This window comes from Marmota monax, unplaced genomic scaffold, assembly GCF_021218885.2.
Source record: "Marmota monax isolate L192 unplaced genomic scaffold, Marmota_monax_Labrador192_F-V1.1 WCK01_AAM20220418_F8-fsc00365, whole genome shotgun sequence".
Classification (NCBI taxonomy): Eukaryota; Metazoa; Chordata; class Mammalia; order Rodentia; family Sciuridae; genus Marmota; species Marmota monax.
In genome coordinates this window covers 445149-517237 of record NW_026694544.1, presented here as the reverse complement: position 1 = coordinate 517237, position 72089 = coordinate 445149, and the positions used below count along the sequence as shown (strand labels likewise).

General features: G+C 36.2%; 1 protein-coding gene across 4 annotated transcripts; it reads right to left on the bottom strand.

The window, feature by feature from the left end:
* Positions 1 to 34156: 34156 nt before the first annotated feature.
* On the bottom strand, positions 34157 to 65265 carry Hmgn3 (high mobility group nucleosomal binding domain 3). 4 transcript variants are annotated; one of them, XM_046420693.2, is made up of 7 exons: positions 65071 to 65264; positions 45604 to 45654; positions 38973 to 39002; positions 36421 to 36471; positions 35162 to 35275; positions 34945 to 35044; positions 34157 to 34634 (listed from the first exon to the last, which is right to left on the bottom strand). In XM_046420693.2, exons 1-7 carry the CDS (start codon positions 65083 to 65085, stop codon positions 34621 to 34623), a joined length of 375 nt encoding a protein of 124 aa, XP_046276649.1. In that variant the 5' UTR covers positions 65086 to 65264; the 3' UTR covers positions 34157 to 34620. The 4 variants fall into 4 exon arrangements, with proteins under 4 accessions (XP_046276649.1, XP_046276648.1, XP_046276650.1 ...); XM_046420692.2 differs by having other exon boundaries at positions 34958 to 35044; XM_046420694.2 differs by lacking the exon at positions 34945 to 35044 and having other exon boundaries at positions 65071 to 65259.
* Between the last annotated feature and the right edge of the window lie 6824 nt (positions 65266 to 72089).

The following is a 72089-nucleotide window of genomic DNA, read 5'->3' as shown; positions in this document are numbered from 1 at the left end:
TTCATATTTCTAGTGGAGTTGTCAATTTAGCAACTTTTGTCTCTCACAACTGAAGTTCTCTTTATCATCTACCGATAATGTGTTTTAAATTTAAGGCCTCATGGTAACTGTGTGTGTGTATGTGTGTGTGTGTGTGTGTGTGTGTGTTAAACAGTTTCTTTTACGGACCCTCAATTTATTTTAGGTAAATGCTAATTGTCTAAGATTTTCTCTTTCCCTTACTCAATTCTAAGACACTTTCATGATGCCATGTCAGGGAATCAGAAGAGTGGTGGTGAGATGGTAATCTTGGGCAAGACCTCACTGGGCTCTGAAGTTGAGTGGCTAGTCAGGTGCCTGGGTTTGTAACTGTTGATTGCTGGTGGCCAGTTTGTATCAACCACTGGTCTACTTGCCTGAGTGCCTCAGTAGATACTGTCAGTCTACTGTGCATTTCTGGATATCCCCTTTCCCCACCAGGATGCACAGGCATTTCTTTGGTTTACACAATTCTTTCCAAGTGACATTGTTGGGCTACTCACTCCATGTCTCCTCCCAGAATTCCACAGAGGGAGCAAAGCAAAGGCCTTCTGTTTTCAATGTTCTCCAGTGTATATTATGTACCACCTATCTGGCAAAGCTTCTGCTGAGAAGGGATGGTTGGGAACGGGGCTTATTCCTTATTTTTGTTGCTCTTGTTTTTGTTGTGAATCTCTCCTAGGCTGGAAGAGATTCTCCTCACTGTTCTTCGTAAGTTATAAGTTCTTCTTTTGGATCTTATCCTGAATTCTGTATATATCTGTCACTTGGTAACTTCCATGAACAAAGTCAACATGGAACTAAAGATTTTAGAAAATTGTTGAGTTTTTCAACAACGCTTGGTCCCCACCCCCTGATTTTAAATGCCTGCTTTGGATATTAAAAGCTGAATATTAAAAATTCTCTTTATTTTTTGTATTCTAGCTAAAATATAATCCTAGATTAGGGTGGAATGAGTGAAGAAATGTAAAAGGGAAAAGCTTATTAACTTATAACAAAATATTCCCATTACAGCATTAATTTGGAAAACATATTAACTACTGCAAAATTTTGCCAATTTGCACTGAAAGGTAAAGTCACTCTGAATTAGTAAAATTTTTAATTTCTTAACTATTACTAAAAATATTAAAATATGTAAAAAAATGTTAAAGATAATAAAGGGATACATGCTATTGAGCATTTGGAAGGGGTAGGCTGTACATATTTTGTGGAGATTAATGTATTTTTTATACACATACATATGTATTACCAGTGTATTATATATATATATAATATATATAATATATATTATATATAAATATATAATATATACATAATATATATATATTATATATAATATATATTATATATTATATATATAATATATATATATTCTATATATATATATTATATAATATATATATGTTAGCTGCTTTACCTATATGAGTCAATTTATCTTAACCTGTTTTACAGAGGAGGAACAACATGGAAAGATTCACAACTTGCCCAAAGTGAAATACTCGATAGGTTATTTTGCTAAGTTTACCTGACTATGGAACATAATGTATAACTTTCATAAAACACATCCATGAAAATTAAAAGTGTATAAAGATACCTTTAACCAATATATAAAAAGAATGTAATTAGCATATTTTATATAGAAATGACAATATTTGAAAATGTTTTTTAAATTTTTATAGTATTCCATAAATTTTTCCTTCATTTTTTTAATAAGCCCTTCATGAATTGTATAATAAAAAGTTTAGCTACTGGTTTACCTAGATATTCAGAAAGTCCATGTTAGAAGGATTTGTCTTAATGCATTTTACTGTATGATTTCCACAGGACCAAACATAATCATTCTTTATTATATTTGCCATTTAATCCACTTCTTTAGGTACTTTATGATTACATGATGTCAAAATATTGAATCTATTGACTAAAAAATTTTAAAAACAGTCAAAGGTCATAGACACTTAGCATCACTTGATCAAATAGCCACTTGAAGTGATTAAGTTTGCACATTGTAGAAAAATTCAAATTTTCAGACATTGGACTTAATAATAAGGTATAGGGATACTATATTTATATATAAAATATATTGCATATTGTATATATATGTATATATATTGTATATATGTATATGTTACATATATATTGCACATATATATATATATAAAACTTACTTGCTTATACTCTGAAGTATAAAATAAACAGCCACAAGTCCTCACCAATATAAATAAATGACTAATACATAAATAAATGGACAAGAAGAAATAAATGCCTCCTGCAGAATTTCTAATAATTTATGTAAACATTTGACCTAAAAGAGGTGGAGCACAACTCTCTGCTCCTTAATTGTGGGCTTCATATGGTGCCTTCCTTCAGAAGGGCACTGTGTGGAAAGAGGGAAACAGGATAGCTTTAATGGAAAAGCCTGGCAAACACACCCCTGCTGGGTGACCATGGTTAATATCAACAATGATAAGTATGTACCTTTGATATGATTTGATGAAAATGACACTTGACTTCCGTGGTTTTCCTCCTCCAAGCTCATACCCTAGTCTGATCATGAGAAAAATATCAGACAAATCTCAGTTTAGGTGCATTCTCCAAAATACCTCACCAGTACTCCTCAAAATTGTCAAGGTCATCAAAAAAAAAAAAAAAAAAAAAAAAGGAAGGTCTAAGAAATTGGCATAGTCAAGAGAAGTCTAAGAAGACAGCTATCAAATGCAATGTGGTATTACGGGTGGGATCTTGAAAGAGAAAAAAGAAAAAATATTAGGTAAGAACTATACTTTATTCAGGACACCTGAATAAAATATATATTTTAGTTAATTAAATATGTCAATATCTGTTTATGCATTATAACAAATGTGCCAAAGTAAATTATAAATAGTAGGGACAACTGGGTGTGAACTTTGTATATGATCTTCACATTTTTCTATAAATCTAAAACTGTTCATAAAGAGTTTATTTTAAAAGCAAAGCTACACATGGATATCATATTGAACAGCATAGCTTTAGATCTGACTACTAATGTTCAGGAAACATACAAGACTGAAAAATATAAACTCTATGATGGGATGCACTCAGTAAAATCCAGGGCATACAAAAATCACAGAAAAAAAGACCCAGTTTCTCCAGAAAACGAAAGGAGGAAATAAAGAAAAAGTTGGAGATTAAGAGGCATACCAACAGATCATAGCTTGCAGAACTTCTTTAGACACCAATTTAAACAAACTACAAATAAATCATATAATTACAAAACTGTTAGAAATTTTAACAAACTAAATCTTTGATAATTTTAACAATGACATGATACCAATTAAGAAATTGTTAATCTTGTTTTGAATGGGATAATGTTATTGTGGTTATTTTAAGAAATATTTATATTTTAGAGAAGTATATTGAAGCATGTAAGGATCAAATTGTAGGTTACATGATATTTACTCCAAAATAATATGTGTTAGGGCAGGGATGGGAAGGAGCACAAAGCAAGATTGGTCATGAGTTGTTAAATGTGGAAGCTGTGTTACATGTAGAGATTCATTATACTATTAATTATGTTTAGCTCATGTTTAAAATTTTCCATAATAAAGAGCTAAATGAAATAAACCCACAAAATGAAAAGAGCTGTTTAATAAGCCTTACTGTATAGTACTCTATTCCTAAATAGTAAAGTGTTTTCCACCTACACATCACCATTTCTCAGAATAGCAACTTGAAGATAGAAAGTGACATTTAAGCTGTGTCTACAGGAAGCCAAAACCTACTGGTTGATTTGATTAATTCAGACAAAGAGCTAGTCAGTTTAGAAGAGGAAAAACAAAATCAAACTGCTCATTTTGTTGAGTGTACTGAATAAGTACCTCATATAGTAACATGCACATAAGTGATTAATATTTGCTAATCCCTAAATCAGTGAATTTGATATTTGTTCCGGTACCTCAATGAAGACATGATTTGACTGTCAACAAGAAATTTAAGGGAACTGAGGAACAATAAGCAAGGTCACCTCAGCTGGATCCACACAAAACAGTAGAGAAGGCAAGATTTATTTTCCAAATATTCATGTGCAAGTTGATGACAAAAACTGGATCACAAACTACCATGAGGTTAACTTTAACTAAAATTCCACCAAAAGTTATAAAAATATACACTTAAGCTGAACTGATCTTTTCATTATAACACACACACACATACACACACAACCTATTCTTTTAAAGCCTAATGTAAGAACTCTAATATATAGCTCTTTAAAAAATTCACAAAAGCACTTTTATGTTGCAGTGTATCATGTTACCTCATTTTTGAATCAGACAAAAAAAATAGGTAACATTATCTCTGTTTTTCAGGTAGGAAACAGGGCTCTGGGAGGTCTCCTGGTGCTCCCATTGCCAAAAGCAGAGAAGTGGGGACTGGAACCCAGGTGTTCTGGCACCAAGTCCAGTATTCTCTGTTACATTTAGCTATTCTCAAAGGAAAATGTATAATGCATTCTTTTTGCTTCTTACTTGGGTTATTGTGGAAAGAAAGTGGACATGGATAAATATCTCTAGTTTAGGTACACAGCCTTCTATTTTGCTAATCTCTGGTATGTAAATTGTTTCAATAAACTGGTGTTTCCTTTTAATGACTGTGTATTACAAATAGTCAATATTTGGGGCAAAGTAATGCTGCATTAGTAAAATATCCTGTTTGTTCAGCGATGCACGGCTGGAATCCAGAGATTAAACTCTGTGAGGAAGCTGCTAAACACTCTTCTCAACATTATTAAATCCTCTGATGTTGAAAAAAGAATATGAATTAAAGCATATTAAAATATTATATAATAATTTTATAATGTCAATGAATACAAAGCTGATCATTCTCACTCATTATTTGGCAAATAGCTTTATTCTTCCACAGTGTCTTTTTCTAGGAGGACTTTTTGCTCCTCCTCAGAAGATTTACTCCATTTATTTTTCACACCTTCATTGCTGTTTGAATCATTTTCTGCCCTATTTTATGTTCAAATAAAAGCATTCAAAATAGTTTATGTGATGGTTTGTTTCTCAATAGTCAGTGACCATTTCCATTCAAATCATTTTAAACCATGTTTTGGAATCAATTCATTCTTTTCGTTTGCATACATTCTATATCTTTTTTTCTAACTTCTCCCAAATGACTCACTTTTGCTTTTGTTTTTAATTAAAGGCTCTTTGTATGGTTTCTTCCTGAGTATCCCCTTTGGAGCTAGACAAACACTTGTTTTACACAGCAGTCTGTCCAGCCAAGAACAAAACTATAGCCATGCATTGCAACAAGGTTTTAGTGGATTTAATCAGAATGCAATTTAACAGTTTATGTCCATATTTCAAAGACCACAGAAATTAACATTATATGCTATTTCAGCAATATGAACAAGTCAAAATGTCGCTGTACCAGTAGAAAATAAACATACTTCCAAAATTGTTTCCCCAATTCACTTCAAACAGCCTGATCATACTGCAGAATGTGACCCATGGGGCTGCCACTTTACCTCATGCAGAATAATCAAACTAAGAGGATCTGAAATGTCACTTCACAAACAGAGATTGAGGAAACTGGAAGAGATAAACTAAAAGAGATGTCTGGATTGAAAAAAAATGCTTGGTGGGCCATGGCACAGTGGCAATGCATGTACCTGGGATAGCCTCAGAAAGTTGGGTGAAAGTCAACGATGAACACTTGGTGCTGAAGTTTGAGGGAACTTGGATCTTCCTGGAGCATTTGCACCAGAAAGTTAAGAACAATTGGCACATATCATTGGGTCACTCATTTCCCTGCTTCACCAAGCATGTTAGATTCCTAATGCTACAGTAACAAATTATCATAAATTTAGGAGCTTAAGACAACAGAAATTTATTATCATAAGTTTCTTTAGATCAAAAATCCAGTAAGAGGGGCTGGGGTTGTGGCTCAAGCGGTAGCGCGCTAGCCTGGCACGCGTGCGGCCCGGGTTGGATCCTCAGCACCACATACAAAAACAAAGATGTTGTGTCTGCCAATACCTAAAAAATAAATATTAAAATTCTCTCTCTCTCTCTCTCTCTCTCCCCTCTCTCACTCTCTCTTTAAAAAAAAAAAATCCAGTAAGAATTTTACCAAATTAAAATCTGTTTGTTGACAGGGCTGTGTTCTTTTCTGGAGGCCAGCTCTACAGATCCAGTCTTCCTGACCCTTCTGCCATAATGTGTCTTTTTTTGAACACAGCTGGGAAAAGGTCTGTTTTTAGGGATTTATATGATTAGATTAGGCTCACCTGAATATTCCAGCTTTTCTCATCTCAAGGTGCATAAACTTAATCTTATCTATAAAATCCCTTTTCCATATAAGGAACATATTCATAGGTCCTGGAGATTAGGATGAGTGAGAGTTTTGGGAAAAACTATTATCCTGGCAACCACTCCAAGTAAAGAGTAGAAGGCTAGAGACTTTGGGTACAGGCTGCTCTTTCATCCACCTTTCATCTTTTCCTTGTATTTTAACGTACTGACTGGATTGGGACCTACCATTATGTACCCCAACATATCCTAATCCTATACTTGTCTTACTGTTTATTTTCAGCTCACCTGGTTTGAAAACTACACCATCTATAATTTCTTCCATCATCATCATCATCACCATCATTCTTTTTTCTTCTTCTTCTTCTTTTAATTTTAGTTGTAGATGGACACAGTCCATTTATTTATTTGTTTATTTATTTTTATGTGGCGCTGAAGATCAAACCCAGGGCCTCACACATGCGAGGCAAGTGCCCTACCACTGAGCTACAACCCCAACCCCTCCCCTGTTGAGAGCCACAGCCGAGTCATTTATGGAATTTTGCCAGAAGTAATGGTTGAGAGGCGAGCCATTAAGATGATGCTGGATTGATTCAATTGTATATTAGACCTTTACTGTTCTCGCAGGAATTCCTGGGGAGTTTGTGTTGGTTGGTGAAGTTCAGGGGGAGGGAGTCCCGGTTGGTGTGGTGTGTGCCAGACAGCGGCTCTCCCCCATTGTTCTTAATTATAATATCTTAAAGTGTGGAAATTTTATAAGACATAAATTATTTTTATGTTAACTGAAAAAAATGCATGTTAATTCTTAGCAAAAATATTGTATCTGTACATCAGTTGTCTTCTGGCTTAGGAGTCCAAATATCTTTTTCAAAATTAAATATGCTCATTATAATAGCATCACGAAGATTGTACTTTTAGAAATCCTTTATGTAGTTTGTTACAACAGCACCATGAAGTAGGTCATCAACTATTTAACCATAACAGTCAATTTAGAATCTTTGAAGATATAAAAATACAAAAATTTGGGTTTCTTCAGAGAAGGAACCCCAGGAATTTCCTTGTCCCTTTTAGTTGTGACTTTGGTAATCTCAGGGGGCCAGAAAATTATATTATTATTTTATTTGGTCCAAATGAATTAATGATTCTTATTAAAAATTATTTTATTTTCAGGAAACAGTTCTAATCCAAGTTTTGAAATGGGATAAATATTTTTGCCACAGTTTTATGGATCAATGGAGTTAGACATTTTTTTTTACAAACTAATGAAAGCAAAATTGAATTAACCTTAAAGCTAATTGAGCCTAGGGTTAATTCAATTTCAAGGCCCTGATTTTGTATAAATGTTATTTGATCATATTTTCCTAAAGAGAATCATAAAAATTGCCTATTTCAGATTCCATAAAACATGTCCACCTGTTACTGGCTGGAGTCTTCTGTCTGAATTGCCTAAGTGTTTAGAATCATATTGTTTTCTTTAAAAATATAAATTTAGTCATTTAATCTCACTGTTTTTTCTATCATAGAAAGATAGACTATTTTATTTGTTCACCATTTTTAAATTCTCTCCATCTTTACTATGTTTACTTGTAATTCAATGTACTCCCTTGCCCTATTGACTCTGGAAAGTTTTTGTAAGTGAAATGTGAGTTTGGAGGAGTATGCTATGTCCCAGCAGAGAATTTCAATGCCCTTGTGTGTTTGGGCTCTACTATGAGCATTACATATCCCAAATACTGGCTGCTGCTTCCATCTGGATCCCAGAGGAGAAGACACTGACCCCAAGCAAGATCAGCACCAGCCTAGTCAACCTGCAGCCTACATGTAACTAAGAAACAATATTTGTGGTTGCTTTGAGATTTCCTACAGTAGAAAAAGCCAGGTGATCACCATTCTACCTGTTTTATCATAAGGTATCTCTCTATCAACATTAATATTTCCCACGCTTGCAGTATATATATATTAATACTTAATATATATATTAATCATATTCTTTGGTTGCCTTTAACTAGCATAATTTTTTTTGGTGGTTGCTAAGGACTGCGTTTCTTCCCTGGAGAGAGCTTTTTGTAAGTTCTTCTTCTTCTTTTTTTTTTTTTTTAATAAATTGGCAGGTATACACAAGGAAGGAAGTTTACATCATTGGGGACTTCAGATCCCCAACCCTGTGCTACACAATCACCATTTTCTAAAAATGTAAAATCCATCTCTCTCTTTTCTTGAAGTTATTTTATAAAATATGTTTTTTTTATCTAATTATTTTTAATTATGCCCCTATAGAATTAGTGCAAATTTCCCTTACTTGTTCATTTGAAAATACATATGAAGTGAGGCTATGTCCCCTGATGGGCACTATTTACATTTTAAAGCATCTAAACATGAGTCTCTTTTGCTGATCTTTTCCGGTGTCACCAAATTAATGTCATTTCAATTTTTGCATTTCCACTAAATATCCCTCATCAGTGATAACAGATGCTATTTTTCTGTATGAGTTCATTAAATATATTATTTCCTTAAGCACACAATATTATCAAGATATCTATCCCTTCCTTAAAAGGTGCTGTGATTCTAAACTATCAACCTTTTTGACTACATAAGATATATCAGAAACCCATCCTCAGCAGGAGAGGCTCCCTTTGGAAGGCAGCATGGTATTATTTTGTTTTACAACAGCATTGATAGGCTTGACTGAATGTTTACTTGAACCCTATTGTGAACTGTTCCTAAATCTGAGTTGTAAAAATAGCTTTATTTTAAGAAATTGTTTTCATGGTTTCAGAGGTTTCAGGCCATGGTTTACCTAACCTAAAAATCTTAAGCAAAGGAAAAAAGCAAAATAAAAAAAAATAATATTTAATACATTAGATTTTAAAATTATCTAAGAAGTAGAGAATGCCAGAATATTTTTATGCCTTATTTCTGTGTAAGCTTGAATGTATCCTTACTATGGGAAAAAGGACATTAGGGAATATGATATCAAAATGGTAGTAGATACTCAACAAGTGTTTCAAGAATGAACTGAACTAAACTAAAGAAATGTGTCTTTTTTTCAAGGGATAAGAAAATGGAAAAAAGTCACTTTGAAAACATTGCATGATATCTAGATTTAGGTTATGTTGATACCTATTTGGAATTGATTGTGAAAAAGTACATCTAATCACTTGACAGTACTACTTGTTATGTTACATTGAGTGCTCCTTTAGCAAAGAAGATTTTATTTCTTTTAGGTCAAGATTGGTGGGTACACAAGGAGAATACTATTGTCTGAGGCTAATGAATACTGCATAGACAGATCAGCACAGAGCCTGCCAACATTGTCCGTAGGTATCAGGGAACCTCAGGATGCTTCAGGAGTCCTTGCCAGTTCTTATTCATTCACTCGTGAACAGGGAATAATAAAGTTCCTATCACAATCGCTAGAGACAAGATTCTGGAACTCAAGTGTAGTGGGATAAATGATGGACCTTCAAAAGATAGGTCCACATCCTAGTCCCCAGAGCCTGTAAAGGTTGCTTTTTTTTTTTTTTAAGAACTTCTTTGTAAATTTAATTGCAAAGATTAAGGATTTTGAGTTGAGGAAATCATCCTAAATTGTTCATATAGGCCCTAAATTGAAAGACACAGGTCCTTATAAGAGTAAAACAAAGAGGCACTAGACAGGTCACATGACCATGTTTCCATTTTTTCAAAGATGAAAAAGTTTTGGAGATCTGTTTTGCAACAATGTAAATATACTTAACATTACTGAACTATGAACTTCAAAAGTTGTTGGTTAACTTTCTGTTACTATGACAAAATGCTTGAGATAATCAACTTAAAAGGAGGAAAGTTCTCATAGTTTCAGAGGTTTCAGGCCATGGTCACTTGACTCTCTTGCCTCGGGCCTGTGTTGGCATAATACGTCATGGCCACAGTGTGCATCAGAGGAGGACTGTTTACTTCATGGTGACTAGGGAATAGAGAGAAAGGAAGGAGTTAAACATCCCTCAAATCTCCTTAGATGGCACACTCCTGGTGACCTAACTTCCTTGCACTAGGCTCCACCTTCTAAAAGTTCCACTGCCTCCCAATAGCACTACAGCAGTAAGAACTAGTCTTTCAACACCAAGCCTTTGGGGGACATTCAAGATTCAAACTACAGTAGTTATGATGGAAAAATTTTGTTTATTTTAGAAACCCTTTAGAGTGTTTTATAGAAATACATATAACAAAATTGAATTAAATATAGAAATAAGAGAACATTGAAAGTAGGACAGAATAAATTTGAATAGAAAAGCAAAATTTAACTAGTAGTGTTTTGTTCACAATGTGAATGCTGTAAGGTTTTGTGCTTTTGATTCTAGGCTTTTAGCAGCCATTGCCAACAGGAGACTAGTTACATGATTTTTATAATTTACAAAAATGAATTTATAGTATGATCTCAACTAGCTAAAATACATGTTTACATATATAGGTATAAAAAGACCTTAGAAAGAAATATGCGCGCGCGCACACACACACACAAACTTACAAATAAAGATCCAAAATGTTAACAAAGATTATCACTAGGTGATTGTATTTTCCTCTTAATTCTTTTATATATTTTCTGAAATTTTCACAGTTGACCTATAAGTTAACAATTAGGAGAATGATTTTGTGTCTTTTGATGACTTTCATAGAAATTAATTAAGTGACTCAAAGGGGAAAAAAAAGTAAAGATATCAAATGTAAAGATCTAGTACAGGGTAAGATTGACTTCAGACAGAAAGAGAAAATCCCCAAGAGGATGGTGTTGGCCTGGGGTGGCTGAAGGATCACAGGACTTATTGTCTCCAAGGAAGTGAAGATTTGTGAAGTCTCTGAGTCCATCATGCGTGCTGAGCACTGGGAGGAACAGCTTCTCCTGAGCCACAGTCTGATCTCAGGGTCTAGTGATAAGTAAGGAACAGAGTCTATCAGGGGAGAGAGGGCTAAAGTTCAAGCAATCTCTCTTGAGGGAAATATACCATTGCTATTTGCTTTTGTTGTCAATTTCCGAGATCCTAAGTTTATTTCCAGGTTCTTAGATTTCATTAATTCAGGCAAATTTGGGGCAAAGTTAAATAGATAATATGGAATTCAATGAATGATTTTGGAAATTATTAACAGCTCTATAGACATATAATTTATACATCATAAGATTTACCTGTTTAAGTATACAATTCAATAATTTTTAGTATTTACAGAGTTGTATAACAAATACTATTAGGGTTAGATGTGGTGTCTCCCAAAACTCATGTGTGAGACAATGAAGAGGATTCAGAGGGGAAATGATTAGGTTGCAAGAGCCTTAAACTAATCAGTGAATTAATCCCTAATGGGATTAACTGAGTGGTAACTGAAGGCAGGTGGGGGTGGCTGGAGGAGGTGGGTATTGGGGTGTAGCTTTGGGACATATATTTGTGTATGGCAAGTAGAGACTCTCTCTGTCTCTCTGCTTTCTGATCATCATGTGAGCTGTGTCCCTGTGCCACACTCTTCCACCATGAGGTTCTACTTTATCCTGAGCCCTGAAGAATGGAACCAGCCTTCTATGGACTAAGACCTCTGAAACGATGGGACCTCAAATAAACCTTTCCTCTTCTACAATTGTTCAAGTTGGGTCCTTTAGTCACAGTAGAAAAAAAAGCTGGCTAAACAAACACCATAATCTAATTTTTTATCAGTCTCATACCTATTAACAGTCATTTCCCATTTTCTTCTATCCCAGTTCTAGGTAGCCACTAATCTACTTTCTATCCTACAGACTTGCTTCTGATAGACATTCATATAAATGGAATCCTATAATATATGGCATTTTTGTGACTTGCTTCTTTCACTAAGCCTAATGCATTTTGAGGTTCATCCATATTATAAAATGTATTATTTTTAATTCCTTTTAATGGCTGAAATGTATTCCATTATATGTACTACATTTTATTTATCTATCTGTCAGTTGATAAACATGTGGGTTATTTCTACTTTTTGGTTAGATTCTTAACTTGTTGTTAATAATTTTTCCTATATGAAGCCTATTTCTTAAAGGTCCTTCTTTATGAAAGTCTTATTGGGTGATTAATTTATCCCATTTAAACTAATCAAGGACATTAAATGACCATTATTCAGAGTTTCTAAATAGCATGAAATAATCAATTATCCTTTGAGACAATCAACTACTGTGCTGAACCGATGTAATTTCAGTCAAAACCCAGAAACTTGGCACTTTAGTTGGTTCATACAGATTTAAGTTAAATGCCCCATTTCTATAAGGCTTTCTGATAAAATGAAAATAGTGCAGTTTCCCATCATTACCTCTGAGGCCATTGAGAGGCCTGGAGATAGGACCTGAGGTTGGGAGTCCCGCTTTCAAATTACGGAAAAGTATACCAGGCACTGAGCTTTATTGTTTTCTATTACATAAAGTAACAAAGACTAATTTCCAAAGCATTGGCATAAAATGTCCCCAGGGGATTTGGCTTAATGATCAGCTAAAAGTGATCTACAATGAACATATTTGCTATGGTATGTAAATGGTGCTTTTAAGAAGCTTTAGTGTTTTTTTTCTGAGGGAGGTGAAATCTGGTTTAGCCTGCTCTTGTGCTTCAGTGCACAGAAGGGGAACTTCATCATGGCATTCTGTCCCAGTGTTCACCAACCATCCCAAGAGAGTGAGCATCAGTTTGCTCTCTCCCTGTTGTCCTTTGTGCTGCTCTTTCCCACCCTAGGAGAAAGAGAACTGATTCTAACGATCTGATTTCAGCACTCGGAAGAGGTAACTTCTTCCACAGGTCTAGCAATTATGGGTAGAGTCCCTTTTCAGAATTTCATTTCAGTTTTCTTTCTTTTTTTCTCCCCCTTTCCTCCAACACAGTATAGGTTCGATACCCTAACCTGGGAAGCAGAAGCAAAGCAAGAGGAATGCTAACTCTTGAATAAAATTTTGAAAAATTAGATAATGTTGATGAGAAGGTAGTAAAATGCCATGACATGGAGGCTATTCAGAGGGTGATGCCCACTTTCATGCTTCCCTATGAATCCATCTTGGCCTGCCTCTGCCCCCAGGCTAGGTCTTCTTGATCTGACTTTGCCTTTGCTTTAAAAAAAAAAAAATCTGTAGGTGAAGGTCTACGAAGATCCAATGAGTCAACTATTTTAACAAACAGCCCCAGACTGCAGTGGCTGAAATTGGTAAAAACTAATTGCTTTCACATCATAGTCCAATAGGATTGGCAGTCATTCAGAAGAGGCCAGGCCTTCCACGATTTGACACCACCATTTTCAATACATAGCCTGGACATCATAGAAATAGTGGCTTGCTGGGTAAGTAATGTACATCACTGTCCCTCAATTTCCTTCAGCCAAAACATATAAGACCTGTGCCTAACTATGAAGGAGAGCTCAGAAGGAACATAAATGAGCTTAGTAAAAACTTGGAAGTGTCTCTGTTACATATTCTCTGAACTAAGAGATAAGAAATATTTTTCTTATGCTGTCTGGATGTTTGATTACACTGTCTTCGGAAAGGGTTGCATGTCACATTTTAGTGGTAAAGTTTGAGATTTGGGTTTGAATTAAGTAATTATTGGGTATTCATCTGGGGTTGAGTCTCTGAATATTTCTGGTTTTCCATGCCAAAGCACCATCTCAACAGTATTTAACAGTATCTGAATTAATAGTAGAGATTCAGAGAAAATAAAATTCAAGAGTTATGCTGGATCTTTCTGAGAAAATGGATTTTGTTTGACATTATAAAGGTCAGCAACAGTCCAGTAGTATAGTAGAGCTTTGGTTCTTTCCTAATTAACCTTGTTGGAATTTTTTATCATTTGAAAACCTTTACTTTTGGCAAGCAATGCTGCTAGAATTTTCATTTAACTTATGTATACAAAGGACCATACCTGACAATTTGGAGGCAGGTAAGCCTAGTGGTCAAGACACAAGTTCTAGGTCAGATTGCCTGAGTGTGACTTGGGGCCATTTACCTAATTCTCTATGCCTCAGTTTCCTTACCTATCAAGTGTTGGAGGTGGCTCCAGGGTGAATATATTGGTTCCCACCTGGTATACTATGAATTGCCTTGCTTACCTTACATTCTACTTCCTTCTAAGGGTCTTTCCTCTTCAGCAGAAGTTGAAAAGTTAAAATCTGCATTTCTCAAAACTTTTGGCAGGTGGGAACTGGTTATGATTTTGATTCTGTCATTTTGATGAATTTATTAGAAATTTGGAAGGTGGTTATAAGGAGGCCATTATTTTGCCTCACTTGGCTATTTTGCTGCTGACAAGCAAGATTCTGGAGAGGAGAGGTTTAATCTTTAGCAGGGTTCCAGTGTCCTTTTTTCCAGCTTCCTGAATGTCTAAGGCAAGTGTTAGTAGTGGCATGTGCAGCAGCTTCTTGAATCTGGATTCTGGCGGTAGAACATGTTCCTGAATTGACTAGCTCTAGTGACCTCGGAAATAGTGGCTTTGGTAGTGGGCTAGTTCTGTATTACTCTGAGAATTACTTATGGAGACCCAGACTAGAACCTATTCCTTCAACCTTGCAGCTATTTCATAAAATCAATTCACTGTACTACCCAACTTGCAAAAAATATTTCAGAGGTTCCTTTTTTTTCCTGCAGTGAATCCTAAGGAAATCAATTTCTCATATGGTTGCTGTGAGAAAGAAATAATATATGCAAAGCACTAGAACTTGGTATGTAGTAAGTGCCAAAAATATGTGAGCTTTATTATTATATACACTAATGACTAAGAATGTGAAATGAATTTTTATAGGATCCCCTAAAGAGTTCCATTTTAAAATATGAATTTGGCTCTAGAAATATGTGTTCCCAGCAGCAAATAAGTGGAGTTTGAGTCATACCTAGTTAATTTGCCCACATTCCTTTTCACATGCTAATTCAGGAAAAGCTATTTGGCCCTCTGCTGACCCAGGTACTTTGATAATTGCCATTTCACCTGGTTCTAAAAGGATACAACCCCAAATTATTATTTATCTTTTCGACTTTATGAGGATATTGTCGATGAAGACACAAATGCACCAACAACAGAGGTATCTTATTAAAACCCTCTCTTTTTATATCACTCCATTTAATTTCAGATGCCCACTAAAGATAAACAACTGACTATTCTAAAGTAAATGCTAATATAAAAGATGAGATTTTGAAACAAAATTGTATTTGGTCACTCTATGAAACTTCCTTTATTCAGGGTATAAAAAAGCCTGATTTAACACTCATTATTTCATCCTGAAATTCATTCATTGTGCCTTTTTTTAAAAATAAATTATCTTTTCAACCCATTCTTTGCATTGAAACCACAGAATTGTTCCTTTACTGTTCCTCCTGTTGCATCCATTTTTTTTAAAATCAAAGCGACCATTAAGATACTACGCATGAGGAATTTTCAACGAAATATCATTAATGAAATTTGAGTCATTTTGGGAGGGGATTGGCAGATTATTGCTGCTGATGATGACTTTTTTTTTAACAAAAGAGAGTAGAGCTAGTTTTTTTTTTAAATAATGATATATATTTTTTTCAAATTGAAACTCTTGAATAACTTGATTTGCATTGTCAAAGAAAACTTGTTGGATGCCACATATAAGAGAGGTAAGAAAAGAGGTACTTTGAAACCAGGTAGACTGATGAGACTCTATCTACAACTTTTATGACCATCTCTGTTTTTTCATCTGTGAAATAAGAATAATGAGGAAGGAGGGGAAGCAAAGAGGAAGTATGGGGACTAAATTGAAACAAATTATATTCCATGCTTGTATAATTATGTCAAAATGAACCCTAATATTACATATATATAATGAACTATAAAAAATAAATTAAGGGGCTGGGGATGTGGCTCAAGTGGTAGCACGCTCGCCTAGCATGCACTGGGTTTGATTCTCAGCACCACATAAAAATAAAATAAACATATTATAAACCTATTGTGTCCATCTAAAAAACTAAAAAATAAATATTAAAAAAAGATTCTCCTCTCTCAGCCTCCCAAGCCACTGGGATTACAGGCATGTGCTACCATGCCTGTTGATCTTGATCTTGGTAGGGGTGATCATGCAAGTGTATGGTACATGAAAAAATTTGTTAGGCAGGGCTGAGGGTGTAGCTCAGTTGTAGATCTCTTGTCTAGCATGTGCAAGGCCCTGGGTTCAGTGCCCATAGCCAAAAAAAAAAAAATTAAAAAAGAATAATGATAGTTTATTCTTAGATTTTTTATGGAGAATATTGGTCATAACGTATATAAAATGCTTCACACAGTACCTAGCAGATACTAGGGGTACTTATGACCACTAGTATGTTTTTTAGTTTTCTCATAAAACTTTTTTACAGAATATTATTAATAGTTTGTGTCAAGACCTAATGCATATATGTAGTAGTTATTGTGCCTATTGTGATTATTCTCACAGTCAACTCTCTTTAAACTAGAATATTTGGTTAACAAAATACTCCTGAAATATGTTAGATTTATAAAGTATTACCCATTTTTGTAAGTCACTAGATGTTTAAAAATAGATTAAAAAATAAAACAAAGCTTAAATTAAAATGCCACAGGCCTAAAAGCCATAGAATCATGAATTCTATTGTTGCACATTCTATTATAGCACAATCAGGATGATATGGCCAGAGACAAAAAGTAAGTTATCTTTCTATATGACCACCTGTTTATTTCAGTCACCAGAGCCTGAGAGATTATGTCTAAAATCTTTGCTTCTGTGCCTAGATTACAAACTTATTCTACTGGCAATTTTTATACTATTTCTAGACATGAAATATGAACTATTCATAAAAGTATTAAGTATTTTTATAGTTATTCCTGAGAATGTTTTATGTTTACAAATGTGATTAAATTATAAGCAAAGAGCATTAACAAGCCAAAGACAAAAGGCTCTTGGTGGAGATTGTGCCACTGACATTTTCTGCAATGATCATTTGTAGATCCTCAGGATTGTTTTCATCTGTGCCTGCAAAGAAGCTGAGATTGTTTGTAGTTCAGAGTGTTGTGCTGAGTTTGGAGTATTCTGTTAGTTTTGAGTTATTAAAGTCAGGGTATCTGTCCAGGTTCAAGGAGCTGACTGGGTCTTGGAAGTTGAGGAATGGGTTTCCTTGTAAGCAACCAGTGCCATTTGTCCTTTTAGGGTATGCCCCACTCAGTACCAGGGAATAAGGACCCTGACCTTCCACTTGACTATCTGACTTGTCTTTCACTCGGCCTGTTTTGCTGAACCAGGATCCTCAGTATTCTTCCAGTTACATGTAATCCAATGTGAACATTAAAGTTCTGCCCACTGGCGTCAGCACAGAGGCTTATAACAATGTGCATTTGACTTCTCTTCTAAAAATGGTCTGGAAATACCCTAACTGAGAGATCAAGATCAGGGTGTTTGACACTAGAGATTACAACATAGAAATTGGGAACAGATACTGAGTAAAATCATCCTTTTGTGGAAAAAAATATTGTTTATCTTTTTTTTTTGAAATCCCCTAATTTAAAAACAAGACTTTATATAAGTATACTTTTTATATCACAAACTTTACACATTTTAATTGCACAATTCAATGATTTTTTTTATTGGCAAATTTACTGAGTTATGCAACCATCACCAAAACCTAGTTTTAGAATATTTTGGATTGTTTATTGCTAGTGTACTGAAACTTAATCGATTTATATATGCTCTCTCTATATATTGAGACCTTGCTTCACTTTTAAAAAATAAAGCTATTTTAATTGCTTTTCTTGTTACATGTATGTTGCTGTATATACATGATCCTGTTGTCTGAAAATAAATATGGATTCTACACCTCTCCCAACTTTTAATTAAAACAACAGATACCAAATCTAGTCCCTTCATGAGGAGGAAAAACTGTGAGAAGACACTGGTTTTAATCTGTACAGGCTATGGGGAGGTCTATGTGGCAAGTTATAAGAACCAAGAACCTATTCTGTGGATTTAGGAATCCACAGAATCCTCTTTGCAGTTACTTATTTTTGTCTGTAGTTATAATTATATATCATATTTTTACAGGTATTTATATTTATTGTTACTGGGGTTATTTACAATAGTTAATGAGAATGGTTTTATTCAAATTCAGTTGAAAAACAAATCTCTCACCATGCACAAAACTCAAAGTGGATCAAGAACCTAGGAATTAAACCAGAGACACTGCACCTCTTAGAAGAAAAAGTAGGCCCAAATCTTCATCATGTCAGATTAGGCCTCAATTTTCTCAATAAGAGTCCTATAGCATAAGAATTAAAATCAAGAATCAATAAATGGGATGGGTTCAAACTAAAAAGCTTCTTCTCAGCAAAAGAAACAATCAATGAGGTAAATAGAATCTACATTTTGGGAAAAAATTTTTACCACATGCACATCATGCAGAACACTAATCTCTAGGATATATAAAGAACTCAAAAGTCTTAAAACTAAAAAAAAAAACCAAAAAACAAATAACCCCATCAATAATGGGCCAAGGAACTGAATAGACAATTCTCAGATGATCAACAAATATATGAAAAAATGTTCATAACACTAGCAATCAGAGAAATGCAAATCAAAATTACTCTAAGATATCATCTCACTCCAGTCAGTTACTATGGCAGTTACTATGAAGACAAATAACAATAAGTGTTGGTGAGGATATGGGGGGAAAAGGCACACTCATACATTGCTGGTAGGACTGCAATTGGTACTGCCAATACTGAAAGTAGTATGGAGATTCCTTGGAAAACTTGGGATAGAACCAACATTTGACCCAGCTATCCCACTCCCTGGTCTATACCCAAAGGACTTAAAATCAGCACACTACAGGGACACAGCCACATCAATGTTTATAGCAGCACAATTCACAACTAAACTAAATTCACAACTAAACTATGGAGACAACCTAGACACCCTTCAGTAGATGAATGGATAAAGAAAATGTGGTATATATACACAATAGAACATTATTAAACATTAAAAGAGAATAAAATCATGGCATTTGCAGGTAAATGGATGGAACTGGAGAATATAATGCCAAGTAAAGTTAGCCAATCCCTCCCCAAAAATGCCAAATGGTTTCTCTGATTTAAGGATGCTGATTCATAATGTGGTTAGGGGAGCATGGGAGGATTAGATGAACTCTAGATAGGGCAAAGGTGAGGGAGGGGAAGGGAGGAGGCATGGATGTAGGAAAGATGGTGGAATGAGATGGACATCATTACCCTTAGTACATGTATGAAGACACGAATGGTGTGACTCTACTTTGTGTACAATCAGAGTTATGAAAAATTGTGCTCTATATGCGTAATATGAATTAGAATGCATTCTGCTGTCATATATAACAAATTAGAATAAATTTTAAAAGAGAAATTCAAGACTGAAATTCAAATGCCTTTTGATGACATGTATGGATGTGGCCATCACTTCTTACTCAACTGACAGTAGAAGAATGACTTGCCTCTTTTTCTCCAAAAATACTTGTCTCCTTTCTTTTCCTTCATAATTTTCCCATAGCACTTTATTTTATATCTTCTTGTACTCTCTTCAACTTCGCATCCATGAGCAGTTTATTGGTGAATCCTGCTCCTCTCTATCATGTTGCCATGAAAGATTTCTCTTTTTAAATTGTATTTCTCCCCTTCTCTCCTTGGCCACCTGGAAAGTCAAAGATATTTTCTCCATTATTAAAGCTATTCAGAATTCTTCCTGATAGAATGTCAAACCTCATGTTTCTTGTTTTCCATCTTGATTAATAGATACTTCTCTGTTGGCTTTAATTATAAATCATTTCTATTTGCCCAAAATCATTTTCCATCTTTGTTCTTATAAGAACACACATTTACTGGTCTCCTTTTTTGTTAACTCCATTCCCCTCATAGGATTTTCATTACGTCATGAATTGAGTTCGTCTTTCCTTTCATCCAGCTTTAGCTAATATTTTGGTTTTTAAGGTACAAAGTAAAACAAATCAGAGAGGACTTTCGTCGGCGTGTAGCCAACCTTTTATATGTCATTCCCCTACCCACTTCAGAGAGTAGTGTTCATGCATTCACATGTTTACCAAATCAGAGGCTGAGGAGCCAGGGAATGTGTTCTGTTCTTATTGTCCGTGTTCTCCTAGCACTTAGTGCAAGTCCCTGTACAAAGAGGCCACTATATGTTCCTGTAGTGACTGACTACCTTCCCGGTGCCTGATGTCTTCTGGGCTCTGGGACAGAAAAAGGAATTGCCTGGGCTTTGATGAACTTACAATCCAACCTCCAGTGTGAAAAGGACACCTTACTATTGTTATAAGCAGGGACCTGCTGTATGGAAACACAGGAAAGATATATCCAGGGAAGGTGAGCAGAGGTTTCAGGGAGAAGGTGGCACAGGAACCAGGCTTTGAAGGGGATTTTGCCAGAAGAGAACCTATGTAAGCAGAACAGTTCTGTGAATATTTTAGGCTGTCGAAACAAGGATGAAAATAGCAACATGGTGAGGGCAGACATTCTGAACTCCGGTACCATTTTTGGGGGTTTTCTAGACAAATGATCTTGAGTATATCACTTATCTGTGTCTGATTTCCCACCTTTTAAGGGGAAGTGATATAAAAGCATTTCTCTTAAAATATCTGTGAGGATCACATGAAATGATTGATGCATGTGTAAACCCACATGTAAAAACCTACTTTTAAGAAATTATATGAAAATAGCTTAATTTAAATCTATTCTGCAAGCATGGTATGATAGTTGATAGTCCCTCTTTGGAAGCCAATGGACATTTGTGGTTAAAGATTATTTTTATGTTACAAGTAGAGTACACCTTATCCGGAATGCTTGGGGCCAGAAGCATTTCAGATTTCATATATATTTTTTTAAATTTTGGAATATTTGTATGCACATAATAAGACATCTAGGGGATAGGACCCAAGTCTAAACATGACATCTATTTATGTTTCATGAACACTTTATACACAAAGGCTGAAGATAATTTTATATAAATTTTGGGGGGTACTGGGGATTTAACTCAAGGGCACTTGACCACTGAGCCACATCCCCAGACCTATTTTGTATTTAATTTAGAGACAGGATCTCACTGACTTGCTTAGTACCTTGATTTTGCTGAGGCTGACTTTGAATTCATGATCCTGCTGCCTCAGTCTTCCTTCAATCCACTAGGATTACATGTGTGGGCTACTGTGCCCAGGTTACACAATATTTTTAATAATTGTGGGCATGAAATAATTTTATGGAGTTTACCACTATGGCCTCATGTTGGCACTCAAAGTTTTGGATTTTGGAGCTTTTCAGATTTTAGATTTTTCAATTAGATGTGCTCAATTCATATATTGTATATAACAATATATAATTATTAAAAATTATCATGATTTAAACAAATCAAGTCTCAGGGGGAGAAAAACACATTATGGAAGTAAAATACCAGAGGAAATACCTGAAAGAGTATACCTTTGGGGTGTGGGCATGGGGGGGAAATTTATAGCAGGCAATTGTTATTATATGCTACTTGACTTTTACAACATTTGGTTTAAAAAAGTAAAAGTAAATTAAAAAGTACAAATGGAAAAACTTGAAGGAGTGTGTTTGTGACCTCAGATCCTCTGTTCCACCATACTTCAAAACAAAAGCAAACACCCCACTCCTTGGGCCTGACTACATCCCCAAACTCCAATCCGACTTCATGATCAGAAGTAACCAAGGTTCTAAGTTTTTAATGTCCTCAAAGGGTGTTTTGGTCTTCTGTTAAGTTCTTACTAGTTGTTCCAGTGACAAGTTGTAAGGAGGTTGTTGAGGGAGAATCTGGAGCTTGTTAGTGACCTTTTCTAGGCAGGAACCAGGAATACTAGAAATCCCAACGTGCAGTGTGCAAACAGCTGAGCACCAAAGGAGGGCTGTCCTGAATTTTTCATGACTTTTACATATCCCACCAGACATTCATGTATATCTAAAAAATTCCTGTAGTATCTAAGCCTAGAATTTAATTTTGTTATAAAATATACATGGCGAATATTCTAAATTTTTTTGCAGAGTTTTAAATGTCACAATCAGTTTGAAGTTTAAGTATTGTGTACCATTACAAAAAAAATCATTGTCAACAACAAAGCCATTTGCAGTATTTGAGTCTCTAGCACAACAGTAGCCATTGAATTGTAGTGATTTCACGCATGCATAGAAGTACATATGTTCCCTATTTCAGAGTTGCAAATATAAAGGAAGTATGCTGATAATCCACTAACTATATCATTTTGTATAAATCGAAATATATTTTGTGCATCTAGCTACTATGCTATGTCTTCCTGTGAAGCTATGCCCAAGCGTTTACGTATGTGGTTTATAATAAATTACTTTTTAAAAATCAATATTTATTTTATAGTTAAAGCAGTATATTGAAATTATTCCTTAAGGTAGAATATATTGACTGTAAGCAATATATTTCAGAACAGTTCAGAGGGTGTTAAATGTTTGTCATGTAAGTGGGTAGGTCCAATAAGGTTGAGTACAGCTATTATAAGAATTGAAAGTTCTTTAAAGTTGAGCTGGATTCCTCCTGTCATTATTAAATATCATTTCCAGATTTCAGTCATTTTCTACCTCCCTAGAAAGTACCTGGAAAATAGCTACTCAGAACCACTTTAAATTTTTCTTCCTTCCTTCCTTCCTTCCTTCGTCCAAAGGTGTCGATGATGTCATATCTTATGTCAAATAAGTTTGGCATTGTAAAACCTTTTCTGAGTATAAGTATCATTTTACATGGCTCAAAAAATCCACATTTCATGTGGAACCAGCCAAAGGACAGCAGCAGCCTTTCTGCTGTCTTTTCATAGCAGCCTTTCCTGAGCATCCCAGTTACAGGGCTGGTCCTGCTTCATGTGTGATTTGTGGGGCCCTGTGAGCTGGGGCCTGCTGCACTCTGCATTTTTCCCTTTGCACTGCTAATTCACCAAGCTAATTAGGCTAGTTAAGGGTCTATTAAGGCAGAAATCTGTTGGAGTTTAGTCTCATTCATTTCTTTCAGAGGAACTTGCAAGGAAGCTCCTGTCAGCTTTTGGAACAGGAACAGAATCTCAAAAGCTTGGCATGAGAAACAGCTGAAAGCGCCAACCTTCCAGGCCAAAGATTCTAGTCACAAAGAGTCCCAATTCAACTTGTTCCCTTGAGGCAAACTTCAAAGTATGCGGGAATCAAAAACTCATATAATGAAAATAAACCAAGGGGTAACACACTTAGCTAGGACTTGCTGGAAACACAGTTCTTCCACTCTACCTCCATCCCCTCTTCCTCCAGAATAGCCTCCTGGTCCCTAATGACTTGTAAGAAAGAGAGAACAGGTTCTCTTACTTTTTTTACCCATGTGCTTGTTTTATTACACACTTTAAAAATTATTCTTAATTTTCTGTTGAAGAAATACATAAACACTGTTTTAATTTTCCTTTAGTGGTGTTTTTCTTTCTTTGTTTTGTTTTTTCCCCTTACATACAGTTTTAGGATAATATGTAATTTTGTCTGAGTACCAAATTTTATTTAATGATTGAAAAATCATAAAATGACTATCGTAGAGATAGAGTAAAGTACAATTTCAAAACACAGTATTTGCAGTTGTGGGGTTTTTGTTTTAGGTGAAATATCAGCTACTTAAAAAAATTTTAGAGCAGGGCATAAATGAAAACTTTTTAGAGATTCATTTGGCCATTAGTCTCAATTTACCAGAATAAATCAACACCAGAGGTTTTAATCTCTTTGATTTCACTTGTTTTTATGTGCTCTTGGCATTGCCTAATTTCCCCCCCCGCCCGCCCCCCGCCCGACTGGTGAATTGCTTACCTCCAGGCTTTTTTGGGATGGCAAGAGAAGAATGGCATCCTCACAACCTGTGTAAGGGCATTGTTCACACATCAGAGCACAAATTCAAAGAGCAAATGTCCAACCATAGTGACTACTGCAGTGGGTCATTCACACTTTTTGCTTGCACCTATATAGTACCATTTATCTGCAACCTTTTGTGATGATTTGATTAAAATTTAATGCATATTCAGCTAGTTGGTTTAAAAATTATCAAATTGCTTGCAAAGTCTTGAAACTTGTGGTCTATGAAAATTAGAACTTTCCTATTGGAGTATTTTGCATTTCACAAAAGTGGACAAAAGCTGTGTTTGTTAGATAACTCTCGCCTCATCTAATTTATTTAGGGTACTGAAATTTTTACAACCACTATTTTGGAATTCTGAAGTCCCTGCCATTTAGATTTGGATTATTGTCAACTACCAATTAGTGGAGAGAGGTATGGAACTGCTCTCCCCTTTAAGTTTTTTCCATGCCATTGAAACTTTACAGCAAACTTGCTATTAACTGGAATGGTCAGAGAATGTGGAGAACTGATTACTTAGATAAGGGAAGAGTTAATGAGGAAGCCCATTCTCTTAAAACTCTTGGACTTCTTTGTAAAATTAATTAGTACCCTTAATGGCCTTAGAAAACAAAGTGTGTAATATTAAACATCACTGAATATTTATTTCAGAGAACAAGATATTGCTATGCCTCAGTGTTCTCATTCTGTAAGTGCATTATTATTATAATACAGAACTGTAGTTGGAGAAGAGAGGAGACAGGACTGAACCTATGTTTCTCCCTGGCCTACATACTCTGGAAATCTTTTCACTCTTATCTCTGATATAAGTTGTTTCTTTATCAACAAGATAGGCTCTGGAGCAGTCTATCAGGGATTAAATTTTAATTCCACAATTCATTCACTATATGATATTAGGCAATTTAATTCTGTTACTAAGTTTCCTCATCTGTAAAAGAGGCAAAATAGTAAGTAGGGTTTATAATAACCCCTTCATGCTAAATTTCCATACAAAAGCACTAAGGAAAATGCTTATTCCTAGAATTAGCCAAACTGCAAAGTCTTACGACACAGTTCTCAAGACAGTCCTCAATTTCAACAGCTTCTGTTGGCCCACTTCCAATATTGATAATTCACTGGAAGAATTCATAGAACTCACTGAAAACCATTGTTACCATTTATTACAGTGAAATGATACAAGAATCTAGGAGAGTTTCAATCTTTTAAGTTTTCCTTGTCCTCAGGAGGTTCTGCTGTTCAAGTATCAATGGGAGGTAGTATGCATGGAGTTATTATCAACTTGGAATGCTTGTTTGAGCTTCAGTGTCCAGAGTTTTTATTGAGACTTGATTACATAGTCATGGTTGATTGATTGATTGTCTATGAGGTTGAACTAAGTCTCTAGTTTTCCTCCTCTCCACTGACGTTAAGCTGATACCACCTGGCCCATGGGCTACCATGAGTCACTTTGTGGCATAAACAAACAGGTATGAACAAAACCTAGACCTCTCTTTATTACACAACCTGGCACAGAGTAAGTACTCTCCTAATGTTCATTTTATTATTAATTATCTTCTTTCTTCTATTAGAGGATCTCAAAATATTTTCCAATTTCTTCATTTTGTATTATGAAAATCTACAGATATACAGAAAAGAATATTACATAACTACTTGTATAGCTACTGCTAGATCCAACAATTAATATCATGCCATATTTATTTTATCTTTTAGATGACTGTGTATAATGTATGCATAAAGAACACGTATTGATAGATAAATATATAATTTTGTTGTATCATTTGAAAATAAGTTTCAGGTATCAAAACCATTCATCCCTAAAAACTTCAGCACACATGTCTTAAGAATAACCACAATATCATTATTACAATTTAGAAAACTAATAAAAATTCCCTAAAATGCCATATCCAGACTATATTCTAATTAAAGAAAAAATATGAGTTAATTGAGGGAGACTCCTCTTTCCAAAAAAAAAAAAAAAATGCTCATTCTCCCTCTCCTCTGTGGAAGAATCTAGGGTGGCTTCTTGTTTCTTGCTGAATCAAGTCCAAACACTGGTGGCCACCATTCAAGGCTTTGTATGATTGTGAGTCTCACATACTTCCCCTACATTCCCACATACATTTACATAACATTTCCTGAGTGTTTATTCTGTGCCAGCCATGGTGCGGGGTGCTTTATGTGCACAATCTCAGTTCCCACTGCTTCCCACCAGCAACTCTGTGCTCCAGTTATGGGTGTCTCCATATCTTTCTGCACAAACTATGTGCACCATTATTGGGAGGAGTCATTCTGTCACCACAGAGGTTTGATTCCTTCCTTCCTTTCTTACTGAAGCTATGACATAGACCTTTAGAAGTTCCCTGGTTTGGGAGTCTTCAAATTGTATCCGATGGGATCCAGCCAATGAACTCTCGGGGCCACTTCAAGGGTGAGGCAATGGCCATGAGGATGAGTTACTTCCCGCTCTGAAGCTCCACTACTACCACTGTGAAAGAATCATTCACATTCAGTTGCTTTAAAAGTGGCTTTAATCAAATCCAGTCTGATCATTTTACAGAAGAAATGGAAGTGCAAAACAGTGAATGGATTTGCTCAGATAGTCAAAGCTTGATTTTGAGAGAAGAACCTAACCTAAGGACTTTTGACTCCCCGTATATTACCCTCCGCCTCTGGAAAAGTTGCTTCCATGTTTAAATACATTCTTCTCTGGTCCATTCCAATCCCTTATAGGATCAGGAGCATCTACATTCCCTCCACCACTAAATCTCCCAGCTGCTCAAGATTCTGTTCTCTGGTCCCTTAGAACCCTTTTAGTCTGAACTGCACACATTCAACACTTAATTGTGTGCACTGGAAAATATTTTCTCCTCTTTTATATGTTTTAGCACTCTAAGAGTTGGGAGAACAACTTGGACTTTTAATTTGGTCCATGTAAATATTTAGTAAACACTCATTGATTAATTACTGTGTACCAGGCACCAATTAGGTACTTTGGAGGTCAAAAAGATGACTCCCTGCTTCCAGAGACTCAAATTCTACTTGTGTAAATAGATTGTGTTCTACAGTGTGAATGAAATGAAATGTCCTGTTCTGTGAGCAGGCAACAGGAAAGGCAACTCGTTGTGATAGAAATGATCGATAAAGTTCTTTGTTTCTATCCATCATGGATCATGCAGTAGACACTTGTTGATTGGCAGAGGGATTTACTCCATCTTAGTTCAATGAAATAGTATTCAAATTTGCTGCATTAAAAAAAAATGAGAAGTGAATTTGGCTAAGGACCTATCTTGCCCATAATGGCAAAGAGGAAAATTTCATCTCTTTTCGGAGTTGTGATTACTCTGTAGGTGCAGGACTCAGAACACAGTGGCTGCTTAACAGTTACTTGTTGAACACTTCTTGGTGCTTTGTATATGCTGAGTAAGTCCATTTTTAAAAAGAGTACCATTCATTACCAATTTTTCCCATTGAATTCCATCAAAAACTGAAAGCATATTTTTAAATCACCTTATTCTGATTTAGTTCCCACTACTAGAAGATCTTACAAAATTCTCAGAAAAAAAGCAGTCTTTTTGAAATTCAAGGGAGATAGTTCCAAGAACAAAACTACAGCATATTATCACTAAAGTCAATCAGATTCTGTGATTTCCAACTCTGAGACCACCTTACTCTCATTGTTTATTCCCCCAAAACTCTGTTTTACCTGTTAGGTCATTCAAATTCCACTGGCCATTTGTGTGACAGACTGGAAACTTCTGATCCAAAAAGATATCAGTGGAAGAGCCATGAGAAGTACTCATGGCTAATTATTTCTTGGAAGTACAACTAGACGTTAATTATGCCAAACCCAAATTGTCATTTTTGGCAGGCACTCTATGGCAACCAGATGAATAATACTTAAAAAATGCTATTCAATAATTTAACTAAATAAGTTTATTGTGGCTTTGTTTATGGCTAACATCTGTTAGGGTCATTGAGATATAGTCCTGAAAAGGAAATCCATTAGAGGAATGACATCAAAGGTTTACTATGGAAGAAGTTAGGGATCTGTAATGGCTCATGTAAATATACATTTATTTATGTTACTATGTAATTAATGTAGACTTCCTTACTAGATTCCATGTTCCATAAGAGCAGGGAAACCTACCAACACCATTGTATCCCAGTACCTGATATTTATATGTTTAATATATTTTTGATGAACGTGTGAGCCTAAAAGAAGAATTTGATGCAATCTTGGAGCACTCTTTGCCCAGTAAAGCGTATTTGTTAAACATCAGGATGAACTCACAGAAGATATACTAATAAAATTTGCAAAGGGTAAAATAACTGGGGAAAAGGTATAGGTTGGGCAAAATAAAATCATTGTTACTGCAAACCTAAAAAAGAAGATAGGCATTTCCTATGTTCCACCTAATTGCAATTGTTTTGAATAATTTTTGCCCCCATTTCTCAACTCTGAATTCAAAGGCTCATTGAAATGCATCACATTTTAAAAAGAAATCAATTTCCTACAACAGTAGTCTATGAGGATGCATGAGAAAAAAAGAGGTGTTTCAAATTGGATGTGAAAGGCATCTTCAGATGTTTGAAGAAACTGCTGGGGAAGAATCAAGCTAATTCATATGCTTCCAATCCTAGCAGAACTGGGATAAGAAACTGGAAGCGACAGGGAGATAATTCTTGCTGTACCAATTAGAAACCATTCTCTAACTTTCAGAGCTGTTTGGGTGAGAACTTCTTAAAAACTGAAGGTGTTCAATCCATCTGAGCAACTCTGGGGAATCTAAGCCACATAAGAGAGAGAGTAGATGACCTCAGGTGTTGTTCCAATCTTTTTAGAGTTTATGTTTTGGCTTCAAAGAACTCATGAGCCCCATTAACCTAGATCCAAGAATATTTACCTCTAAGGGAATATCTTTTGTTCAGTTGTTAAGTACTTTATGATCTGAAAAGAAAGGTATTATATAGAGCATGATGCAATTTTTCTACAAGAGTGAAGTTGGACCTGTATTAAAAGTTAAGTATGTACATGAGCTGAATAAGTATTGTCACAAGAACGGTACCACAGCTAACAGAAAGAAGGTCTTAAAGTTATGGCACTAGTGTTTTCAAAGGTGTTAGCTAAATAAAAACTAAATGAGATAAAGATGGCTTAATTTTTTGCATTAATTCCAAGCAATACTGGCCAGAACTGTAGTGGATAGGGTTAGCTATACCATCCATTTAGCATAATTTGGAGATGAATATAGACTGCAGTGGTAACAACCCTAAGCCTAGTTCTTCCCTGACCATTGAAGACCACAGTCAATTCAACATTGCTTAGTGGGTCTCTATGTGTCAAGTACTGAAGGAGCAAGGGAGAATGAAACCATGCTGCCTGCCCTCAAGGAGCTAACATCCAGGCAGCCCCTCATTTTAGCTAATAATATTAATACTTCCCGAACTCTTACTTGTGTTACACCCTGTTCAGTCAATGCGATTTTTGTTCCCATTTGTAGATGGGGATGCTAAGGTAAGAGAGACTGAGTGAACAGTCTATGGTAACACAGTCAGTAAGAAACAGAGACAGGACTGAACTCAGGCACTCTGGCTTCAGAGTTCACAAGCTTAAAATGTACTTTGAAGTGAAGCACAATTCTTCCTTTCATGCTGTTCAGGGGAGACTCACTCATCCAAACTGACTGCTGACAACAAACGCATGTGATATATAATCATTGGAGAGTGCCTACAAAACCCATTGATACTCATCCAATTCCAGTTCAATTAACGCATACGGAAAACCTACAGCATATTAGGTACTATGCTGATTTCACAGTAACCATCTCATTCAACCCTAATGCCTTTGTCAAGCAAATATTATCTCTATTTTAGAGATGAGAATATTGAGAGGTGGAAGTTGACCTATCTAGTTTCATATAGTTTCTGAGTAGTAGTACTGGTATTTAAACCCAGGTTTCCAGATTCTAAGTGTTTTCTAAGTAACATAATAAATGCCATTTTTTAAATAAAGAGTACAAGTCTGTGGTTGTTAGGATATTTGAAGTCATGCAAGCATCATCATCATTTAATTCCAACATTTCCATCACCCCCAAAAGACACACCCTGCCTCATTAGCTGCCATTTCTCATTTCTTTTTCCCACAGCTCCTACTGTGTCTCTATGCCTTTTATAGACATTTCATATAAATGGAAACAAAAAAATATGTGGCCTTTTATGCCTACCTTCTCTTACTTAGTATATTGTGCTTGGTATATTGTTTTCAAGGTTCATCTGCTTTGTTTTGTTTTGTTTTAATCTACTTATTTGTCGATGGCCATCTGGATTGTTTTCACTTTGGGGCTATTATAAAAAGCGCTCTTACTACACTCATATACAAGTTTTTGTGTGAACATGTTTTCAGTTCCCTTGGATATATTCCTAATATTGGAATTGCTGGATGATAAGGTAACTCTGTTTGACTTTCTGAGGAGCTACCAAACTTTTTTCCAAAAAGGCTATACCATTTTACATTCCCACCAGCAATGAATAAAAGCTCCAGTTTCTTCATACTATCACTAATCCTGGTTATTTTCCTTCTGTTATTGTTACAGCCATCCCAGTGGGTGTAAACTAATCTTATTATGTTTTGAAAGGCATTTCAAATGACTTATGTTGACCATCCCTTCTTGCACTTATTGGCTATTGTTGTGTTTTTGAAGATATGTCTATTCAAATCCTTTCCCTATTTTTAAATTGTATTTTTCAAAAAAATTTTTTATTTGGTCTTTTTAGATATACATGACAGTAGAGTCTATTTTGACATATTTATACAAACATGGAGTATATCTTATTCTAATTAGGATCCCAATCTTGTGGTTGTACATGATGTGGAGATTCCAAAGTGGATTGTCTTTTAGAAGTCATTTATATAGCCTGGATTCGAGACCCTTATCAGATATATGATTTGAGAATATTTTCTCCCAGAAATCTGTGTGTTGTCTTTATTTTCTTAGTTTTTAATTTTGACACCATCTAATTTTTGGTTTTTTGTGCCTTTGGTGTCATGCTTAAGAAATCATTGCCCAGTTCAAGGGCATGAAGGTTAAAATGTAAAAATCATCTTTAAGACTTTCTTTTCTGCCATAAGGGAGAGATGCATGATCACAAATTTCTCTTTGCTGTTTTAAGTGAACCAAAGCCACTATTTGGTGTGGAAAATTGGGCTTATATTTTTACGAGGGGATAGGAACATGACATTAAATTAAAGAATTCATAAATTATCTCTTAAATTGATAATTTATATAAAGTGCTTATTATAGGGCACCAAATAAGTTCTGGATATTATTACCTTAATCATTATAATTATCCTGAGATTTAAAAATCAATGTTCTGAATAAAATAATAGAAAATAATAAAAACTTGGGATTCATGACTAAGAAAAAAGCATTAGAAGAAAAGACACATTAACATGTGATGGCTGAGAATTGAGATGGCTTCCCTAAGCCTGCTCATCTGGTAATCTAAAGGGTAGCACTTACACCTCTAGCCAAGAGAAAAGCCCCCTAATTTTGACTATCTTCGTTTATACCTTGTTTCAAACTTATTATATCAATGTACAGTCAGGATTTTAAGGGATGGTTTACATATTATTAGAACAATGTATCTTGACTTTTGGTTCACATTATCCTACCACAGTACTGGCAATTTGTGGGACACATTCCTCTTGAAACCCCTCTTACTCCAACAGAATCCATTGGGCACAATCTATTGCAAGCAACTTGTCCTAGCTTTGGCACTGTATTAGTCAGGTCTTCAGGTTTGGGGGACCAATTTGAGGTTCTTGGTTGTTCTGGGGGAGCTGTCAGTACTACAGTATTCACAGGCATACTGTAGTATGTGGTAATAATACCCATGTACTTAGACATATACCAGTATTCCACACAGAACTCTTGATTGTTGTATGTTTGAAATAAAAGTAATAGCATCAATAGTCAATGATTTAAAACTCTGCTTCCTCAATAGAAAAACAGAAATCAGAATTCACTGAATTCAAATGGTCAATAAACACAAGTTCAATTTAACCAGTAAGACAAAAATTGAAAATTATAACTGGCATATTTCTCACTTATTAGATTGGTAAAAATTAGAGTTTGGCAAAGGTGGAAGAGATGGCATTCATAAGCTGTTGGTGGGAGTGGCGTTTGGTACATCGATTTTGGTAGTCCTCAAAATGTCAAATGTACATTTCCTTTGATTTAGACATTCCATTTCTAGGAAAACAATTTAGCTTAGCAGAAAAACATAAGTAGACAAAACTTTGTGTACAAACATGTTTGTTGTAGTTTCATTGGTAACACTGAAATATTGGAAATATAGGAATGTGCTAGGTGTGGAGGTACACACCTGTTATCCCAGTGACTTAGGAAACTGAGGCAGGAGGATTGTAAGTTTTAGGTCAGTCTCAGTAACTTAGTGAACCTGTCTCAAAACAAAAAAAAAAAATAAAAGAGCTGGGGATACAGCTCACTGATAAAGTGCCCCTGCATTCAAACCCCAGTATTTGGAAAAAAATAAAAAAATAAACAAGAAATAGAAAAAAAAAATCTTTATCTTCAACTGGACTTTTATTCAACTGGTTGAATAAACTCAAACATAGTGTGATCCATTCTTTTAAAAAATTTATGTGCATACGTATGTGTATGTGCATACGTATGTGTATGTGCATGCACACATATGTACTTATATACACACACAAATAGACAAAATGGTATGCAGTTATTACCTCTGGGATGTAGAAATGGGGGAAAGGAAGAGTTTAATTAAGGTTTGCTTTTTGCTTTATGTATTATTATAATGTCTGATATTTAAAAAAATCACTTGTATCACTTTTGTAATTTTTAAAAAGTAAATCTAAAGTGCACTTCTGAATTGGAAACTAGCCAGCAATGTACTTCAATTGTGTTATTAATGGCACTTTAAATATATTTTTTGTAAAGTGTTCACAGGATACCAGATATTTTTCTTTGAAGTGAAAACTGTTTGAGGAATCTCTAAAACTCAGGAGTTAAGGTACAAATGAACAGAAACCAAGGAAACTAGAGATGAGATTATCTTGTACATAATATGACAATGACAGACTTGTACAATGACCCAAGTTTAAGTTCTTATCAACAAAATACATGCTAGAGGGGGGACCTTGTTTTGTTGACAATATAACACACAAGCCTCTAAAGTCCTAAGGGTCAACCGTGTTTTTTGCAGAAACTACTCTACATCTTAAAAGATGCTAGTCTTCAGTTAAGTGGAATCCAGACAATTCAGCTTTCCTGAGGTGCTGACAGTTTCCAAGCTTCTGAAGGGATCACAACAATAACAACACATTTAGAGAGCACCTCTTCTGTTCCTGGCATTGCTCTGTTCCTTCTGTAGACAGAAGGATACTATTTAAAAGTCAAAGGTTGAACAGTCTGGATTTTCCCCTTCCAGTATGTCACACGCACCCCACACTCCCACTTCTTAGCCTAGAAAAGAACTCTAATAATATCTATGCCAACCCTCCTCTCAGACTGATGCAAGGCTGCAGTTTGGTCATGCTGGCTGAAGAGCTTTTAGAGCTGTGAAGTCCTCGATGAAGAGGTCAGCATTTTAGCACAGATATGACTGTCATTTTGAAAGTGGGAGATTTTCAAAGATGAGCATGTATTTAGGTTTTTTATGGCTTGGCAGAACTGTATCTTGTTTTTAAAGACTTTAAAAACACTGGTATTTTAAAGCTTTTATTATATATTGAAGTTGCATCTGATATAAAGTGAGTTAGATGTAATCCTTCTACACTAGAAGTCACAGATGTTTTATTAAAATAATACCAATGTTAAAGGTCAAAAAATTAAAAAACAGTCCTGTTTGACTTTTTAGAGATATCGTCATGGGACAGACTAGAAATTCCTTACATCATTTGCAATAATAAAATGAAACTATCCCTCAACTTAGTAAAAATACTAAGAGGCAGGTAATTTGCAGACAAGAAAACCTTTTATTTTAAACCACAAATAGTCAGCAGGTGGCCACAACTATCCATGTTTCATTAAAATCACATAAAACCTAGGTACAAAAGCACCACTGATTATTGCTCTAGAAAAACTGCATGAAAAATTTAAATATGCACAGTAAAAACACCACATATGCACAGGACCAAGTTTTTTTAAAGCAAATGTATGGAATGCTGAGTCAATTTTACATACAGCTTCCAATATTAAATTGATATTTATTTTGCTTGAGGATGATGGAGATTTCCAAAAAGTACTATGAGAGGGCAAAATGTCCATCCTTATAGATTTTGTATGCCAACTAGTGGACTCCTAAAAAATTAGCATTTACAAAATACTTGGTAAAAATAGCTTTTAAAAGTTGTCTCAAGAGGTACATAAAATCAACCCCAATTTTCATGATAATTCATTCTCTCTCGTTATCTACAGATTCAGTTTTCTGTGCCTGTGAAAAAGAAAGATAAAAGGATATAGTTATCACTTAAACTATGATAGCCAAGGAAAAGTCCACCCACTAACACACACGCTTTTGAACATATGTTTTTTGCAGCTCTACTGTACAACCTACTTCAACTCTGGGTGGAGAACAGACAAGGCAGGAGCACATGATGCCAACACTCTGCTGCGTTTATTGCTCTCTGCTTTTCAAACAGCCACAGAAACCTTACCTGCAAACCCCCACTGCTCTTAATAAAAAAACATCACACTACTATCTGATTCTAGTCACTGCAAACATGCAGAATTTTCTACTGTACCCTTAACTCTCACTGTTTCAATCTGCCCCTTTACTGACAGTGTGCTGGGTGGGGTACTTCTGGAGGCTGAGACATTAACAGTTGAGCGAGAGATGTGGATCTGCAATAACATTACAGGCAATAAAAAGAGACATTATGAACATGCTATCACCGGCTGAAGGATTGAGCAGTTTTTAAGACACTGATTCAATCAGTGGGAGGTATTTATGGAAAGTACCTCTTCAGCTTTAGTTTCACCATTTTCAGATGGTGTAGTACCTTCCTTTCCAGCTTCCTGCTTTTCCTCCTTCTTTCCTTTAGCACCTCTGCTAATCTTTGTTCCAGGTTCTTTCTAACAGAAGATCAAAGCACAAGGAAACACAGTATGTTAGACACAGTGTGGTTAGCCAAGATCAATTAACCTCTGTCCAAGTACAATTATGCCCACCATGGTGGCCTTTTAGAGGAAACTGAGGACCCAGTTATTCTGAGTTTTGACTGAGTTACACTGAGTCTCCATGAAAATCTAATAGCCTGCTTTGAAAGCCCATTGGACTTTCCCTTTCCTTGGAAAACAAGATGGCAGCCCTCATTTACTGGTTGGGTGGACCACCTCTCCACAGTGAGAAGTGATTCTGCCATTGAGAGGGCAGCAGCAGGACTTGGTGACACAGGAAACAGAGCTGGGGAGAACCTGGCTTTGGTGACTTTGCTGCTGCTTTCCAACAAGACATCTCATATGGAGATATGTGGCTTGCATGACTTGAAAGCTGAGAAAGCACTTGAAAACAAAGGCTCAGATGAGGAAAAGTTTCCTAATTTTAAGACCAAGCTACCTAAGTGAGTTCTGTTTCTGAAATCAACGACTCACATCACCATACAGTTTCAGGCAATTCACAACAGGAATGGTGCTCTGAAGGGCAGAGCACAGAAAAGCAATTTGGGGGGTAAGTTCTTGATAATTATATACTTCAGTTTCCTCACCTGCAAAACAGGATGTTTATATCTACTTCAACTGAGTTGATGTGAGTGTTATATGGTCAAACAATCAGAACAGTGTCTGGCATAGTATGAGCTAATTATTTACCAATTATCTGCTGGCATTAATGAGTATTTTGTTATTATTAATTATGAGACTGGCCTTCTACCAGCAGTTATGTGAGGTCAGAAGCCCCTCCCTGCAGGCCCATCCAGGAACCGTGTGAACTGCATGTTCTGAGGCAGCTGCCAACACCCCCGTGGACACGAGGCTTCCCAGAGCAACCTGCTCTGACTTCCTGCACCTCATTGACCAAATGGAAAACACATTCAGCTAAAGCATAAAACTGTGCTTTATGCCTTTTAAGAAAACCCATAATAGTGGTAATGGCTTTCTGGTCAGAACATTTTAACCTGAACCATTAAACATGGAGTTTCCTTGGATGATTTTGGGGTAAGGAATTATAATTTATTCATTGTTTAAAAAACCAAAGGTGGGAGGAAGGGAGCACCTCTTACCTTAGCAGATGCTTTTCTTGGTTTAGGTTCAGGTTTTGGTGGAGCAGGTTTCTGCAAAGATAAATTATACAAATGCCGACAAGGAGGATTGTCAGCACTAAGAGGAACTCAAAAGGACTGCAAAGACAACTGTCCATTTTGAGTTCTACTTTATTCATTTAAAGGCAATTGCACCCTATTTTCAGCATCAGGGAATAGCATAAAGACTTTGGCATTTCATTAACTATTTTCATCCTGGGTTTGCAAGCCAATGGCAGGTGAGATTGAAAGCCGACTCATTATTCCCGAGTACAGAATAGCTCTCTGGGAACAGAGTTAAGCTTCTATCACTGATGTCTCTGTAATTCCTTTTATCACAGCATAGCAGCAAGAGGAATGACTCAGGCCCTTGGCCAAACGGCTCAATGAATTCAGTCGCATTGGCTGTCCCCAAAGTCTAGAAACCACAGCACAATCACAGGCAAAGCCCATCTAATAATGAAGGCTGCTGTCTCTGAAGTAGTTCAAACCACTTCCAAATCCTTCCCACTCTGATGTAGATTTCAACTTCTCTATCCAAGCTTCTTCTTACTTTCATCCTTTCCCATGCCAGCTTAAGGTGACAATCTCTCGCCCACTCAGACACTGAGCTCATTTGTCACTACTGCTTTCATTAGAACACAATTATAGTGATAACATGTTCACTGTTGGCTCCTAAAGTTTAAGAGTTTGCAGCTATATTAGCAAGAGAGCCCTCTAGGAACTATTTTCTCCTGTCTTATGTGGTTTCTCTCCTATTCTCATAAGCAGTTCCTAAAGCCCTCTGGCCATGGTTCTTCCTCCATAGAGCCAGCTCCACAGGGTCTGAGACCAAGAGGCACTTGTGGGCACTGGGGAAAGATAACCAGTTTAAACCATGGGTTCTCTGTAGATATTTTCAGGCAAATATTCTCATAGAGCTAGAAAAAAATGTACATTTTCTCCAAGCACTAGAAGAATGGTTTTTAAATAGAAAACACTGGCCAGGGTCTCTTTCTATGGAGAAAAAATTTATGTCCCTCCTCTAAGTCTCCAAGAGGTTAAGGGTCATATTGAATCTGGCCCTTTTCATCCAGGGCATAAAGTGAAACTATAAGCAATGCAACTCCAGAAGACAGACTGCTAGAAATGACTTTTCAAATACCAAAAATAAAACTGAGCTTGAAAAGTAAGGAATGTTTTTATTAATCTTTTTACACCCTAAATCTGTAGACTGTTCCCCAAATAAAGCAGCTTTCATTGATCCTAAATTTTCACGATCTAAAACACTTGTTATTCTAAGTTTTGACATATTAATAGACACATTTTCTCAATTTACAATGTGTAATTTCTTTTTATATTTTCTGTGAGACAGACCTTTCACCCTGCCTCAACAGTCAGTGATTTTGATGGGACCAAGAGTGGAAGTTGTGTAGTCTATAATACTGCTAGCCTTGGAGGAGGTTGTGTTGGCACACAGAGTGATCTCAGTGGAAGGGGCTCATATAGCTGGTTCCTGGCATTCAGGGAAAGTCTTCTTTTAAATTTTGGTTTTCCTTTGACATACAAGGACCATTCCTTTAACTGACTAGAGGTTCACAACAGCACCTGTAGTTCTTAAATCCTTCTGCTGGCTCTGATACCTCTACCTTACAAGAACTCAAGTGAAACACTGGCTCACTTAAACCAAACTCAGCTACAATTCTGAACTTGTGACCAGTCCTAATACCCACTTCCGTGTACAGGTATGGGCTGTGGACAAAATCCAGCTTGCAGCTCTTATAACATCTAGTGTCAGGATAAACACTATCAGCCAACAGGTCAAGCCCTTTCTCCCACCTTCCCAGTGAGCTGCTTGGGCTGCAGGAATCTGACCAAAATCCTCCACTAAAGTCAGACTGATCTGTCTGCTGGTAGAATGAGGACCAGTACATCAGGAGGGCAGCATGGTGGAGCACAAGAGCCAGTGTAGTGTACACAAAGGCTGGCAAGGAAGAGTGAAGCACAGCTATGGTTGAGGCTCCACCACACCTGCCCATTCCAGTTTTAATTCTAATCCCCACTCACAGAAGACTCCAAGTAACAAGGTAAAAATCACTACATTTCCAAAAATGTTCCAGGTCTGAAATGAGGCTAAAGTGTATGGTTTCAGACTGCATTCTGATGCTGGCATAAAATGTTCTAAAGTATGAGTTGTGGGCAAAACATCAGAAATCTTGTCTACTTCAGCACATCAGGTATACAGTTTAAAGACAATGATTTTGCTTAAGGTACTTCTTTCATTGAAGAGATCTAGCAATATCAAACAACACCCTGGGCTTTATTTTCCTGGTCATAGCACTGGTCACTGATTTTCACTGATACATCTGATTAAGTGAACTGCTTGGTAAACATGGGTCAGATTTGATAGAAATTGTGACCCTAAGTAATTTTCAAAAATAAAATAAAGAAACTCAAGGGAAATACCACCTTAATCTTCCTTTTGCTGTTTTGCTTTAGACAAAGGGAAAATGTACACATAAGAAGAAACACCAAAGGGGTTCTGAGGCACTTACTGCTGACAATCTGGCAGACCGTCTCGTGGGCTACAAAAGGAATGGAAAAAACAAAAACATTTTTGTAATTACATACAACCAAGTTGACTTTTAAAAAATTATTCTTGACATATCCTACTTTGTTGATAGAATGTAATATATGACTTCCATTACCCTCTCCAGGTGAAACGCACCCAAGTTGCCTGGGTACCATAATAACTCCAGACAAAGTGTTCCTAAAGAGGTGTAGGCACAATGTTCACATAATTGGCGTCTACCAATTAGGGGCATGGTGAGAAAAAAGGGAAAGGAAGTTGACTTTTGACTCCATCCTAAACCATAAACTTTTCTTTTGTGATAAAATTGAAGTTTAAGAAATGGTCTCTAGTCTTATTCTTGTTAATACAAGAAGACATATAATAAGAAACAAAAATAGCAGGAGTCTCCCATTTTTTGCTATGTCGGAAGAGAGAGAATGACTAAGAATCTTCACAGCTAATAAGGAAGAAAGATTTCTTTGTGCCTATAACAAAACAAATACACTTATCTACTAAAAAAGATGTCAAAGATTTAACTAAAGTAAAAAGTTCACTTATCCTTTAATTTCAAAGTTTAGAAAACCAAGAGAGGGACTGTACAGATTAGATACTGATATTGAACTTAAAGTCTGGATTTTTTTTTTCAGAAAATTTTTCTTCAAGGATAGTACAAGTTAATAGCAAATGAGACTGTAAAGGAAATTTAAAATAACAGAACTGTCCTAGGTGCTTCAGTGATAACACACAGAATTGATATTCTACTTACCATCCAGCAGAAACTGGCTCCCCAGGGGATTTCACATTCTAAAACCACATTTGCCCTTCTTTACAAGTATTTCAGAAATAAATACTCCATACATTTTGTCTGTTTATTCACTGCTCCATCTCCAGAAGAATAGTATACTACCCAACAAACAGTACATACTCAAAAATACTTGCTGAGTAAATTCTTACTCCCTTATGAAGACTTTGCCTCATTATGATAGCTTGAATGTTTCCAATACTTTTTCTTGAGGAGGGTAGCAAAAGTGGAAAATAGGAACCTGTGCCATGATTGCAAGGAATCATGGAAATTCTTGAAGTCGTGCTTAGGTCAGTCTAGGTCAGCTGCTCACACCAAACTGGAAGAAATATTTCTTGCCACTTCCACATCGCATTTCTTACTGAAAACAGCCAGAGAATCTAAATTCATCTTTCTTTAAACTACAGAAGGAAATGAAGAACCAGAGTCTCCATGAATAATTTTAACCTTGGGGTCTCAAGGAAAGATCAGAGCTGGACTTAAGGCCAGCTAGCAGAATGTGCTGAGAATAGGTGACTGTGCAGGTTAAGTGGTTGACGGGGATACATTCACTGCCCGGAGCAGGAGGATGTATGGGGTCAGCACACAGCTCGATCACTGCCCTGGGATTACCAGGAGAGAAGGGTGTGTATGACATTCTCCATGGGAAATACCACAGTGCTTGCTATGATTATCATAGATGCATTTTGATGATGCACCCACAAGTCTCTGGGAATCAGACCCAAATCCTTCAGTGTCTTTCCCAGGATAGTCAAGCACATTACCTGGTTATCACTGAAAAAGAGGTAACATTTTCCCTTTAACTGGGCAATAGTGGGTGTCTTGTGTTTCTTCAACATGCCGAGCATGAAGGAGCAAAGGAGGATCCACCATTACTAAACAGAGCTCAGCTTCAAAGCTTCTGTATTGCCTCAAGAACTATTGTCACCATCTCACAAGTACAGAAAGCAGCATGTTATCCTCCAGGAAGAAAAGTGGAAGCCTCTATGCTAAAGAGAAGTGAATGGGCCTTATGTGAATCCCCCTGCCTGGTTGTCAGCAGATGGCACCATGTTGACTGCACCTCATTGTTCACCCCTTCTGTTTCAAATCTACCACTACTGTACAGGACAATCTTTCTCTTGGGCTGGGGATGTGGCTCAAGCGGTAGCATGCTCGCCTGGCATGCGTGCGGCCCGGGTTCGATCCTCAGCACCACATACAAACAAAGATGTTGTGTCCGCCGAAAACTAAAAAATAAATATTAAAATTCTCTCTTCTCTCTCTCTCTCTTTGAAAAAAAAATTAAAAAAAAAATCTTTCTCTTATATTTTGGTAGTTCCAGTGTCTAGCAGGGGGCCCTCAATATATGTTGAAATGAAAAGAAGTGGCCAGAAATTAGTATATTACTAATTTACTCTCTAATGTGGGCCTGACAAGGAGCCAAGCGTGTTTGCCTGTCAACTAGTGGTCCTGTGTAAAATCTCACTGAAGTGGGACAAAGTCGTGAAGAATTCCCTTTCTGTGACGCTTTTGCTCTTCCCCATGTGAACACCTGAACACATTGAATAGGCTGAGTGGTGTCAGAAAGATCTTGTATTTCCAGGCGGACATTCCAATGCTGCTGCTATGCAGGGCCTGAAAGGACTTAGTTCAAGTTCAGTACAAGAGTTCCAAAATAAAAAGCTTAATTAATTAATGCAAAAACAAAGCTTCCCTCTATAAGCTGTCTAAACCAGTCAGTCTCTAAAAAGCATTATCTTTTACTGTAAAATTATTTTATGACTTCCTGCCTAAAATTAACCAGCTCTTCTATGTTATATAAAAAAAAAAGACTTTTCTTATGATTTTCTTTCTAGCAACCACTACAAGAGATTTTCTTTTTCATGCAAACAGTGAAGGCAGAGACTAACCTTTCACTCAGTCAGCAGTACTGATTATGCATGCAAGTGTGGACGCCTTCCTGGAAAGTTCCATCAGCTTTCACAGCCTTAAAATCTATAAATGATTGAACTATATTTATTGGATATGAAATAGACTAGACTGCTATTTTTTCCTTGTTAAAACACTAGCATTTGAAGTACTTAAATTAACACTCAGGCTGGTTGGGTAGGACTAGGAAAAAAGAAGATATTAAGAATTTCTCTTCATTTGTTGATTAAGTGTGAAACCTCAGGAAAAGCAGGCAAAACAATGACACTCAGAGAAGAAGAAGGCTTTTAGAATGACAAGTCACCGGTCCGTTGTAATTGTGCACACATGTAATCCCAACTACTTGGGAGGCTGAAGCAGAAGGGTAGCCTACTTGGGCAACCTACTGAGATCCTGCCTAATAAAGCGGAAAAAAAGAGAAAGGACTGGGGATGTAGCCCAGTGGTAGAGTGCTTAAATAGAATGGTCAAGGCCCTGGGTTCAATCTTCAGTTAAAAAAAAAAAAAGCATGAACCATGAGATTGACAGACATCAATACAATAAAGTTGATGGTTTATTACTATGGTTTCTGGTGTTGGGCACGTTAGAATCATCCAATAATAATTTGATTAATTGATCATTCCCTAGGTTGGAGAAAATTCTGGTGAAGGCTATCCTGAAATACATGAAGTCTTCCAAGTTGCAAAAATAGCAACAAGTCTAATCTCACAAAAACAAAAGTTCCCAGAGATAGCTAGATTCAAGGAGAATCATTAGAATTTGTTGAATATTGCTTCAAAGGTATGGATCATTCTATTGGAAGTAGTCTTATTTTCATGAGATTTCTTTTGCTCCTAAGCCTGACCATGTACTTCTAATCAAAACCCAAAAGTCAAGTTGCTTTGAATTCTCAAAGACAGGTGAGAAGGTAAATAGAAATTGCCTTCTTTTTAAAACTGGGAAGTAGGGAAAGATAGAGCCTTGGATGGGCAATGGAGAAGACTGGAAACTGGATTTACTGTATCTTTATGAATGCCAAAAAGGCAAATGGGACAGAGGATTTTGGATCAGGAGATTCAGCTATCTTTACTGGTTCCACAACTAGTGAGCAAATTGTTTTCTCTCTGACAACCTTATTTGCACTAGTTAAAACAGGGATAATAACATCTCCTTGTTATCAACACAGCACTTCTCCAGCATTTGCTATTCCCTCACCTCAGTTTATTTTTCTTTATAGCAAATATCCAACTATTTTGCTTTATCCCTACCATAATGGAAGCTTTGCAAAGTCTGGAATTTTGGGGTTTTGTTTCCTGTGGGATCCATGGGACCTAAAATAGTGCTTGGCATATTTTAGGTGCTAATATATTTTTGTTAAGAAATAAATCTGGGGCTAGGGGTATAGCTCAGTGGAAAAGCATGAGCCTAGAATGCTTAAGGCCCAGGGTTTGATCTCTAGCACAAGAAAGAAAGAAGAAAAAAAAGAAAGAAAGAAAGAAAGAAAAGGAAGGAAGGAATCTTAGGGCTATTGTATGGATCAGACAAAATAATGAATGTGAAAAGGTTTATAAACTGTTCAAATAATGATCATAATATATGGTTTCAGCTATTGTCCAAGTCTCCTGAAGTACTGTACACTCTGCACAATGCCCTTCAAATACCTCAGCAGTGGTGGAAGACTTTCAAAAGAGGATCCCCCTTTGTAATTGTTTTCTATTCAGTAGAGTCAAAGCTGTGCATACTCAATGACATACCTGGAAAATTCAGCTTGAACTGAATTTCAATTCAATAGAAAAAAAAAATCAATCAGTGTATTCTCTGACAGTTTTTACCAAAAGTCACCAGCTCAGTGACTGACCTTTTCACTTGTCCAGCAATTGTGCTGACATCTTGTAGACATAGCATGAGTTTTAATCTGGTCTTGGCTTAAATGACAGGTAAAGAGTCTTGTTATGAAAATATTTTTGTTACTAATAATATTAAAAATACACAAAATAAATAGAAACAAAATAGAAAAAATAAAATAACAAAAGCATAATATAAATAAATAATAAATAAATAAATAATAAAAGTCCTTGGGCTAAACATATATGTATAAATAAATATGTATGTATATACATGTATATATGACAGCTATGTAAGCAATATATATATTTTATATTTATTCTAAACAGCATGATTTGCTTGTAGCGTAGAGGGATTGGGAAGACTTTCTGTTTTCAATTATCTATAATGATTTCTAGATTTTCTGATTGACAGATCAACTAAAATGTCAGTCTTCAAGGAGAAACCCAAACGCTTTTCTTTGGTAAATAAATTTAAAAACATTAAGGTTAATTACACTAAAGAACTATCATAAAAATCATACTTTGCCATTTTCCAAGAAGTATTCCAAAAAGTATTTCCTAAGTGTTTAGGTTTGGCTTTTATTATTTGGGGTTGGTTCTAGTATTTGTATGGTGATTTGACTTTGGATCACAAACTTCATGACTATGCCAAACTCGGGAAGACAGTGAATGCCAGGTATATAATGGACGCCATTGCTTTCTTCGGTTTTTTTTTTTTTTTTTTTTCAGTACTGAGGATTGAACTCTTGATTGTTAGACAGGCACTCTATCATTCTATCATTGAGCTACACCCCACCCTTTTTATTTTGAGATGGGGATTCAATAAATTCTTTAGGCTGGACTCAAACTTGTGATCTTCCTGCTCTGACCTCTTGAGCAGCTGGGATTACAGGTGTATGCCACCATGCCCAGCTAGGTACATGGGATGGTAAAGACAGGCACTTTTGTTTGCTTTGCTTTTAGATTACTTCTTTATAGTTTCTGCTAAAGAGTTTCCATTTGGCAGAATTAATTTCCTTGTACAAATCTTGTGATGGCGTTATGACAAACTTCTCTGAATTATGAACTATGATGTGAATCACTAATTAAAGAATCTGTAACTGGATATTGTTTTTGTCTTTTTCGAGTTTATAAGTGCAAGGGTAAGAGCAGTAGTTCTCCACACACTGTAAAGCTCTGTGCAAAAGGGAAGGGCTTTCATCATAGATACATCTCATTTCCTACTTTTCAGTCCATCTCCTTTCAAATGGTCATAATATTATCAACAAGGCTCAAACACAAGCATTTCTCTCAAGCTCCTGGCCTTTTGGAGGTTTCTGTATTTTAATACAAAGTATCTTTGATTCATTGCCTAATTGGTTATCCTAATACCCTAAGAGTTTTCTTAATTAAAAACAAAAGCTTTACTATTTTGACATATTATATATCCTTCCATAGTTTTTGATCTTAGAGGAGAATCCTCCTAGGTGAATATTTAGAATCTAAAGAGTAATTGATAATTCATTCACTGGAGCAGAAAATTTATGAAATCAACAGTCTTTCATTTTCTTGCTATGAATGGAAGACTTTGTTCTCCTATATGAATTACCTATTATCTCACTCTTTCCCCAAAAGGAATTCTTTCAGTATCTGCTTTGATAGACAACAGAACTAACAGGTAGAAACATAAACAACATAGTAATTGGAAAATATCTCAATCAGTGTACCCTGATGAAATATACTTTGGTCAAACAAGATGATACCCACACACTTATCTGATTTATGTAGTATCGACAATTTTTTTTGGTATGGGCATTGATTATGAATTCAGGGGCACTCTACTACTGAGCCACATTCCCAGTCCTATTTCATATTTTATTTAGAGACAGGGTCTCACTGACTTACTTAGTGCCTCACTGTTGCTGAGGCTGGCTTTGATCCACCTGCCTCAGCCTCCTGAGCTGCTGGTTTGAGAGGCATGTGCCACCACACCTGGCTCAGCAATGTTATTACAACAGTGTTCATTTAGATATAGACAATCATATTAAACATTTCAACATAAAGAATTAAAAAGAGGATGTCAAAGATACACTTACCTCCTGTTTGGTTACTTTGGATCCATCTTTGCCTTCTGTATTCTCTGGGGACTAGAAAGAAAATAGTTCAGTGAATTGTATTTAAATTGGAAATCACATATTAATGATTAAAATATACAAAGCTATTTTGATTCCTGGGATCAAATAAGCCAACAGATTTTTTTTGCAAGGAAAAATAAATTTATGAAAAGATTTATTTTTACATACACACACACAGCATTTAGCTGCATAATTGTTCTACTTTTAAAACAGGAATGGGAAAGAATAAATATGAGCCCTTGTTCTCAGTACATGCACACCCTAAGCAAATTTTCATTTATCTTCAATAAGTCCATCACAGTCAAAGAGCAAGGACTCAGTAGTCAGTGGCAGGGGTGCCTGGGATCCACCCCCTTGTTTCACTTGCTTGTTCTAACAATTTGTCCTTGAAGATAAGGGCAGGATGCTGGTAAAACCAAGGTCAACCACAGAAGCATATTTTCATCCCATATCTTCCTTTCTTTGATTTCTAGCTCATTTTGAGATATGACTTGATAGATTTACTATTTTTCCATATCCATCTCCAGCATCTCCACTACATTCCCAGTCTCAGCATGACAGGAAAGCACCTTGCCACCCCCAGATGATTTGTTTCCATATTTTGATCCATCCCCTGGGGCAGCACCTGCCCATCCTGTGACAGCTCAAACCTAACAGGAAGCAAAACTTGCACACAACTATGGGGGAAATATAACTTATATTTTCTTTATATGTTAAAGTGAAATGTATTTGAGATTTATAAGAATTTCACATATCCCAATATATTTCTATTGGTTAAGAGTTAAAATATGAGAGACAATTAAGTTAATACAAAATTAAACTATTTAACACAGTTTACAACTACATAATGCTGGAAGGTAAATACTCCTGCAGCATAAATGGGCAGCTGATATGAACAGAGCATCAGAAAAGATACAAACAGTGAACCCACATTTGGCAGAATGTTTGGCTTAGCAAAATAAAACAGCCATGTGGCAATGCCTTATCTAATAAAATGAGAACAAAATTTACAAGGTCATAAAACCCACTGTTCAGTGGAGCTGGTCACATGAAATTATATAATCATTTCAAAGAACAACCTGGCATCATGAAAAAGACACACAGGACTAATCAGATGACAACTCAGTAATTTCAATTTTCAGACCAGATTCAAAAAAAGAAACTCCACTAAAATATGGGTTAATTGTACTTTTTCTAATATGGAGAATAAATTCAATAAATAATAGAGAATTACTTAAACTATGTAACTATTAATGCAATGGGATTAAAATAGGCTATCTGAATATACAGAAAGTATATAAAATAATGCTAAATTTAAAAGCTTACATAAATTTAGTAAGCAAGACATGGTCCCAAGTAAATAAACAAATCTTAGAGCAGAAACTTCCAAGGCAAAGTATACAGGGAGCGTTCTCTTCTCCCTGGAGCTGTTACCTACAACTTTTCAGAGCCTTTCATGTCTATGAAGATACCTCCTGTTTTCCAAGTGGAACAATTGTTTTCCCCTCTGCCAGGGAGCCTCTTGTGTTCTGAGGGGAAACAACTTCCTCTTTTCTGCTCCCCACTCTCACACAGGAAAGTTTGCATCACAGACCTTGAATTGCACTGGTCAGTTGAGTGATAGACCATGAAACCTGAGCAAGTCTGAGCATATGAACATGATTCCTACATGGGCCATTTAGCTTTGCTCACTTCCATGGTTACAAACTCAATGCTTCTGGTCCCACACCAGACCTTCTGACTGTCTGGGAATGCCGCTCTCATTCATACCTATAAGGTCACTCAGTAGATTTCAGTCTGGGGTACCCTCTACCTGTAATAGTTAGGAAGTTAAGGAAGCAGCACATAGCTATTATCAGGAAAAAATATGCTAATGACATTATTTTTAAAATTTTCAAGGCAGTATATTAGAGGCAAGCAATATGATCAAGAGATCAGTCTCTAAACACTGATCCAATAATGTTTTTACTGGATGAAAATTACTTAAAAAGAAGAAAGTAGGAAAAACTGCATCAAAAAAGCAGGTATACTGAAAATGTTAATGCCTTTGGATGAATGAACGTTAAGACTCTAGAAGTGATGTGTTACAACTCTAGATGAAAATCTCTCCAAAAGAGCTTTCTATGAATAAGAATATAAAAAATTACAATTAAGAATAACATATCTTTACACTGGGATCAGTATCAAGACACTTGGCTTGAAATTTGTCTCTCTACCTAGGAGGTATAAGATTAGGGGTGATGACTTGATCACAGAGGCTCATTCTCTTCACCCATGAATGACAGATGATAATGACATCTAACTCAAAAGGTCATGCTCATGATCAAATGAGAGATTAGAGAAAGCATTTCTTAAACTGAATTGTTACACAGATGCTATGAAACAGAAAAGACACAAGATCTTAAGTTGTCTTCTGAATTATAACATATGAAATTATATTCAATAGATATTCAGATATTGATCACATTTCCTTAAGTCCAGATTCCATGTAAATTGGTCATCTGTTTTCTGTTACCTCACAGGTATACTATTTTGGAAAGACCCCCTACTATAGGATGTTGATTTCATAAATTTATAATTATCCCCCTCTACCATTTTTTACACTTAGTCATGTGGGTAGAGAAAGGAGGAGGCCATGGTATGAAGAGATTGAAACAAAAGCCCAGTGCATTTTGTCCCCATCAGTTGTAAGGAATGACAAAGAAAGTGGGAAAGGAAGTGCATGCAGGGGATCTCTGATATACCTCAACCTTCTAATGGGCTATGTGAAGAATGAGGTGAGTTAAATGGGCTGCAGGGAATACCAAGGCAAAGGGGTTTTGCCCAATTTACCAGGACACAGCAGGCTTACACTAATCCAGTTTGAACCAAGAACAGTCAATAGGGTGAGAACCATGGACAAACAAAAATGTCTACTCAGGTGTCTGAGACTCCCTCGGCTGGGCCAGGTGCAGAGTTGGGCCAGCATGGAGGTGGGGGATACATAGGGCAACCAGATGGAGGGCACTCCCTGGGGGTTCTGGGGAGTCTAGAATATTCTATCAAGAATTGACCTTAGGACAAGTCAGCAGGCAGGTGGACCACCGAGCATCTGGTGACTGGATTAGGACAGAATTCAGCAAAGAGGGCCTGAACTTTGGCATGAAGGGATTATTTTAAGTGAACATGGCTGATCCAGAGCAATCACCAAAGGGCTGGTAACTCTGGTTGGCTATAAGCCGGAAACTTCACTATGTGAATGGATCTGAGGAAGCATCACTCTCTACAGGGTAAGTTTAAATGGTATAGGTACTGGTCATTATCAGGTAAGTATGTATCAGGTGTGTATAGATGGCCCTAGGCCTTAGCCTAAGCAACTCCATTTTAAAATTCCAGTTTGAACCTGCAGTCTCACTAGGCACACCTACAGAACCCTCTAATATAGTCATCAGGCATAGCCTGACATAGCAAATCACTTTTCACAACCCAGACAAAACTCAGAATGAAGTCTCTGTCATGTTGCCCTTGCCCTGATAAAGGCAAGAGGCGGAGAAAATCAGGGTGAGAACCACCAGCCCAGATGCCTTAACCTCAGGACGAATGACATCACTGAGAATCCCGGTACCAGCTGATAGGGATTGAAAGAGCGGTCAGAAGCCCCAAAATTCAGTATAAATGATGGAGTAAATGAACAGACATTCAGCCAGACAACACTGATGCCCACATGCCGGAGAGCCTGATGAGGACCTGGACTGACATCCCAAATCTTCTCATCATTTGCCTGATCCTCTGTATTGTTCTCACTGCTCTCAAACTCTACAGCCACATTTTGACCCTGGTGAGAACAGTGAATTCTCCTCAGCCAGCTGTCAGCTCCACATCAGGAGAAGCCTCCATCAGTTCCTGACCTGATCACTGTGGTCTGAGTAAGAGTATGTCTGCTGGACTTAAAGCCTAAGGCTTGAGATTTTAGATCTGGTACTCCAGCTTAGCACGCAGAAGGAATATCTGTCATGATTAAGTGTGTTTGCAGTACTTAGAATTAACCTAGAATTATTTGCTGTCTATTGTAGTGCCTAGCATTAAGGATTGTCATTTTCTTGATTAAGAACCTATAGAGTAAAATTGTATTGAGTGATTTGAGTGAATAAAGCATTGAAAAGGGTAGAAGTGCATGGACATTATTTATTTCTCCCCCTCAACTGCATAAGTCACACCTTTGCCCATCATGACAAGGTGCTGTCTGTGAGGGGTTGGTGGAATGTTCATCAGGAATCTGATGGGCATTAAAGCAGAGTGGGCTGCTGTGTCCTAGAGGGGTTTGTGTGAATTCCAGATGGAGGCTTACAAATGTGTTCCAGGTCCTAAAAGATTCTAAGGGGTCTAGGGAGTACTGGCATAGTAGACCCAGTGTCTTCCACTCAGTGGGAACACTGTATTTCTAAGCCAAAGAGACAGGGCATACCTGATAGGTGATGTGGTATTTAAGATGCATCAGGGTCAATTTTTCTACAGGGTCAATTCTTAGAACACAGGCTTAGTTTTCAAGGACACATAGGTGGTGTGGAATATGGCCACATATGAGGGCTTAACTGGAGAGTCATTTTTCCCCACACCCAGTACTAAGACTACCTTAGGCAAGATCCTCATACCCATTCTCTCCAAAAGTGATTTAATTTTTTTGTTGTTTCTTGTGTTTTTCTAGGCAGCTGCTTAGATAGGGATATTCCTGTGTGTTCTCTCACTTTGTGTGTGCCAGAGGCTTTGTTTTCTGTCATTTCTCTCATTTCTCAAAGAGAAAATAAGTGTGGGGGTGCTTGTTCAAGCAGATCTCAAGACTTAAAAATAATAAAATGAATAATATGAATGTATCTAACTAACAATTATACAAAAGATGGTATAGAAAATCCAAGGACACAAGAGCATAAAAATAAAAGGATATCAAGGATATATAATAAGCTAAAATCTATTAAAAACTAGAAGCAACTCAGATATCCACCACCAGGAGGATAGCCAAATACATTATGGAACAGAATAAATAATATGTAGCACTAAAAACAAATGGTCTATGGGTATGCATATCAATATGGATAAATCTTATAAATATAATGTTGAAAAAATAGAAAAGAATTGCATGATTCTAAAACAAAGTTTAAAAGCGAATGTACATGATAAACCTATAAGAAAAAGCAAAAATAAAAAAGATAAACACAAAATTGTCTTAAAATTACCTTTGGGCAAGGGTAGAGAGGGTGATTTGACTAGGATAAACAAAGTTATTGGTAAATGGTATTATTCTTATCTAAATCAAATATATGTAGATACTATGTATGCACATGATATATTTTATATTAAAATGTCTTTTATAAAAATAAGAGGTTCTGAAGCAAAATAATCATAAAAGAAAAACTAGTTAATTTGAAATTAAAAAAATATCAAAATAAAAACAGCTCATTGAAATAAAAAACTCAAGCAGGATAAACTAGAGAAGAGGCACAGTAGAAGAAACGGTGAACTGTCACAGAATACTGAGGAATTAACACAGAATGCAAAGAGCCATAGACATGAACAGTGTGGAGGAGATTAGAGCACACCTAGTTAACTGAGAAGCTCCACATCTAGCTAATCGACATTTCAAAAACAGAAAGCAGAGGTACGAGGAGGGAGGCAAAATCACATGGCTGAGAATTTTCCCAAACTGGAGTTATGCACACATCAAGGAATAAACGGGAAACAAAACAATACAACACATACTGTCATAAAACTATAGAACATCAAGGAAAATAAGAAAAATTTTAAAAATTGTCAGAGTTAAAAGATGGGTCACTTATAAAGAATTACATCTCCACCAGCTACAATTAATGTAAGAAAATACCGAGTAATATTCAAGGAGTTGAAGAAAACTATTAACCTAGAATTCTGCATCCAGCTATCATTCAAATGATGGCAAAATAAAGCCATTTCACAATACAAACCCGAGAGAGGTCACCAAGTCTTTCTTTCAGGAAGGATCTACCACTAAAGGATGAAATTCAGCAATAAGAAAAATTAATCTAGATGAAAGGCAAGCATACGAAAAGAAATGGCCTGTGTGCTGGGACATGTGTAGTTCCAGCTACCCAGGAGGCTGAGGCAAGGGGATGGAAAGTTCAAGTCTAAAACATAAGAAAGGGTTGGGAATGTAGCTCAGTGGTGGAGCACTACTACTTTGCCTAGCAAGTGCAAAACCCTGGAATTAATCCCCAGTAACACACACATATACAGGTAAAAATATATTGTGAATCTAATCAACTATTACCCATAGACAGTACTACCTCTTGTTTGTGTGTTTAAAAGAAGTTTTAATTGAAATCTTAGACCAGTGCTGTCTTTTTCTAGAAATATCATGTAATTTTAAATTTTCAAACAGCCATATTAAAAAAGCAAAAAGAAATGGGTAAAATGAATTGCAATAATTTATTCAGCTGGTATATATCTAATGTTTTATCCTTTCACCATGTAATAACATACAAATTATTATTATCTTAGGGGTGGATATCGGGGATTGAACTCAGGGTCATTTGACCACTGAGCCACATCCTCATCCCTATTTTGTATTTTATTTAAAGACAGGGTCTCACTGAGTTGCTTAGTGCCTCATTTTTGCTGAGGGTGGCTTTGAACTTGTGATCCTGTTGCCTTGGCCTCCCAAGCCGCTGGGATTACAGGCAATGTGCCACGGTGCCTAGCACATACAAATTATTAGATACTTCAAATGTTTTAAACTAAATCTTTAAAATATGGTATGTATTTTACATTTACAACAGATCTCCATACAAATACTAGATTTACTAGATTTTCATTGGGAATATCTGTACTTAGAATTCATAAAAATTTATAGTTGTTTCAACCAGATTGTTTCAAATATATTTAAAAATTTCCAATAATGGAATCTTATACAATTTTTAAACTTAAGTTGATTAAAATTAAATAAAATTGAAACTTCAGGCCCTCATTCTTTGTAAGTACTTAATAACCTCATGCAGCTGGTGGCTGCCATGCAGGATGGACATCAGAGCTCTAAACAGTAACAACCACAGGAGATGAGAGTGGGGTGAACAGCTAAGAAAGGAAAGCAGGCCACGGTTCCAGTTTTGCTCAAGGATGACAGATATAGAATAATTTAGACTTTGTTAAAATAAAATTAAAAGATTACCATTAAAAAATTGAAGAAAAGAAATAGGATATTTAACCTTCCTAATCAGGAGGGGTGGAATGAAGCAAAATTTTACAAATAAAAGGGAAGAAAATAAAATAAAAGAAAAATGTGATATATAGAAAATATAATAAGTCATCAGAAAAAAGTTCAAATATGTCAGTAATCACTATGTATTGAAACAAAGTATACCTATTCATTATGTCAAGTGAGGGAGGTTCACAGAGCAATACAGATACATGATTCCACTTTGAAAATTATAAAACATGTACATGTTAATATTATGGATGTACATATGTAAACATCATAAAAAGTATAAAACATGGAAAGGAAGAATATATACCAATTTTATTATAACAGTTACCTATAAGGAGGGACACAAGGAAAAGGGACCAGGGAGGTGTTTCGAAGGAAACTTTGTAACAATTTATTTTTTTAAAAGACACAAAGCAAATATAATAAAAAGATTCAAATCTGTGAAATCTTGGCAGCTGGTTAATAGGTATGTTATATCATTTCCTGGATTTTTCTGCTTTAAATTTTTTTCCAAATAAAAATATTATCCATACTGAGAGAACAAAAACAGACTAGCAACAAACTTTTTTCATATTTTAAGTCCAGCTTAATAGTGCCATGTCTATTCCCTGACACAAATTACAAATCACTCAGCATCTTCTATATATCTCAATAATGTCTTATGAATGTGGTTCATACACTGCCTTCTTTCTTGTTTTAAGACACATAATTGCTTCGCTTGTGTGATATGCAGAAACTGGACACAAAACTTCTCTTTCTAGCCAGCATGGGAGGAGCTAGCAGAAAGTATGCAGATGATTTCAGCAGCTGATCAATTATGCTGTCTGCATTCCCAATTTACACAAAGGTGCTGCGTCGTGCATCTTTAAGATGCTCAAGTGTCCTGAAGGGAACACAACTATAATTTCCTTATGCCTCTCCAGCAGTCCAGAAGAGAAACTTGGAATTTTTATTCTACAGGCCATTCATTAGGAATGCACAGCAAGTGTTGGGTTTCTCTTGCAGTAACAGAGGTGACCCCCCCACAGAGCCCCATTTTCTCCCTCCAAACCCAGGAAGGTTTCAGAGAAGATGGAACACCAGTTGCTTGGGAACTGTCCTAGATGGCATCAGCCTGAGGATCTGCCACTGCAGAGAGAGATCCTGAGGGTACAGCAGGAAGCTGGGGAGAATAAGGCTAGTGTGCCCATGGTCCTCAGACACTTGTGAGAAGAGGAGGGCTCAGGATTCTCTGTGGGAGTGCTGGACCTTTCTCATATTAAAGTGCCAATAAGTCTTTATAGTTAAGTGTAGGCTCTTAGAGTTCTACTTCTAAGAGTTTCGTTGACTGGGGCTATTGCTTATAACTTCAAGGCGAAAGCCAAGAGAACTCATGAAACTCAAGTAACCACATATCAGCAGCCATAGAATAAATTTAGTTTCAACACTGGGTTATACATACCAATGTGTTAAAGCTGGGATGGAACAGTACAAACAAAACAATGATCACTTCCTTTAACCTTGAACATGTATTACATTGAGATGATTTTTCTCCAAGTTGCTGACCAATATTTAAAAATCTTTATTCTATTTTTTAAAAGTTCTTTTAAAAATTAATTTGCATATTCTGTTATAAATCAGAGGTGGGAGTTTAAAAGAAGGAAAAGAAAAAAAAAGGCAGCCCACTAGTAAGCTTATTAGCAGAAGCTAACCATTCTGGGGCCAAAAAATTAAAATAATCCACCATGAAATAGACTGAAAATATGCCTATCCCTAACTCTGTCACTCTTCATTTAATATTATCACAAACTAATTGATTAATCCAAGGTTATTTCCCCACAAGTGGGGTATTACCCATGAAAATCTCATGAGGTTTTTTCAAATAACAGGTTCCCTTAAATTAAAATATCCTATGACATATGAAACACTAGAAATTTTACTCAAAGCCACAAGGATCATATGTTAAACGTTGGTATGATTGGTTTTCATTCACCCTGCAGCTCTATGTTTGGAATCCCTTGATGAGCATTGCTTTTTAAAATAATCTTTAAATAACCAATAGTTGGAATTGAGAGGTCACTTTAACCACCGTATTAATGATCAAACCTGTATAAAATTTCCTTTGCTATTTCCTCCCTGGTTTGGCTAATCAATTTCACAGGTAACTTCTATTAAACTATACTGCATTAATAACAAGGTCACTGAAAGCTACTATATCTTCCATAAATATTTTGTTACTCAAGATAAAAATAACTGAGCAAGCTTTGGATGAACTGTAATGAGGAATACTTGGAAAATATTTCACTTATAATCAAATATAAAAGGTAACTAAAAATAAAGTCATGTTCAAGTATGTTTAATACAATTTTATTAGTGTAAATATACATAATTCAATAGTGGAGGAATACCTGTAGTATGAAAGAAAAATTTTAAAATAATCTACATCTCTTTAGTCTGAGGTGACTCCTTCACCTAAGGTATCTTTTCCATGTGTTACTTTTTTTATGGGTGAGATCATGGAGAAAGCACCCAGCTGGATCAGAAAACTGAATTCCAGTCTGGCTCACAACTGACTTCAGTGGGCCTGAGTTTCTTCACCAGTAAAACTTGAAAGGAGGGACCTGAAGATCTCATTCATTGTAACTGCTTACATGCTTGTATTTACAACACAACAGAAGTGTACAGTGTATTCTGGGAATGTCAGACAGTGGGATCTTGGGAAAAGTCCAGGGAAGGAGTGCCAAAGAATAACAGTATTAAACATATATAAATATTGGACTTAGATGTAAGGCAATGATCAAGTGATTTAATTCTTACCACAATCCTATGAAGATGACTCGGTAACACTGCTGGTGAGTAGAAGAGGATGATTCAGACTAAGGCAGGCTGCCTCAAAGTTCATACCTTTAATAGTACACCACTCAAAGTGACTTGTGTTGGCACTACCAATTTCAAAACTGGCCTCAGATTTGGGATGCTAAATAGCAAGAATTTCCACTTTGGGAAACACCTTAATCTGTACCCTTGTCCAAGGAGCACATAATATATACTTTAAAATATACACTTTAAAAAATTATGTCTATAATTAATCAATTGGCAATCCAGAACACTGGAATAAAAATTTATGTAATTCTATGTATAACAGACTTTCATAGATATTAAGCTTTGATTCTTATTTGCTGAGTTCTGAAAACAAAAGCACTTGCTCATTTTTAAAATCCAATACCTAAGTAAGTAATGGCTGAATACGTTCATTACAATCTCTGACTAGAATGTATAATATGCAAGTGCATTTACATGTTTCTGGTTATAGAGTAAATACCCTTATTATTATATACAACAAACAAGTAAGACATGGTTTATTGGAAAGAATAAAGCCACCAGTTCAGGATGAAATGTAAAGAAAACATAAAGAGTTTTAGATTTTTAATATTCAAAAAAATCAGTAGCTGAGTGAAGAAATATGTGTGTGTGTGTGTGTGTGTGTGTGTACACATTATCTTGTATATAATCCCAGAGACCATTAGTTACTGAAATGCTGGGAGACTTAATGTGCCTTCCTACCAAGCACAGGCCTAGACTGAGGCCAGCCTTCAGATAAGGCTACAGATGTTGATGACTTGTTGGGTAACGTCCTATAACTGGGGCCTGGAAGGAATGGCATCAGCCTATGTCTTAGTAAAGGGTAACATTTTTAAACAAATGATGCAATATTTATATCACTCTTGATTCTTCCTTCTTTCATTCTTTAAGAATCTTAGTTTAAATAAAAATATATGAAGCTATTATAAATAAACATGTATGGGAAGTATTATGGTATTATGATTAAAAGCAAATTCTTGAGTAAAATAGGCTTGAATCAGAATGCTGCTTTGCTTTACTCCCAAACTGTGTGGCCCAAGGAAACTTCCTAATCTCACTAAATCCCAGTATTCTCTCCTGTGTGTGAGAAGGGCTGAAGGGCTCACTGGTTAAGATCAAAGGATCTGTCTGACATAATTTTCCCATGTACATACATGAAAACAACATAGTGAATCCCGTCACCATGTACATCCATAAGAATGGGACTCTAACTATAATAAGATATATCCTATGCTTGTATAATTATAACAAAATGGATTCCTCTGTCAAGTATAACTAAAAAGAATCAATTTTATTTATTTTTTCCTTAAAAAAGACCAAGGGCTCCAAACCAGACTTCTAGAAGTGAAATTCCAGCTCTATAGGGCCTTGGGGAAATATGTTAGTGTCTAGGTGTCTCAACTTCCTCATTTGTAAAATGGAGCTAAGAACAGAGAGTCCACATCTTACTGAGTGGTTGGGGGACTGTTTACTAATACAGTGTGAAAAACAGTGCCCGACTCATATAAAGTCCCCACTAGATAGTAATAATAAATAAGGCTTCTCTGTGAGATGAGGACAGTCTCACAGAACTGTTGTGAGAACATTGCAAAATTATACTATAATACTTCCTGTACAAGCTTATTTCTAATAATTTCACATAATGTCATTGAACCAAGGTGCTTAATGAATATAAAGCACATAGCTCAGAACTGTTAAAACAGACATTCAATGATGGTAGCTATTTTAAATTTTAAAATAATAAATACATTTCTGTTGATTACTGATACAAATTCCTTTTAACATATTAAAATTTGAAACCAACTTTGAAATTTAAAATCAATCTCTGTTTCCCTACTTCTGAAAATGCTTACTGTTTGTTTTGTGTGACTGAACATGCATTTGCCTTGGGCACATCTAACTGGCTCTGTTTTAGGACATGCCCACAAGATATAAGACTACTGGACTCAATACCTATCTCGATCAACAACCAGTAGGTGATATGACTGAATTCTTCAATAAGACAGTGAAATGTACAATAAATAAGCAGTCAGTGAAAAAGAAATTCAACATTTTGATTTGGTTTATCTTCAACTCCGATTTTTAAATTACTCAGGAGACTAACATCATATTTCAACATACTAGGTACTGTGAAAGCAGACAGCTTAAATGGTATTTATTTCAGTCACCATTTCCAAATTGTACCCTGCAGAAAAGTGGAATATATTTAACTTTGGTGTAAACAAAAGCAGCGTTTTAGGGGGAAAATATAGGAAAAGAGGATTACTTAACTGATTTGCCAAGGGAATCTTAATGTTATATGGAGATATTTTTAAACATTTTTTTTTCTGTAAGAAAAATCAACCAAGTAAAAATGCACAAGATTAAAGCTTATGTTCTTTCAAAAGCACTACATTTGTTATTTGGCCCTTGAATATCTGCTTCCATAACTGCAGTTAATTACACATCCAGGATGAGGTCTACTTGTTCCCCATCCGCTGTATGTGTCATGTGTCCTCCTCTAAAACGAAGCTTGAGGTTTATTACAAGCTTATTATTTCATTGTGGTTCTCTTACTAATTAAAAATATCATCATCACAATAATGAGTATTCATTGACTGTTTTACCCTTGCCAGCCATGGTGCTAAGTACTTTATATTCACCATCTCATTTAGCTCCTACAACAACTCAATGAGGTAGAACATATTATTACCCTGAGAAACTGAGTCCTAGAGAATTAGGATCATAGGAGTTTAAGGAAAGGCCAAGTAAGCTGCCCCAAATCATATAGCTGCTAAATGGTGACTGCTAGAACCACACTGAACTTTTTTTTTTTCCAAAAAGCATACGAAATATTTAACTACCCTCTACTTAACTACTTTCTCCCCTTGAAAACAATTCTTTGATCACTCACTCAACGAATACAGCACCTCTGGTAGGTGTTATGGGGAATAAAAGAAAGATCAGAACCAATAAAGACTTCATGGTCAAGTCAAATTAGGAGGATTACAATACAGATTCATTCAGAAATAGGTAATTGATCAAATAACTTGTGCTGATTTAGAAACATGGTGCCAGACAACAACCTTTAAAAATCAGAGGTTGAGATTTAGTGTGGTGTATTCATACATGAACATAGGAAAGTTGTGTCAGATTCATTCCACTGTCTTTCCTATTCCTATCTTCCTCCTTTCCCTTCAATCCTCTTTGTCTAATCTCAATATAATGTACATCCACAAGGATGGGGATCCTAATTAAAATAATATATATTCCATGCTTGTATAAAAACATCAAAATAGATTCTGGGCACTGCTAAAAAAATGTTAAAAGCCACAACCTTCAACCCTTTAATTAAACAATTCTTTGTTAATATTTCTTCTCTGGACATTCAGTTTGGCCAAACCTTTGGATGCTCAAAGCTCATAACTTTCCTCATAGCTAATTATCACTTTTTGCCATGAATTGTAAATATTTATATGTATGTCTGTTTTACCTACCCTGTGAGACTGAAAGATCCTTAATGACAAGGACTTTAACTCATTCACTCTTAAAAGGGTTGAAAAAAACAATACTTTTTTCACTTAATTACCAAGGTGGTGTACCTTGCATAAAGGTGATGCTCAATGAATGTATGTTTAACATGGAGTGGATTGAATGAATAAAATGTACAGCCCTGACATTTTTGAGCCTTTACTCAAATATAGGTTTCAAATCAATATTTAACTAAACTGAACTCAGAAAGAATTTATGGATGGTAGGCCCATTCATATTCAGATTGGGAGACCTGCCACTAGGAAGGCAATTCTCCTCAAATTAATTTATAGATTCAAATCTATCTCTATCAAAATTATGATGAGTTTTTGTGTAGAAATTTATAAACTGACTTTAAATTTTATATGGAAACACAAAGAACCTAATTTTTAAAAGTGGAGGGCTGGCACTATCAGATTTAAAATCTTGTTACAAAATCATAGAAAACAAGTTTTTGTGTAAGGACAGAATTAAAGTAATGGAACATAATTGAGAGCCCAGAAATAAAGCTTTACATTTACAATGCACTAAGTTTTGACAAAAGTGCCTAGGCAATTCAGTGCAGAAAGGATGATCTTTTCAATAATGGTGCTGAAATAACTTGCATCTACATGTGAAAATAAAGAAAAAAGAAAAAGAAAAAAAAGCAGAATTTACATCCTTATCTCATATGTAAAATTAGCCAAAATGTATAATACAGCTAAATATAACATTTAGATCTATAAAGCTTCTGTTTTTATAGAAGTAAAAATTTATTACATATGACACTAAATGAACTACATAAAAGTTTAAGACTTTTGTTCTCAAAAGGCACCAATAAAAAAAATTAAAGGCCAAAACTGAAAGAAAATAATCTACAAATCGTACATATGATAAAGAACTTATATATAAAATATATAAAGAACACTTACAATTCTTTAATAAGATAAACAACCCAGATTAAAAGTGAGCAAAAATTATGTGAACGGACATTTATTTAAAAAATACATATAATGCTAGTTAACATATGAAAAGGTGCTCATTATCATTAGTTATTACGGAAATTAAATAGAATTTATTAGAATGTCTATGAGCAAAAAACACCTGATTATACCCGGTATAAACAAGGAGGTGGAGAAATTGGAATCCTCATGCCCTTTGGAAAACAGTCTGGAAGTTTCTTGAAATGTTAAACATAGATTTTTCACATCACCTACCAGTTCTACTTTTCAGAATCTTCAATGAAAATATATATCCATGGAATTAAACACAAATATTCATCACAGAATTATTTATAATAACTGGAAGTTGAAACAATCCAATGTCCATCAACTTGTAAAAAGATAAACAAAAAGTAGTACATCCATAGATGGGATATTATTAGACAATAAAAACAATGAAGCATCGATACCTGCTACCACATATATGAACATCAAAACCAATATACAGAGTGAAAGAAATCAGAAACAAAAGACTACATGGTGTGTGATTCCTTTTATATAAAATTCCCAGAGAAGGCAAATCTAGAGAGAAAAAAAGTATATCAGTGACTGTGCGGGGTTGAGATGGAAATAGAGATTGGATGCAAACAATATGAGGAACTTTTCTGAGGTTATGGAAAAGCTATTGAACCGGATAAAGGGAATGGTTGAACAACTCTCTAATTTACTAAAAATCACCAAATTGTACATTTTCAATGGATGAATGGACTTTATAGTAAGCAGGTCATCTTCAATAAGTTCTTAATTTATTTATTTATTTTTTTAAAGGAAATTTAACTCTCATCCACATTCCTTGAGAGTGCACTGGACTGTGATACTTTCAATCTTTTTTAACCAGATTTTTTTAAAAAAAATCTCATCATTATTAATAATGTACATATTTTGACTTCTAGTAAAACTAAACATTTTCATCTACTTGGGTTTATTTTTCCAATAAGGATATCCATCTTTTCCATAAAGACACATAAGACTCTTACCTTCTTAAAATAGCAAAACGTTTTCAGTGATATCCGGTATGAATACTTTTCCCATCTTTTCATAAAATTTAAAACTTTGGGTTTTTTTCTATATTGAACTATTTATTTTTATCTAGCTAAATGTGTGTGTGTGTGTGTGTGTGTGTATATATATATATATATATATATATATATATATATATATATATATTTATATATATATTTTCATTTATGGTTTCTGTCTTTGCTATTATAACAAATGATATTCTATTGAAAGATTATCCGAAATCTTGAGCATTGTTAATTAAGCATCCCCTATGCCAACCGCAATGCTAATGGGCCTCTCCATTTGGAAAAAAAGATAAAAATCCAACTTAAAATTTCAAAGTCAGGTGTCAACAGACTTTTCTTCCTTTAGCCCTTAAATGGAAAGAGACCACTGCTTGCCTGACAAATTCATAAACTGCTTCAGTAGAGAATTTACAATGTTGAATACTAGACACAAAAATTGTAGGGACGAGGAACTAGAAAAATAAAAAGGATGTGAAAATGTGTTTGCTCTTGCTAATCATGCCAGAACTGTGATTCTAGGCCTTGCTAGCTCATGCCTCTTTTTAGAACATCAGATCATCACTTAATGACATGACATTTGTGGATGTTTGATCAGAATAGCCTAGAACTCAGTTACTCACTGTCCCATTGCCAGTCCCCTGAAGTCCATGAATGTTATATTTCCCCTGTTCTTTCACTCATTCATCACTCATTAAGTAAAACAGGAAACTCAACTTAAATCTTACAAACTCAGACACAGGTCACATTGTTAAGTGCTCTCTTGCTTAAAAAAATAACACAGTGGTCATAATTTTTTTTGGATTAATGTTGCTGTGACTATTATCCACAAATATACACATAAAACTTATATTTAGTAAGACCATTTTATATTACATGCGGATGATATTATGGCCTAGAAGTTGTGTAACTGAGACCTAGTCATATAAAGATACAATCAGAAGGGGCATTCGAATGCCTGATAACAGGAAAGGACTCTGATTTTGTCTTTGTGTATTTGAGTCCTATCCACATTTTCAAGACCAGTCCAAATTCAGTTTTGTTTTCTTATCTATGGTAGAGCCTTTGAAATCTTACTAAACATTCTGCAACATATGCATGGACTAAATGTTGTTGAACAGTTTTGTGCCTGCTAGTCTTATTCCTTCATTAAATTAAACATAAGCTCCAAGAGAGCAAACTGCATGTCCTTAACAACATTAAAATAGTACTAGGACTCCAGATCTTTTCATTGACTTTACTAGTACCACTTCTTGTTCTGCAGGACAGCTTAGAAAGAAGTTCATTAAATAATATTTCTTGATTTCAAGGTAAAGAGATATAAGGAACTAAGATGGCAAAAATGTATTGCCATGGGGGCACTTTTGAAGCTGATTATAATGTAGAATCGGCAGTTGTTCAGGCAAAGAAAATATTGTGAAGTAGTACGTAAATGCTTTGGCAGTTATCAACTGTACAGATCTCCAAGAGCTATGCACGGATCATCTCCAGTTCTCCTTCTTCTTCTTTTTTTCCCCTTACATGGAGGTAGGCTTTACCTATTGACAGTGGTTGCCAATGTAAGTTCCATGAACTCCAGGATTCCATGGGAGAGCTCTAAGGTTTGACTGATAGAGATGGGATGGCCCTGACAGCCAAGTTTAATCTGTGGTTACCTCAGCCCAGGTACCAACCCAGGTTTTTGAGCTCTAGTTATAAATAAAAAACCCTTCCCATTAATAAAGCAGAGTTTTCCATCTCTAAAAAACTTTCAGATGTCCTAAAGAACCACATATAGGTGCCTGTATACAGATTTGCCCCTAGACATAGAATTGCTGGTTAGCTCATTCATAGGAGTTCTTTCTTGCCTTCCAAAGCCAGTTGTTCTACTGTTCTTCTTTTGCTCCCTTCTGTCTCCTTGAGAGAGGTGGGCAGTGACATAAAGTCAGGGTGATGGTTTTAACAGCTCTGGTTCTTGAACAAGGTAAAGTTCCAAAGTTTGGGTTTATTGTACATAAAGATGCACATCTAACCTGCTGTTTATCTAAACATTTGTTATAATTCCCAGGGAACAAGATGGCTCCAATTTACTTTATAATTCATTTCTTGATTATTTCACTGGGTTCCACTAGAAGTCCAAACCCATAATTAACCCTCAGATAAATGCTGAAAATGGTAACATCAGTTTAATATACTCGTTTTAGTACAGTAGCACTAAAAAATAAATACTTTTATAAAAATTAAATTTAAATAATGAGTCCTAAATACTAATATTCTTAAAATACCATCCATCTTCTTAAGTTAGAAGTCACTTTAGATTTCCTAAATTCCTCTTGTCCTACCCATCACTAAATGAAGAGTAAATAATGGTCGGTGTAAGGACTGTGGGATTTACAGCATTTGATTCGATCTTTGCTATTACCTATGGGTTGGTGAGAGGTTGGGTAATTTATGTCTTAAGTACGGTTCAATGAGGTTAATACCTGCTCAAAGAGTTCTGAGATTCAATGAGATAATGCAAGTCAAAAGCATGAGGCACAGAGTATGTTCACACAGAACTCTTTAAGAATTTTTTTAAAAACTGTTTTAATTATTATTTTTTTAAAAAAAAGAGGAGTAGGAGACATGTTTACTCCAAATTCTCGGTGATAACAAATAAGAATGTAAAAGATTCTGGATTTTAAAAGGTCCAGTATTTTAAAATAGTTCATTCTCTCTCTCCCCTCTCTCTCTCTCTCTCTCTTTCCCCCTCCCTCCCTCCTTCCCTCCCCCACACCCAGTCCACAGTCTTTAATTAATAAGGTAGTTTATTATTTGTAATTTTACTTCAAGTTTAATAGTCACACTATTGATTTCTTGGAAACCCTGGGGCACTTTGGTTGGAAGGTGCAAAGCATTTTCTTAGTAACCATTGGGTCACACACCAGCTTCCCCAGGAAGGGGGAAAGATTTCCTTTCCCTTGCTGGAACAATGTCAAGTCGCATCCCGACCCCGAAGGAAATATGTGCCCCCACGCGTGGTACTTGGAGTATGAGGCCTGAGAGGAAAAGAACACAGTGCGTGAGGGCACACAGTCCTCAAGAAGCCGGGGAAGTCTCAAATGACCCCGCTTCCTTCTGTGCACCGACGAGCGCTAGAACGAACCAGTGTGAGTTCAGGGACAACCGGTGGCCCCTGACCTTGGACCAGCCACGCCAGGCGTCCGCGGCGCGTTCAGATCTTTCACGCTGCCAACTCCGCGGCTCTCACAGCGAACTACTAGTAGGTCCAGGCCGCCCGGGCCCCGCCTGCGCAGTCCCCAGCCCTGATTGACACCAGAGTTGGTACATACGGGTCTGCAGCTGAGGAGAGCAGTGGGTGGGCGCTATTTTAAACATGGCTTTCCCTCTTAGCCTCAGAGCCACCGCGGCACAGTGGGCACGGCCCATACGGGGACAATCTCAACATCTGCCCGATTTTATTTATTTATTTTCGATTTCCTAATGCTCGTAGTTTTTTTCCTCCTCTCGTTGATTTCTCTTTCACACTAATCACAATCTGGAGTTTGTAAAGAGGAAAACTCTCCTCCTACAAGGGGAAATAGAAATCTCTTTTGCTGCTTACTTGGAAGTGCAAACCATTCCAGTGAGAATGAGTTCATAAAGAGGGGAAGCCGCGTCGCTGGAGAGAAAGTAACATTCAGAGATCGATGGGGACAGAAGGAGGGAGAGAAGGAGAGAGAGAGTAATGCCTGCAACAGGCATCTGAAAACAAGTGTGGAGCAGTAAAGAGATCCCCAATTCCCGAGTTACTACTGCGCGAATTCGGCGCGTCCATGGCAAAGACAGGATTTGCTGTAAGCGCAACTGAAGGCCTATGAAAATCTTTTTAGGTAAGACTTACCTTTCTCTTCGGCATAATGACTATATTGGTGCAGCAAAAAAAGTAAAGCAACGGGCTGGATCTGCTGGCACCACGGTTGGATGCTGCCTCTGCCGCTGAAGCTGTTCACGCGCGGGGCACAACGTAGCCCGGCCTCTCCGACCTGCACCTCAGCGGCTCCCTCCCGAGGCCCTCCACTCTCTCGCTTCCCGTTCCTCCAATGAGAGATTCCCCCAGCCGGCCGCGAGGCCCCATTGGCTGAGGCAACGTTCTAAATTCCACGAGGGCACGCCCACCTCCGCGCGCACTGTACGCGCTGTTGTAGTTTCCACTTCACTGAAAAATCTGCCTGGCGACTGAGCATGCCCAGTTCAACTAGTAGCCTTCGGGCCACACAATCCTGGAGTTTTATTGTTTTACTGCTTCTTTGGATTGTATCAATTAGAACGGTATGCATCTTCATAGAAGAAAAAAAAATGTACGGATGGACGCATTAACTTGACAATATAAATATATACCCAGCAGGTAGTTTACTTATTTCTTACCCTAAAAAGCTTGTGATGAATGTTGAAAAGATGGAGACTAGTAAAGGTTAGGAAGGTGCTCACTTCTAGAAGTGTCTTGCAATCTTTGAGGATCTCAGTTTCCCCCTCTACGAATCTAGGAAGAGGAATCTCTAAACTTGCTTAGCTCTTATTTTCTAAAGTCCATGATTACAGGTTACCCACTAATATTTTCTAAAGTCCATGATTACAAGTAACCCACTAATTCAGCCAACCTCAAGCTAGGTGTGAAGATGAATAGAATATGTTTTCTATGGAAATAACAACCAGGGCGAAAATGAACAAGTTTAGAAATATTTGAAATACATGTTTAAATGACACCTATCATGTCATATTTTGTGCATAGTTTAATGTTTCTCGAAGTTCTGCAGTGCATTGAACAGGCATTTCAAAAATACTTATGACTTTATTTTATAAGAGTAATTTTACCCTGGTAACAAAACCAGTGAAAAAACTCAAAAGAAAGTTCTAGACCAATATGCTTTGTAAACATAGTAGTGAACAAAATTTTAATAAATCAAACTCAACAATTGAAGAATAATATGTGACCAGTGTTTAGCCTGAGGATACAAATTTAAGATCAACCAATGTAGTTCACCATAATAATGCAATAAAAGAAAAATATGATCATTTCAACAAATGCAGTAAAAGTGCCAATGAATGGTTAAGCAAATTGTGATAAACATATACAACGGAATACTACTGAGCAATAAAAAGAAACAAACGGTCCTACATGGATAAACAACAAAAAGTGCTAGGTGATAGAAGCCAAATACAGAAGACCATACTGAATGATTTCGTTCATACAAAATTATTGAAAAACAAAATTAGGCAAGTTTAGTTTCAGAATCATCTTAGAAGGCAAAGTTCACATCATAGGAAAATGTATTGAAGCCTTAAACTACAAATATGACCAAATCCATTTTGGTCACATGGAGACTGTAAATATGTATTAAACAATGCAATCAAGCAATACATTTTAATACCTTAATTTTATTTCTTAATTTTCAGAATAAATGAATTGATATTCTTAGAATGGATTGATGACTTTCTTTTTGGAATATCTTTATAAACTCATGTGTTTCAGCCTTTTGCTATTATTATTTGGCATGCTCCAATCTACTGATATCATTATTATTTTTAATTGCTCCTATTGACTTATTTATGGTCAATAAGTCTTTTCAAATTAGTGCCTTTATCATTTTGTCCTGACACCGATTGTCTTTGGTAGATTCCTTGCTCTTTGGCATTCAGTGGAAAACAATATACTTGAAAGAACAAAGATAAAATCAATTCATTGCTTTAGAGCTTCATAAAAATGTAGAGATTAATAAATTTACTATATTAAAATAATATAATGAACATGTCTTATGATAAAGTTAATTTGCCAACAGCCTGATAGTTCAAAAAAAGTCAGGGAATGCACACACACACACACACACACATCCCAAAGGTGCTTAACCACTGAGGAACATCCCCAGCCCTTTTTATTTTTATATTTTTATTTTGAGACAGTATCTCACTAAGTCACCTAGGGTTTTGCTAAGTTACTGAAGCTTGAGGCTGGCCTTAAATTTGCAATCCTTCAGCCTTAGCCTCTCCAGCTATTGGGATTACTCCAGCCTTATCCTCTCTAGCTACTGGGATTATAGGGATGCACACTGGCCTGGAAAGATAATTTTAATATGATGTATGGGAAAGATGCTGGGTAGCACTTGAGATCTGGGTTGAATTGTTTTTCTTCATGAAAATTTAAAGGTGTCAGAAGAAAGCTTTAGTCTTTAGGGCTAAGAATCACAAAATTGGTTTCTTTAGTTGATATCTTGCAAGGCCAAATGCTCAGTTAACAACAGCAAACAAAATTGTGATTATTTTAAATGCACCTAATAAAATGATTGTAATGAAATTGAAGCTTGCTAGCTGGAAAAAGAAAGTTGATTACGGAAGAACCTTAAGTAATTTGAGCCTTTTAGCTCATTTACAAATACTGAAACTAACAACTTTGGTTGAAAAATACAAATGGTTATCTGTCCTTTGATGTGGATTGCACCTGACTGAGTGGGACTGGAGGAGGGAGTGTTCTCCCTTGTTCCTTTAGTAGCCTTCAAGATCTGGGAAAATCAACACTGATCTCCACTGGCAACACTGGAAGTTAGAAGAATAGGCAAAAAGAATGATCAGTAGGTAGCTAGAATTCCAGTTTAAGAGATAAAGACACCTGGGCAGAAATGAGCACACCATGTGCAAGATAGTGCAGAGGACACCCTGGTAAGAAGTAAAGACTCGTTTATTTTTTATTAAATTTCACTAAGCATTTCTGTTGTTTTCATACTATAAAACTCTAAAATAGTAAAAGCATCTTTATAGGATACAGATGCTACATTAGCTAAGATAGATAATAGGTAAATTAAGGGAGTTACTGCATAAGAATGAAAGAGGCAAATTAGTGAATAAACTTTGTTTATCCAACTCCCTTTTTCCTCCTCAGAACTGTTGGAATTCTACACCTATCTCAGCACTTTTTGAACAACAAGGCAAAACTATTTACAGTGTCATGATTATCACCAAGGAAATGGAGAGAGAGGGGGAAAGAAGTAGAGAAAGGAAAGAAAAAGGGCCAAGCATAGAAAACCAGAATGCTTTTTCACATGGCAGAGGTAAGTAATGTTTTATAAAATGATTGTTTCCATTTTCCATACATGTGCACATAAACACACATGATATACATGTGGTGCATGTGTATTTATGTGTGTGTGTCTATGTGTGTAGTGTATTGAATTGTGATGGGAAATGAATTTTTACTATTGGTCTTGGTGAAAAATATTTTAAAATTACTGCACAGCTAATGAAGTTTGTGGAACTCTGGGGCTCCAGAAAGTTGATCCTCTGGAAAAAAATGGTGTTTGACTTCATATCTTGAAAGGAAATTTTGAATGGAAGCTTCAAATGGAGAGGATCATTTTGTAGAAAACATCCTTCTTTGTCTGTCCCTTTCCCTCTATGAGGCAGGTACAGCTTCCTTAGACATTTGCTCTAAGTAATGGCAAACTGCTGGAGAAGTCAGACCTAGAATTTGTACATTGTTGCTTGTGGTAGCTCTGTAATTCCAGGTTATGTTATGGTCCTTCAGTAAACAGGCCAAAGAATTCTCAGGTGCATTCAAAAATATAACAAAACAACAAACAAAAGGTAGCAAAAGAATACTCCATTTGGTTTGCATTTTGTCACTCAAGTTTCTAATGTGACTGCATGCTAACTTTTCACTAAGGTTCATTTTTATAGGTTAGATTTTACAAAGCAACCAATACAATTCAAGAGCCACTGGTCCCAAATCACACGAGCTACTTGACAACAATGCATATTCCTAGACCCCAGTTCCAACATACTGAATTGAAATCTTATGATTAGGCCTTGGAATACACATTTCAATTAGCTTCTCAGACTATTCTTACACTAGAATTGGAGAATTCTAAACCAGGCCTCTTCTTTTAACAAATATACACTAAATGCTAGTATAGTCATCTCTGGTTCCAGGATCCCCTATAGATAACCAAATCTGGGGATGCATAAGTCTACTTATAAAACATCATAGTATTTTCATATAATTTACATGCATCCTCTGTGTATTTGGAATCTATCTCTAGATTGCTTCTAGTACCTAACACCATGTAAATGCTGTGAACACAGTCATTATGGTATTTTTAAGGGAATAATAACAGGTTGAAAATGTTCACAAGTTTAGTACAGATGTAACTTTTTTTCCCTGATATTTTTGATCTGTGGTTGGTTGAATCTGTGGAGGTAGAACTTGTGGATAAAAAGGGCCAACTGCACTTAGATTTTGATCATGTATATCTATAAATCCTGATGACTTTTTAACACACTTTCAAAGCAGGAGCACAGTTCTACAGGTAAAACTCCTCCTTCATAGACCTCAGCTTGTGCTTCATTTCTTAATTCCAGGTTATGAGCCCTAGCTGTTCTTTTCACATTCTTCCTCTTCCTTACTTGCAGGAGGCCTGAAGGGTGATTAAAAACTGTTCACATCCTGATACCTAAAAAACATCTCTTCCATTTTCCCAAGCGTCACTCTAGGCAGCTTCGTGAGCCCCTGCAAGATTAAAATAAAATCCTTGACACCATATCTCCAAAGAGAACCTAACCTAGGGAGATTGTCCTAAGCCAAAGTCCTGCAAGCCACACTCTCACAGTTATGCGAATGATTGTACAAGCATATCTTGTAATTATTAACTGCAAGAGGGGCCAGAGCATTCTGTGACCTTCAGACAGGAACCCACTTCTTTTTTCTCCAGCCCTCAATCAAATTTAATGTGTGTAGATTGTTTACCCCAAATGTGTTTTATAGTTTTCCCACCCTCAGTCATTTTCAGTTCAGTTTCTGTGCTATTTCCCTCACCTCCTTCTTCTTGCTGCTGCTGCTTAAACTCACAAAAGTGCAATTAATTTGTTCTTTGTTTCTCCCAAATGGCATTTGGAGATGAATTAAGAATGCTCAGTAGCTGGACACAGGGACTGGGTCACGTTTGTTTAGCAATCCCTTTCTGCCAGAGCATTAGCATGTCCAGTGCCAAGAACTAGCCAGGTTCCAGGATGCAAAAATTGAGGGAAACCCTCAAGTTTCATGGTGAGGACACAGCAAAGTAAGGTTGACTTCCATTCTCCTAAGGAAAAAGCTACAAGATGACCAAGACCTGTAAAGAGTTGTTGTGAACTCTAGGGCTGAGTTACATCTTCTCATGGCCTCCTGTTATTGCCAGCTTGCTCTCAAATAGGACCACACCCTGCCCTCTAACCAGGGGGTCTACCCATTTCTGTTGTCTCCTATATTTCTTCAGATTCCAGAATCACTGGGAGCTTGTAAGAGACCCAATAGCCCGATTACCATCGTCATCACAACAGTCCTGCCTTCCTGAGCAGATTGTACTGTTTTCCTTTTCTCAATGAAAGTGAAGAATCCCAGGTTTAAGAATATGAGAATCAAATGAATCATTCTATAAACTATCATGTAGCAACTGGAGATGATTTTCAGGGTAGCTTTTTTCCCCAGGTATTCTAATTCTGAAGTATTAAGTAGGAATTAATAGAGGCAATAGAATATTGCCAGGTCAGAATGAATTCTAACCACAATGCTATAAATTTTTACTCAGCAGTGGAGAAATTGTCTGAAAACGTGCCGTGATCTTCAAGGTTGCTTTTAAGTAGACTTTTTTTTTTTTTAAGCACGAGATTATGTTATCCCCATTGAAAATCTCTCTTCCTTCCACCTTTTCATTTCCACATCTGTTCTCTAGAACATGAAACAAAATATTTTTTAATAATCTGATTTGCATCTTTAGATGTTAAAGTTTTTTTAAGCCTTTACCATTTTAAAAGTAAATGTTTTATCAAAAGTCCTAAATTTGAAGTTATATATGCAAATTCAAATCCAAGTCACTGAACTATGATCACATAACCTTTTTGAACCTTGGTTTTCTTATTGTAAAATTAAGAAAATAGTGTTTATCTAAGGCAGATATGGCTCGTTACCTTCCCAATATTCACACCAGCTTTATTCCTTTATATAACAGAATTCTGATTTCAGCAATAGTCCTGGCCAAAGCAAAACAAAACAAAGACTTTAGTTTCCCAGGTCCCCTGTAGATAGAGGTTGCTATGTGACACCCTCCCTGCTGGGATGTGGAAGTCACAGAAGTCAGGAGGTGGTAGTATAAACACACCTACAACCCTGGCAGAACCAGCCCTCTGCCTTTGTTCTCCCCCTCCTTCCATCCTGGAAGTTGCTGACAATGTCAAGAAGGGGAATGGGGATCTTATTATGTCTCTAAAGATGAGGGGCACAAGGTAAGGATGAAAGCAGAAAGAGGCGCCTGAGTCTCTGTTTTGGCCCTCTCATATCTGCAAAATAAACACCCTGTTTGATCAAGTTCCTCCAGGGGATATCTGTAAAGTGCAACTGAAAACAATCCCTAATTGATACACTGCTCCATAGAACTGGTATGAAAACTGAAGAGCATCTACTATTAAATTATGGGGATTCACATGTGCCTGAAGCATGATACTTAACGAATTTTGTTCGAAGCAAGTATGTTATGTTTCTCTTTAGATTATAAAAGAGAGCCCTGGAAGATTTTAACTTCCTGAATCCCAGAGGGACCGATTATAAACATGTAGTGTAACTCTCGTAAAATTATTTTAAAGTAGGCAGGGATAAAAATTATGTAGTATTTTATTGTTGCCATAGAATGTAGTGCCCTACAATATGGCCTGCTGCTATATTTTAAGGGATGGAGAAATTGGATTTTTGCTCAGTTTCCTGTTTGTTGCAGTGTGCCTCCTAGCACCCACATCACAGATGCACAGATCCATAGAGTCCCCAGTGCAGCTGGGGTCCCAGATATGATATGCATTTGGCTAATCACACACACTAGCACGAGATTTAGAAAATGGAGGTTAGGG

Bases quoted from the DNA above. Each gene is read 5' to 3' on its own strand.
- Hmgn3 (XM_046420691.2), bottom strand. The intron at 35,276-36,420 runs GTAAGAGGTGCT...ATCTTCTGTTAG, and splicing joins CAAGAAAAGCATCTGCTAAG to AAAGAACCTGGAACAAAGAT. The intron at 35,045-35,161 runs GTACTTTCCATA...ATGTTATTGCAG, and splicing joins GTGAAACTAAAGCTGAAGAG to ATCCACATCTCTCGCTCAAC.